General features: G+C 46.9%; 1 protein-coding gene across 2 annotated transcripts; it reads right to left on the bottom strand.

Annotated features, from left to right (window-relative positions):
* Positions 1-12,401: 12,401 nt before the first annotated feature.
* On the bottom strand, positions 12,402-56,713 carry PLPBP (pyridoxal phosphate binding protein). Of its 2 annotated transcripts, XM_029603892.1 has the most exons (9): positions 56,561-56,634; positions 56,088-56,166; positions 46,325-46,432; positions 45,517-45,552; positions 45,283-45,358; positions 45,047-45,181; positions 21,705-21,847; positions 21,245-21,343; positions 12,402-14,947 (listed from the first exon to the last, which is right to left on the bottom strand). In XM_029603892.1, the coding sequence occupies exons 3-9, from the start codon at positions 46,373-46,375 to the stop codon at positions 14,810-14,812; spliced, it is 678 nt and encodes a 225-aa protein (XP_029459752.1). In that variant the 5' UTR covers positions 46,376-46,432; positions 56,088-56,166; positions 56,561-56,634; the 3' UTR covers positions 12,402-14,809. The 2 variants fall into 2 exon arrangements, with proteins under 2 accessions (XP_029459752.1, XP_029459751.1); XM_029603891.1 differs by lacking the exon at positions 56,088-56,166 and having other exon boundaries at positions 56,561-56,713.
* Positions 56,714-65,099: the final 8,386 nt, after the last annotated feature.

The following is a 65,099-nucleotide window of genomic DNA, read 5'->3' as shown; positions in this document are numbered from 1 at the left end:
GCATGCTGAGTGAATGCCTAGGGGGGGGGGGGGAGACTGCCTGGAGGGGGGACGGGGAAGGGGGAGAAAGTACCTGGAGGGAGGGAGAGTGGGGGGGGGGGTGTTTGGTGGAGATGGGGGAAAGAATGCTTCTAGGGAGGGGAAGAGGGTGAGGGAGAGAATGTCTGGAGGGAGGAGAGAAGGAGGAGGAAATGTCTGGAGGGAAGAGAGAATGCCAGGAGGGAGAGAGGAGAATAGGGAGAGAATATCTGGATGCCATCAACAATTTTTGTCCAGGACATGATTTGCTCTAGAGCCAGCCCTGATGATGAGTGCTCGTTTTTAGGTCTGAGTGGGAGTTGAAGATATTCCTTGTAGCTATTTAAGGTTCTCTGAATACTTTCAGCCTCTTTAAATGCTGCTTTGCCCCGATCCAAACCACAAATGAATGCACATATGTTCAGACTGCTTATATATAATCTTCAGTATATGCACAAATTATAAATAGGAACCTAGACATTGCACCAGCTGGATTCTAGGGTCAAGTACTTAGCTGATCAGGGCTGGTTCGTTCCCTCATGCTCTCCAGCACAATCTGTTTAATGGGGACCTGCAACCATTTCCAATCACAAACCTATTTGGACATATTTTGAACTTTCTGTGGATGATCAGTAATGTAAGTGAATGAGTAAGGGGCTATTACTGAGCCCAGGGGACAGTCAGAGTCCCGCTGAGCTCCTCCCCAGTTTCCCTGCCATTCTGTTTAAAAATCCCATCTTAGTAGTTCATCAGTCTGTTATACTGCTGTGCGCAGGCCCTGTCCATCCACTCCTGGGACACCTCCTAACTTGACCAAACCAAACTGCACCTCTTTTGGAGTTTCAGTCCTCTGTGTACAGTTAATTCTTAATATGCTGGGCCTGAAAACTAACGAGAGCTATTTTTGTCCAGAATAGTTGGCTTCTGGTTCTCATCTAGATCCATTTTGATGAGCCATTGAACCACAGTGGACAGACATAATCAGGAGGTCTTTTACCTTTTGAAGTTGTGGGGATAAATGGTTAGTTTATCTGACCCACAGAGTTTGTTCCCAGCTGAGTTATCTTGTGCACAAAAGATCTGGGCGTGAAAGCAAAAAAAGAAAACTTTTTCCTAACTCTAAATCAATCACAACCTAGGATTCACACGAGACTTTTACGGTAGTAAAGGACCTGTTAAAGGAGAATATTCCTTCTCTATTTGATGCTGAGGCTCTCCCTAGTTGTGAATCATTGACACAATTCTTCTTTATGAGAAAATTATAATCATCCATGAAGGGTTTGGGTTTGAGTCCAGTCCCTTGGCTTCTAATCTTTCATTTACTTCTATTCTGGATGCAGTTATTAATATGTTTTAACCACAAACTTAGAACTTGTTTGACAAGGTTAAGGCAACTTCTCACTTACTGGATCCCTGTTTCACTCACCCACTTGATTACAATAGAAGGAAACTTACTTTTGTTTTGCTGTCCTTCACTTAATGCATCATTTTTAGAAGGAAATATTCCAGGTGACCTTAAGAAATCCATAATCCAGCTAATAAAAAAAAAAATCATCCCTGGACCCTGCACTATTGACCAAGCTCAGATTTGCCAATTTTTGGCAAAGATTATTGAACGTGCTGTAACTATACAACTTACAAATGTTGTTGAAGATCTGGTGGCCTTAGATTGTTACCAGCTGGGGTGCAGAGCAGGCTACAGCAAGAAAACTGACTTGGTAGCTTCAATCCTTCTGGTTTTGTTAGGCTTATTGAGTGCTTTTGATACAATAGATCAGAACATTCTATTGGAAAAAGTGGCCAGGGTGGGGACTGGAGGGACAATACTTAATTGACTTTCAGCATTTTAATACAATAAGAGTTCAGTGTGTTCAAGTAGGAACTAATGTGTCTACATCTAGGAGAGTTACTCAAGGGTTGCCTCAAGGGTCATCCATTTTGCTACTCTTTAACTTGCATGTGCAATTACTTGGATAGGTGTTTAAACATTGGATGTTGGGCATCATCTGAACGCATATGAACTGCAGGTTATTTCTCTATGAACAGCGATCGCACAGAGGCAGTTTTGCAGTTAAATTCTTGCCTGCCAACCATTTCTCATTGGTTACTAGCTAGCAAACTGAAACTTAATGGAGATAAACCACAGGTTCTTTGGGTAGGCAAGTCCTGGATTCCTGTTGCCCTTGCCCCACTTGTTGTCGAAGGGGTGGTATATTCCTCTAAACAAGCTAAGACCTGGGGGATGCATTTGAACTCAGGTTTATCTATGGCTTTATCTATTACCAAAACCGTGAGGTGTGCATGCACAAAGCTGTGCCTTGTGAGACAGTTATCGATATTGATAGATCAGGAGGTAGTCCTCACTCTGGTGATTTCCCACTTAGATTATGGGAAAAGAATGTTCTGTATTTGGAAGTTCCCATGTGGAGGATGGCAAGACGTCAATTAGTACAAATGTGGCCACAAAGTTGTCACTGGCAGGCCGATACAGTACAGTGCGCTCCAGCGGAGCGCACTGTTAACCCACGATTGGACGTGCGTTTTCGACACGCTAGCTTTACTCCTTATTCAGTAAGGGGTAATAGCGCATCAAAAATGCGCGTCCAACCCCCTGAACCTAATAGCGCCCGCAACATGCAAATGCATGTTGATGGCCCTATTAAGTATTCCCACATGATTCAGTAAGTAAAATGTGCAGCCAAGCCGCACATTTTACTTTAAGAAATTAGCGCCTACCCAAAGGTAGGCGCTAATTTCTGCCGGCACCGGGAAAGTGCACAGAAAAGCAGTAAAAACTAGAGATGTGCATTCGTTTTTGCCGAATTGGAAAATTGCAACAAAATTGTCCAATTCGGCATGTTTCAGGGAGCCCGAAAAAAATCAGGATTTTCCTGTTTTTTCGCAAAAATTCGTTTTTCCGATTAGCGCACACTAACGGGAGTCAGTGTGTGCTAACTCCCCGTTAGTGCGCGCTAACTCCCCATTAGCGCACACTAACAAAAAGTAACAAAATCTAACGGTTTTTGTTAGTGTGCGCTAACTCCTGTTCGTGCGCACTAACGGGGAGTTAGCGCACACTAACTAAAAATCGATTTTTCGCGAAAAAAAAGACCCGAACCAAAAAAAACCGACATTTTCCATGGCAGCCAAAAAACAAAGAACGACACGAACACAAAAAACTATGCACATCTCTAGTAAAAACTGCTTTTCTGTGCACCCTCCGACTTAATATCATGGCGATATTAAGTCGGAGGTCCTGAAAGTTAAAAAAAAGTAAAAAAAAAAAAAAAGAAAAAAAATGTAAAATTGGCCCGCGGCTGTTGGGCCGAAAACCGGACGCTCAATTTTGCCGACTTCCGGTTTCCGAACCCGTGGCTGACAGCGGGCTCGAGAACTGATGCAGGCATAATTGAGCGTCAGCTGTCAAACCCACTGACAGCCGCCGCTCCGGGTCAAAAGGAGGCGCTAGTGACCCTAGCGCCTCCTTTTGCCCATTTCTACCGCACCACCTAATTTGAATACTGAATCGCGCGCACCGGCAAGTGGCCGGTGCATGCGCCGGGAGAGTGGGTGTTTGTCCTTTCTCCCGCGGACTTTACTGAATCGGCCTGATTATGAGATGGCAAATAATTTTCTATGAAATGTTGCTCCAGTATGGGGTATTTATTTCCATAAAGCAAAACAGTTATGCAGGAGTCTAGTAAAATTGGATTCTTTGTAGGCTCTGAAACATTTTATTCGATCAATGTAAGAATCATGCAGAAGTTGGAGATGAGGCTTTGACAGTATAGAGGTCTCTTCTTCAGATGTAAACTACAGCTAGAGCACCACAGACAAAACCTACACAGGAGCTTTGGCAAAACAAGAGGAACTACAGCATCAAACCACTTCACGTTCATGCAGCAGTTGCTGTCAGAATTAAAAATAAAAACAGATATGGGCCTATCTTAGCCTAGTCAGTCTGCCCAGTTGCCTCCTACATCATCTATAGGCACCTTTGTTTTCAGCTTTTATTTTATTTTCCCTGGCAGTTTCAATGTTATAACAAAAAATAAAAATCAGTAGAAAATGATAATGAGAATGGAACAGCTCCCCTATGAGGAAAGACTAAAGAGGTTAGGACTTTTCAGCTTGGAGAAGAGATGGCTGAGGGGGGATATGATAGAGGTGTTTAAAATCATGAGAGGTCTAGAACGGGTTAATGCGAATCAGTTATTTACTCTTTCAGATAATAGAAAGACTAGGGGGCACTCCATGAAGTTAGCATGGGGCACATTTAAAACTAATTGGAGAAAGTTCTTTTTCACTCAACGCACAATTAAACTCTGGAATTTGTTGCCAGAGGATGTGGTTAGTGCAGTTAGTATAGCTGTGTTTAAAAAAGGATTGGATAAGTTCTTGAGAAGTCGATTACCTGCTATTAATTAAGTTGACTTAGAAAATAGCCACTGCTTTTACTAACATAGGATAGACTTAGTTTTTGGGTACTTGCCAGGTTCTTACGGCCTGGATTGGCCCTTGGTCTGACCCAATATGGCATGTTCTTAACAAATAGGAGGAAATGCAGAGAAAAGTTTTGCACTCATTTTTCTTCTCATAGCATTGAAATTCCCATAAAAAATAAATTAAAAATAAAAAACAAAGGCTCCTAGTCATCTAGCACCAGAGACCCCAGTTTCCTGTAGCAGAGGTTTCAAGATTCTGTGGCAATTTTGCAAACTGAATATAATTCTTTTCAATCTTTTTATACCATCATTTTCTGACATTTGTGTGTCCAGTTAAGCGATGTGATTCTTTATTAAAGGGAACGGGATCTTAGAGAAGAGTGGGGGAGGGGGAGGGGGAGGGGAAGGGATCTGAAGATGGAGAGGAGAGAGGAAAATGAAGAAGGGATCTAAGGCAGGAGGTTTGAGGGATCGGGGATGGAGAAGGCTAGAGGAGAGGATGGGGGAAATCACAGGGAGCAGAGGGAAAGGGAATGAGAGGAGAGGCAGGAAGGAGGGATCTAGGATCAGGAAAGAAAGGAGTGTAGCCTAGTGATTAGAGCAGCAAACTATGAACCAGGGAAACCAGCGTTCAAATCCCACGGACACTCCTCGCGTCCTTGGGCAGGTCACTTCACCCTCCATTCACTCAGGTACAAACTTACTGCCTGATTCACTAAGGCTTTTCTCCCATTCTGTATCTCTGGAAAAAAAAAAGCTTGATGAGTCAGGCCTTTAGATTGTGAGCTCTCTGGGGATAGGAAAATACCTACAATACCTGAATGTAATCCACTTTGAAGTGGCTGAAAAAATGGAATAAAAATCAAATAAAGGAATGACCACTCATATCATTTTCTCAGACATTGATCCTCTCACTCACATGCTCGACTCTCTTCAATCCCCTCACTCTCACCCCACCCTCCTCTAGTCCTCACTCAATGTCTCTCCAACTATGCCCCTCTCATTTACACAGCACAGCCCCTCCAATTCCCACACCACACACCTTGCATCCCCTCTGATCCCCTCACTCACTGTTCTTTCACTCCCACCTCTCACTCACTCTCATTCTCCCTGCAAGCCCTCAGATCCTCTCACTCTTACCTCCCTTCCTCTACTTCCCTCCTGGTCACCCATCAGTCTCCCTCTCCACACAATCCCCTCACTCTTCTGCTCTCCTTAATCCTTCATCTAGTCAAGCTCCACCACGCCTCCCTCATTCTCCACTTCCTGCAGGGACAGGAACACTTTTTTTGGGTCGAGGAGGCAAGCCAATAAAAGCTGTGCCTTCTTCTCAGCCTCCCAACTGATTCCCTTGCCCTGTGCTGGTTTCTAATTTCCTTCTGTCCCCTCGCCCCCTTCCATCTCTCCCTCTTTACCTACCTTGAGATAGAGCCAGCACTGGAGGCAGAAGCAATAGATCTCTGTCTGCCTCTCACTGCTGTTGCAGCCTGGGAGAAGTTCAGCTGAAACCCTGGCAGCCTGCTCCTGCAGTGGCCCACACCATTCATATGCCTATGAGGAGGAAAGCGATGGCAGGTCAGGCTGCATCTCCTTCCTTTGCTGCCCGACCCATTGCTGCTTTGAGTCATGAGGATGTGTTTCCTTTCGGTTCAAATCAGCGGTTGAGCTCTGGGCAGCAAAGGACGAAGACGTAACCCAATGCTGTGCTGCTGCTCTCCTTCTCTATTGAGATTTTGGGGAAGAGTTAAACAGCCATGTGATCTGCAAAATGAACAGAGTACAACAGTTGCTGCACTACCTTTCTGTCCCAGTTTGCTCAGCCCCATTCCCCACACCAATTAAATGGTATGGATTGGATTGGATTGGATTTTGCAGCCCTTCCCATGGCTGAAGAATCGCAAGAGACTAGGGGGCTCTGTCTATCATCAATCCGTCTGCTTCATGGAGCAACTGGTCTTAGAACCGATGAGAGAGGCAGCTACTTTAGTGTAATGCATGTCCTAGTGCAAGGAGTTAGGTAGGGCCGCTAAGCAATAGCAATCATAATGCAATCAAATTTGACATAAGCACAAGAAACAGGACATTAAGTAAAACTATTGCAGTAGCATATAACTTTAAAAAGGGAGACGATGACAGAATGAGGAATTAGAAAAAAAACTAAAAGAAGTTGCAGAGAACAATAAAAATTGTTAATTATAAAAAAAAAAGTTTGCATGAGGCGTGCACATTTTTAAAAAATCCCATTAAGGAAGCCCAGATAAAATATATCCCATGCATTAGAAAAGATAGCAGGAAGACCAAACGACTGCCAGCATAGTTTAATGGTGAAGTTTTCAGCCACTCCACCTGCTTCACCTCTGGGAAGGATATGGACTTGTTAGCCTACAACTGGTGCACTCATCGCAGCCCAGCCTGAAGCATAAAACTGCTGCACACCGCCGCATGTAAGCTGAATGCAGACAGCTTAAAAATATTTTCAGATGGACCTTGAGCTTCCTATCCTGCAGATCCTTCAAAGACACAGCACTGGCCACTGGAATAGACATCTTCTTACTAACAGATGATACTGAGGCATCCACTTTCGGGACTCACAAGAGTTTGAGTGTGTCCTCAGGCAAAGGACATAACTTATCCATCGCTCTACCAACCTTCAAGTCAGTCTCTGGAGTGTCCAACTCCCTGACCACCAATTTTTCAGTGGACTTATGGAAAGGAATGGTAAGCCATTCATGACCGGATCCACAACCTCCTGATCTGACTCCTCCTGTGGAACCTTTATCCCTACCACCGGAAGGACATAGGAGATCACGGGTCCCAACTCTTCCTTGTGCAACAGACTAACCACCTTTGGATTGTCTCTCTCTACAGCTGGACTTTTCCCCTGCTCCTCCTCCAGATCCTGCTCCCCCAGGGAAAGATCCACATCAGGAGGACCTGCTCTGGATGGAACCCTGTCTTCAGAACCATCAGAGAGGTTATCCACCGCGGTGCCCTGCAAGGGTATTCCAAGGGCCCACCGAACCCTGTTAGCCCCCGAGACCCTGGATCTCTTCCTGAGGTGCATACCTGTTGAAGCCTGCAGCTTGGGACCCTGCCGCCCCGCAGCTTTCCAGGCCAAATAAGCCTTGTGTAATAACAAAACAAAATCAGCTGAAAAGGTGGAAGAATGTCCGAAGCCTCCTCCAGGAGGTCCTCTTCCTCCCCTAACTGACTCCCCCCCCACCCAAGCCTCTACAGAACTCAGATCAGCTGGAGACAGCGGTGGAGGGAAATCCCCCTCCGCAGCCTCTGTAGCAGCCGTGAAGGAAGCCAAGATGGCTGCTGTTCCCATGCTGACCGAAAAGATCTGATGCCTCCTGCCGCTCTATAGCTACTACGATCCTGAACTGTCCTCTCCCCCAGAGAGGCAGCAGGAGCATAGGCCGGTCTGGGAGAGTCGCACGTGGAGCATTTGCTGCCATGTGGCATGCCTGCAACTGTGGGAATCGGCCATTGCCTGAGGGAAGGTAAACACGCCTGTGGACGCCGAGCCGCGATCCATCAGCCCCATTCTGCTGTCAAACAAATTAGAGAAAAGCACTTCCCTGCACTGAAGAGTGGCAGCAGACTCCGCTATCCCTTCTGAAGGGAACTGGCTCCCACCAGCTTTCTGCCTCCAGTGACAAAGGACCAAGTACACTAAGGGTCTCCCAACCCCTTATCGTCCACCTCAAAACCAGGAGGGATGGTCCTACCAGGACCTACGAACCTCCTGGGAGGAAATCAACTTTTTTTTTTTATACTAGATATAAACTGTAGGTTTTGTACATCTACCATCTGCTGGAGACAGAGAAATACTGAGGGACTGCAGGTTATATGGCTGTGTCAGTCAAACTTTCTCTGTCTCCACCTGCTGGAAGGGAGGCAAAACCCAGCTGTCTGGACTGATCTGGGTACATACAGGGAACACAAATTTATTCACAGTTGTTAAAACAGCAGTGGATTGTGAGGAACTACAGAAGGACCTTGTGAGAATAAGAGACTGGGCATCTAAATGGCAGAGGAAATTTAATGTGGAAAAGTGCAAAGTGATGCACATAGGGAAAAATAATCTCAACTAAGGGTAGACAATGCTGGGTTCTGTATTGAAAATCACCATCCAGGAATAGGACCTTGGAATTCTTGTGGACAATACATTGAAATCCTCAGATCAGTGTATGGTGGTGGTCAAAAAAAGCTAATAGAATATTTTGGGCATGATCCAAAACAGAATGTAGAATAAAATGGAAAATATATCGTCTGTGTATCAATCCATAGAGTGACCACACGTTCAGTACTGTATGCAGTTCTGGTCAACACCATCTTTAAAAAAAAAAAAAAAAAAAAAAAAGATGTAGTGGAACTAGAAAAGGTGCAGAGAAGAGAGACAAATAATGACAGAGGGCATGGAACAACACCCTTATGATGAGAGGCTTTGCAGGTTAGGGCTCTTCAGCTTGGAAAAGAGACAGCTGAGAGGGGGCATGATAGAAGTTTATCAGATTTGAGTAGGGTGGTTATTTATCCTTTCAAATAATATTAAAGCAAGAGGCCACTTCATGAAACTAACAACCAGCAGATTTAAAACAAAACGATAGAAGGTACTTTTTTTGCTCAGCGCAAACAAACTTTTTTCCCACAAACTGTGTAATCGGTTGCCAGAGGACATGGTCAGGGTGCCTAGCACAGCAGGGTTTAGAAGAGGTTTGCACAGGTTCCAGAACACATTAGTAGTCACATAGAGTAAAGAAAGCCATTGCTATCACAGGAAACAAGTAACAGGAAACAGAGCTGCTTTATGGAACCTGCTGGCTACTTGCGACCCGGACTGGCCACTGTCAGGGACAAGATGCCAGGCTTGCTGGACGTTGGCCTGACCCAGCAGGGCATTTCTTATGTTCTTCTGGCATTCCCTTCTCCAGTCCTAATAAGGGTACATGCCCCCCTCTTCCTAAACTCTGTGGACCAGGCGTTTGCCTTCTCCTTGTGTGCACAGAGGAGAGCGGAAGGGTGGGTTCTCGGATCTGTTCAGCACAGCTGGCAGCGTCCCCTCACCTCACTTCATACATAGATAACAGTGCTCTGTCTTACAGTGGCCCTGCTCACAAGAGAGGGTCAGATGGGTAAGAAGCAGAAAATGTGTCTGTTTTAGAGAAGAAAGGTGCATTCTGCAGCTCTTTGACCTCAGCCTGTGCTGTGGCTGAGGGTCCCTGGTAACAGCAGAAAGATCAGAGCACACTGCAGGTCTTCAGGGCTGGGGGGGGGGAGAGGGGGGGGGCATAATTTGCTGATTTATTTTCTGGGAGAGGGAGAAAGGATTGAGATGAAGAGACAGAGAGAGCACAAGTGCTGAGAACAAATGCTTATGGTCAGAATTGATGGTGCACTTTAAAATGGGCCTCTGGTGATGGAAATTACTCAGAGAAAAAACCCCCACAAAGGTTCATAGATAGGCTCTGTACTGAATGCCTGTGCAGTTAACAGCTGAAAGTCAAAAGTATCACAGATAATAATTCCTTTCTTTTAAATATTCAGGGGGAAAAAAAAAAATCCCCATTTGCTGCACAACAAACATAAGATTATGAAACCAAGCAGAGTTTTTTTTTTGTTTTTTTTTTAACTACTTTCCCCAGACAGTGGCCATCGAGAATCAGTCTGGGCTCCCGTAGCTTTTATCCCAAATTCTTCCCCCCACCAGCCCGTATCACAAAGGCACAGATCTTCTCTTCCCGCAGTCACATACAAGCAGTATATTGCAGCAAATGATTGAGACACCTTACAAGTCAGGCCACAAATCGGTCTGGACCTAATAACCTTCCGGTTTGTCTTACTCCCCCCACATGCCTCTGCCGAACACGGACGTGGGCTGATTTTCATTTTCACGATGCCAGTCAGCGCGATGGATGGTCCTCCGTATGCTGGCGAGGACAGATCCTGGAGGAGTACAGACAAGGGCATCACTGTAAGGCTGGCGTGTGCCCATCCTGCCCAGGGCCCAGCAACCTTGCGGGGGGGGGGGGGGGGGGGGGCAGCCAATCATTATTTCATCCACTCTGAACGGGTGGCTGACCGATTATACTGGGGTTTGGGGTAAAAGAAGCGGACTGGCTGATAATTACACCGCTATGATGAGGGTGAAGTATGTTGTTTACAAGAACCTCTTCATATCTCCGCCCCAAATTAAGTGATGTTCCCAAGGTGGGGTGGGGAGGAGAACTTATAAATAAATCCGATGCTTTCCCCCCACAAGCTTTTCCACAGTTGTCATTTGGCCACTCTAGACATCTTGGTGGATGGTGCAAAAATGGCATCCACATTACTATCCAAGAGGGTGAGGGTGTGCCCCCCTCCCTAAGAGCAGAGAGAAACTTACCTGCTCAAGCAGAAGACAAGGCCTTGTGGTGCTGCTTCACCTGGACCTCAAATATTTTGTGGGAACTTCAACTGCAGGTCTCTTTGCATCTCATAGAGCCCTGGAGGCGGGTGCTCCTCCTGCCTTAGGAACTCGGTACAAGAACAGCCTGGCTTCCTAAGGGGAGCTGTCAGCTGCCCGGACAGCTTTCCAAGGGCAGCCGCTGACTTGTTCCTCTATGGGCGCACAGGAGGACTGATTGAATTAAGAAGCCTCAGCCATGCTCTCACTGCTTTGTACTTTCTCCACTGCAGAGTGTGCACAGGACAAGGGAGATTTTCGCCTACTCTCTGCTCCTATCCTAGAGAACAGTGCCACCCCAAGGCTTGCTCAATTTATTGCTTTTCAATATTAAAACACTATTCCATGTGATCTGGCCCTTCTGAGAATACAGCGAACCCAGGGTTACTGGTTAACTGAAAGAGGGATCCATCTGAATTAGCTGCTTTGGCTAATTCTTAAGACCGGCCCAATTAAAAGCTAGCACAAGCTGCAAAGAATCCAGCCGATCCACAGTCACACGCTTCCTTTGCATGGCAAATCAAGAGCCGGACTGTAAGGGGGACTCTTTAAATGGATACTCGTATCTCCATCCCACACTGGCTAGAGGGCAGGGGGAGAGTCAGGCCCACTCTTCAGAGCTACTCCCAGACAGTTCTAGAGGGCTAGAAACATTTCTGGTTTTCAGGATATTCACACAAAACATGTCAGCTATATCTGCCTTTACCTGCTCTAAAAATGTGGTTATGGCCAACCTGAGTGAGCACTCCTGCCTCAAACAGGGATATGCCTGGTTCAACTCTAGCAGCCCCCAGTTAGGCATGCCTGGAATTAGCTAAAATAAAATAGATATTTGTTTTAAAACGATTTGCAAGGAATTTCTGAATCTAACTAACTAAAACAGTAAAGCTGGCAATTCCCAGCAGCTGTTCTGGACCGCACACAAAACACATCCAAGGGACACAAATGCATGTTTTGCTTATAAACTTGTTTACTCAATTTCAGATCACATAACACATAAAAAACATAAAATCAGTTCTCCAACAGAATTCTCCTGCTACAGGAATTTCAACAATGTTACAGAACAGACACGCACAAACTAAAACCGTGCGATATCTACTCACCATCACACCAAGTACAACATCTTGATCATTCGTGTGTGTGGCACAAATGGTATTCAAGTTCATGAACCTTTTTTTTGTTTGTTTGTTTAAATCTGCAGGCACCACACCGATATGCAATCCACAGCTAGTGTTCAAAATACACTTTTCCATAGAATTTGTACAGTGCAACACAGGTTTGGCAGGTTATCTCATGGATAATTACAGAGTTACAGTATGCTTGAAGTGTGTATTCAGAAGACAAATCTGGGATACCACTCACCAACAGCAGCGGCACAGCGGACAGACCCCTCCTGCAACGGGCTGGGTACAGTCACAGTTATCGACCTTCATCAAGAGACAAGCCTGCGCCGCTCAGAGAGTCTCCCTCTCCACCATTGTGGTTCAACACGTACCCAGTTGAAACTGGATTTTAAGAAAACACACCATTTAGACTTTTTTTTTTTTTCTCTTTCTGGTTTCTAATTGCTTTGCTTCCGTCAACTACTCCATTCAACACAGAGCTTCTCTGCAATTTTATGTTGTACCCTGAGTCCCGTGTACCTCAGCAGCTGGACACCAAAATCCTGGCCACAGGCCACGCGCCGACACAGCAAAAGCCACGGGAGGAAAGGCACTTGTGCAAACGCTGCTGAGATTTTGGTACTGGCTTACAAAAATAATCTGTTGGCTTTTTTTTTTTTTTTATTAGAGACTTTTCATCCTATATAAACAAAGATCAGAAATAACTCCATTGTAATCCAATGAAATTGTCTTACTTTCCACAGTAACATTAGAAACTTAGGCCGGGGAGAGTTGACAGGGTCCCTATAAAGACAAGTTGAGAGCACAATTTGATGTTTCTTTTTATTACTACTATCATTATCTGTTTTATTTGTCTCATCAGCTTCCTGCTATGCTCTCATTGTGCAACAAGGAGAAGTAATGCAAGAACTACTCAGAAAGTAGTTAGCATTTTATCATCTTATTGTGATTAATGTATTTGTTTGTTTGCAGTTCTAAGGTGAATTTTTTTCTTTTTTAACCTATAAACAAGCAAGACAGAAAGAGACAACAGCCATCTTAGGTGCCAAAAGTCCCTGACTGGAGCTCAGCCCCATCCCTGGTAGGAAGAAGGTTGGTAGGCCTAGGATTGGCACTCACTCTCTGCAAGAAAAAGGCCAACCTTTTTTCAACAATATGGCCTTTAAAAATAAATAACTAAACTGCAAAGTGAGGGGGGCTATCAAAATCTTGCCCCCCCAACCATAAAATAAAGACAGTGTGCTATAAACAATTTTAGGTAAGCTACAGGCATTCATCCAGCTCCCCAGCCCTACAATGCTTTCCAGCATTTAATGATCATTATTCTGCCTCCTTCCATTCAAATATTTTCTCTTGGCGAGAGGTGATAGGTTTTTCTTTCCTTGTCCGTGGCACTAGGTGTGGTTTAAGACACTAGGTGTTTGTCAGATGCTGCAGGAGATGGACATGGGGCCGGGTATGGCAAACACTACCCCCTCTTCACCGCCCCCCCTGCTGTGGAAAGGCTGTTGACCAGTGATGGCTGCCAAGAGAGACAAAGGCCCAAGCAACGAGATCACAACAGCAGGCAAGAGGAGATGAGCAAAGCACCATCACTCTCCACCAGCTTGAAACCAGAAACCATCCCTTACACACCCCTCCACGAGCTTGCACGTCTCAGACATCATGTTTACACCGAATTGTCGTAACATGCAGATACAGGGATATCCGATAGTGCCCTCTACTCCTGCTCTGTGGAGCAAGCCAGGGAAGTGACCCTGCCTCCCATGGATGCAGGTGCCGCATTATACAGCTCCACCTGCTCCATGGCTGATGAGGTGGATAGAGAGTCATCCGTGCTGCTCTTTACAGCAGATGATGTATCGGGCAGATCTTATGGGACAGAGACATCCTTCTGGCTTCTTCCCTTCCTGGGAATTTTGGAGCCGGGAATTCACTTTTCGTCTCTGCCCAGAATTTAAAAATCACACAAGGATTTTAATACATCTAGAATGAGCCTTACTTAGAGAGGGCCACTGGTTACAGGATATAGTTAAGAAATATAAATACATTTCCCAAAAATAAATATTACATCTGATGCATTTTACTCTGTTTATAAAAGGACAAGAACTTTGCTAGGGAAATTGTGCCACCTCCTGCCCTCAAAACTGATAGGAATTCCTAGTGCTTTCCGGGGACGGGTCGTGGCGCAATCACCATGGCCAGAAGCCGTAGATTTAAAAGGGATAAACCACTGAGATTTTAACCTCTTCTAAACCTTAGTCTGTGGCTTTTAAACTATGGCTAGAGAACAGAACAGCTCCAAAGGTGACAGTGCTCTTAAAAAATATACAAATCTGGAAGCGTCTACAGAAACCAACAGCGAAAAAAAAGCCACGCACAATGCCATCACCTACGGGATGTTTTGTTATAGTTGGGGAGAGCTAAGGTTTTCTTTTTTTCTAAACTAAAATGGGAGGGAGTAGGTAGAAAGATTTAGAGACAAACATCCAGCCTCTCCTACAAATGCACTGTCAGAACTTTAATTAATCAAGACACAAAATAATTCCTAGTTAAGGAGGGGGGGTGTAACACAATTTCTTTTGAATTACAAGTGGTGGAAGGAATTGAATGCTCAGTGCGCAATGAAGATCCCTGTAGCTAAGCCTCAGTGAAACAAAGAAGCAATCCCTTGCAGAATTCTTGCTAAAAGAAATCCATGGTGAGCTGTGAGCACTGAGTCTGCATAGTTTAATCTCTCGGTACCCAGTCTCCTCCCTGCACCCGCGTGCTTAATGCCCCTGCACTGCTAGATCGGAGAGCTTGCCCCGGGTCTCTTCCAGGCCCTTGGGGTTGGTAGGCTTGTCAGAATAATCGCGCTCGCCAAAGATGGTGCTTCCGATCCTCACATTAGTGGAGCCGACCTCTATCTGCAAAGAAAGGGACAAAAAAGGATTGTGTTACAGGCGCCAGAGGCCGAGCTGGGCTCACCAGGGACCTAGTGCACGGCAGCAGTACGAGAGCAACGGGCTTCCAAGGCAGCCAAACTTCAGTGAGCAGGGGGAGGCTGGATGTTTTGGACAATGGCTTCCCCTAGCTTTGGTACCTGCATGGACTATTAGTAAGTTTGGTTAGAAGACATGGGAGGGGACCTGCTTGCTGGATTTAGTGTTGGTCTTATAAGAGTAATAGAGGAAGATGACAAGCAGATGTGGCAGAGGCTGGTACTTAAACAGATTAGGTCTGACATGGAGAGGAGTGGTAGGAAGAGAGCTGAAGGGTTAGGTAAAGGACATGGGGGGAGGGGAACCAGTGTTCAGTCGAGTATATGAATTTCTATGTTAATCTTCCCAAAGTGGTCGAATAGCAACTGAGCACACTGGATGGGACAATCTGATCTTTTTCTGCCGTCATTTACTGTGTTAGTGCCAAGCCTATACAAGATGACATGGATTTCCCCGTATGTACCCAGATCGGTCCAGACACCTGGGTTTTACCTCCCTTCCAGCAGATGGAGGCAGAGAACGTTTCAAAGGCACCGCCTCTTAACCCGGTGTGCCACCTGCATCTCTTCAGTATTTCTCTTTGTCCAGCAGATGGAGGTGGTGCAAAGCCTGCGCTCTGTGGCTGGGTACAGACTAGGATAGTTTTAAAAGAAAAGAAAAGTTTTATATTGGCATCTTCCCTCCCAGAGGGTTGGGCAGGTTTCTGGAGGGACCATCCCCCCTAGTTGTAGGGGGGGTTGGGTGTGTCAAACAAGCAGGGGTTGGGGACCCCAAATTGCTCGAGTGGAAGCACCGGGGTGACAGCTGACAGTCCGGCTCCCTTCCCCCTCAGCGAGGATCTGGAAAAGCCTGTGTCACCCTTCTGTAGGGAAGTACCCATTTGTTTGCTTGTTTGTAAAGTTTAGACTATAAAAAAAAAAAAAAAAAGAAAACAGAAGGGGTTTGTATTTGCTTCTGTGTCGGTGCTCATGGTTACCTTTCTAGTCTCTGGCAGTGGCCGGAGGTAACGCACTTGAGCTGGTTGCCTGGCTTCAGATCTTGCAGATTTTGCTTATTCAGGTGCTGCCGGGCGGTCCATTTTCACGTCAAGCCATGCCGCGAGGGAGGCAATGTGACTCATCTGGGGAGCGCTCTGCACACTTCCCCAAGGCCGGCCGATGTTCCTGCTGCCTCCCCGGAGGGGAAGGCTCGTCGCAGGCAGCTGCGCCAGCATTGCTGAAGCAGCGCGGCCCTGACAGGCTGCCGGCTGCTCCGGGAGATGAGGCTGGTCTGTTCCTGCTGAGCGTGGGAACGGTGGCCATTTTAAAATCCTTTTGCGCGGCTGAGGAGAGAGCAACAGGGGAAGGGAATCTCCCGTCAGCACTGTCGCCGGGAGAGGCCTGGAAGGGCAGTTTCATGAGGATCCTTGTCCCCTGGAGGGGTATTTAGGGGCTCCCACTCATTTCTCTCCAGAATTTGTCCCTTTGTTGCACAAGGCTTTTCTGGCTAGCAAAGGTAAAAGAAGCTGCTCTCCCGGTCGCAGGGCTTTGGAGGGGCTGCCCCAAGAAGGTACCTAGGCGCTCAGACACGCCAGTGGTCCCAAGGGGCTGAAAGATTAGAGGTCCAGTGGTTTAGGGGACCACAGAGGATTTTTCTTCGGATGAGTCTGACCAGGGAGCACCCTCAGGAGAGGGTCTTCCTGGGGTCCCTTGTCCTATCGCTCCTCAGGATCCAGAGGAGAACGCTGAGGAGATCTTTTCTGTGGAAAGGGATGAGCCTAAGGTTGTTCGCCCTTTTCACAGAGAAGAGCTGGGCCCTATGATTCTGCGCATGTTGGAGGAGTTGGGAATAGCAGTCCCACAGGAAGAGCTAGATCAGGACCCAGAGGATCTAGTCATGGCAGGCTTACAGGGCCCGGCCAGAACTTTTCCTTTCCATAGAATGGTTAAACAACTGATCGACAGGGAGTGGGATACACCTGAGACAGGGCTTAAAGTTAGGAGGGCTATGGACAAGCTTTATCCCTTGCCTGAAGAAACCTTGGAGCTCTTTTGGATGCTTCTGTGTTGGCTCTGAAGGATCTCCAGAATAGGAAGCTTGACGTGCACCTCAAGAAGATTTTTGAGGTTTCTGCTCTGGGCATCCAAGGCAGCTGTGTGTAGCAGTTTTATGCTTTGGGCAAGCTTGCGTTGGGTGCAGCAGTTACAGAGTTCCAGAGGTCTTTTGTCCCAGGAATCTGAGCGAGCGGAGCACTTAGAAGCAGCAGTGGCTTATGGAGCAGACATTTTATATGATCTTATTCGGACCTCTTCTAGAACAATGGTATCTGCAGTCTCAACCAGGAGACTTGTGTGGCTGCACAACTGGTCAGCGAATGTTTTGAAGGCTCAGCTTGGTGCACTCTCCTTCAAGGGCAAGCTCCTTTTTGGGGAAGACTTGGAACAACTGAAAAAACAGCTTGGATATCAAAGTGCACAGGCTCTCGAAGGACAAGCCTAAAGGGTCCAAAGGATATTTCCAGTTCACTCTCGTTTTCAAGGCCAATGGCATTTCTGTCAGAGGAGAGCTCCGGGCACAGGACACAGATAGACCTTGGGGAGATCGCAGTTTGGGCCTCAGACCGAACCGGGATGGCTCCGGCCAAGGGCCTACTGGTGCCAAATCCTCGCAATGAGGTGAGGCTGGCTCACTCCTCAGTCCCGACCATTGGGGGGGGGGGGTGTTTGTTTTTGTTTTTTGTTTTTAACGAGGAGTGGATCAAAATCACGTCAGTCCAGTGGGTTCTAAGTGTGACAGAATGAGGTCACGTATTTGAATTTGCTCAGTCGCTAAGTGACCTATTTATAGTATTCCCCTTTGCTTCACCAGCAAAGAAGTTAATTGTTGAGCAGACCATCCAGAGATAGAGAATGTTGGCGCCATCGTGACTGTTCCCCAAGAGGAACGGGGGACAGGAAGGTATTCTATTTACTTTGTAGTTCCGAAGAAGGAAGGAACCTTTTGTCCAATTCTGGATTTAAAGAAGGTCAACGTGGCTCTCAAAGTCCCCCGCTTCCAGATGGAGACTCTCAGGTCTGTCATAGCTGTGGTGCAGAACGGGGAATTCATGGCTTCTTTGGACCTAATAGAAGGGTATCTACACATTGGGATCCACAGAGATCAGAGGTATCTCAGATTCATGATCCCTGGGAAGCATTTTCAGTTTTGCACTCTTCCATTCGGTCTAGCTATGGTGCCGTGGTAGTGGTGGCCCTCAAAAAGGAGGGTATCCTAAGTGCACCCATATCTAGATGACTGGCTCATCTGGGCAGAGTCCGAGGTCCTTTGCATGCAAGCAGTGGAGATGGCTCTCCGCCACTCAAGATCCATCTTTCCCCTTCACAGTTTCTGGAGTTTAGGCATTTCCAACACAGGAGTGGGTAACCAAGCTGCAAGTGCAAGTTCGTAACCTGTTGGACACCAGGGTACCCAGGTCTAGGATTACTTGAAGGTCCTGGGTTCCATGGCCTCGACCCTGGAACTGTTCCCATGGATGTTTGCGCATACGAGACCTCTACAGAAAGTGTTATCCTGCTGGAATCCGCTATCAGAGCAGAGCAGTTTCATCTTCTGCTACCGCTTACGGATGTCGCTAGGTCCAGTCTTTGGTGGTGGCTTGGCTGACACCATTTGGAGTGCGGGGTGGACCTCGAGGTGCCTCAATGGATGGTGGCGATGACTGACACCAGTCTCTCCAGTTGTGGGACGGAGTTTCAGGCTTGGTCCGTACAGGGTGAATGATCAGCGGAAGAAGCATCTTGGTCCATCAATCACTTAGAGACCAGGGTGATGCAGTTGGCTCTGGAGAGATTTCTTCCTCTTCTACACACCTGGGCAGTCAGGGTCCTGTCGGACGGTGCAACGACAGTGGCCTGCATCAACCATCAAGGAGAAGCCAGAGGTCGGCCGATAGCTCTGGAAGTGGAGACTCTGAGGGCCTGGGTGGAGCAGCATCTGGCGCTGATAGCGGCATCTCACATTGCAGGGTCTGGCAATGTGCAAGCAAATTTTCTCAGTCAGCGGCCATTGGATCCTGGGGAGTGGGAGCTATTGGTCAATTCCATGGACCTTCTCTCTCACAGATGAGGCATGCCTCACATGGATCCAATGGCAACGCAGTGGAATGCCAAGGCTCCGAATTCATTCAGTCGCAGAAGAGAGCATGGAATGGAAGTAGTTAATGCCCTGGTGCTTCCGTGGCCTCATGCCGTTCTGCTCTATATGTCTTTCCTCCATGGCCTCTGGTGGGCAAGGTTCTCAGGAGGACATAAGGCCACTCGGGAAAGATAATCCTAGTGGTGTCGGAGTAGCCGTGGAGGCCTTGGTTTGCAGATTTGGTCCATCTAGCGGTGGATGAGCCTCTGAGATTGAGTCATTTGTCAAATCTTCTATGACAGGGCCCTATATTTTTCGATCAAGTGGAACGCTTTTGTCTAGTGGCTTGGCCCTTGAAAGGAGGCAATTGAGAAAGAAAGGCTATCCGGAAGAGGTTATTTCTACTCTGTTGAAGGATCGTAAACCTCTACTTCCCTGGTATATGGCCGGGTAAGGAGAATTTTTTTGAATCTTAGTGTATGGAACAGGGAGTTTATCCTCACCGAGCATCAGTTGCAGATATTTTGACTTTTTTTTTTATAGAGAGGTCTGGTGAAAGGTTTGTCCTTTAGTTCGCTAAGGGTGCAGGTGTCAGTCTTGGGCTGCTTGCGGGGCAAGACTCATGGTTCATCTCTGGCGGCGCATCTGGATTGGTAAGTTTTCCTCTGAGTGAAGCTTTTGTGCCCCCCGTTTGTCAGGTGTGTGCTTCCTCGAGTCTTAACTTGGTCCTCAGAGGCATGTGTGAAGCATCGTTTGAGCCTTTTAAGAGGGCCACCATTAAAGATTTTTTTACGGTTGCGATTTGTTCAGCCAGAAGAGTGTCTGAACTTCAAGCGCTGTCATGCGGGGAACCCTTTTCTGAGGATTTCAGATTCCGGGATCTCTCTGAGGACGGCTCAGTCATTTCTGCCGAAGGTAGTTTCAGCGTTCCACTTAAGTCAGTCAGTGGAACTCCCGGCCTTTACACATCTAGCATTTGATGTGCCTCATGTGAAGGAATTGAGACATCTAGATGTCAGAAAAGAGAATGTCAGGGTGATGTCCCACCTTTTTGTAATATGGTGTGGTGCGAAAAAGGGTCAAAAAGCATCAAAGGCCATGATAGCAAGCTGGTTGAAAAAGGCAATTGGGTCTGCATATATCTGTTAAGATCGCCCAGTCCCGGAGGGTTTAAGGGCGCATTCTATGCGCTTGGAGGCAGCATCCTGAGCTGAATGCCAGTGGTTTTGCTGCAAGAGATTTGCAGGGTGGCTACTTGGAAGTCTTTGCATACTTTTGTAAGGCACTACAGATTGGACGTCCTGGCTCCAGATGTCAACAACTTTAGTAAAAGTGTTCTGTGAGCGGGACTCGCAGTCCCACCCTGTTTAGGGAAGCTTTGGTACATCCCAGGAGTCTGCACTGACCTGGGTATGAACAGGGAAAGGAAATTTGGTTCTTACCTGCTAATTTTCGTATCTGTAGTATCATAGATCAGTCCAGATGCCCTCCTGCTGGGGGGTTCAGGAATCTCTGGAGAGTCCGCTCGATCCGATTTTCTTATTTGCGAATTTGTTCTGAAGATTAGCACAGGTTTCTCAATCTTTTTTTTTTTTTTTTTTTTTTTTTTTTTTTAAACGAAGTTCTCTACTTTTAGTTTCAAATTTTCATTGGCCTCTGTTCATTCTGGGGGATACAGTAGAGTTGATTGGTTACAAGTTTTTTGATTATATATTTTCTGCTTGGGTACTGATAAATACTGAAGTGATGCAAGTGGCACACCAGGTTAAGAGGCAATGCTTTCAAAACTTTGTCTCCATCTGCTGGAAGGGAGGCAAAACCCAGGAGTCTGGACTGATCTGTGGTACTACAGGAACGAAAATTAGCAGGTAAGAACCAATTTTCCTATAATGCTGCTACCGCCATGACCCAACCACCACAGAAATGAAATGCTCTGCTTCAAACCTTCATGCCCAGACCTGTAGGGCACTAGCAGCAGCAGGGCAAGCTTCCAGTGAACTTGGGTTCAAAGAGCTGCACTGTGGAACTCATGCACCAGAACAAGCTAAAAGGCCACCTCAGGCAAGGCAAATGAGATTGAGGAAGGAGTGCCACTGAAAACACACTTACTGCATGTTCAAAGTCCATGGACATCCCCATGCTTAGCTCCACCTTCTCAGGGAGGATCTTTAGCTTCTCACACACTTCCTGCCGCAAGGAGATTAACATCTGCAGACAGACAAGGAGGTTAAAAGGATGTCTGCATCAAAAGGATGGATTTTTTTTTTTGGGGGGGGGGGGGGGGGGGGAGGCAGCACAGGAGATTTGGATTTGACATGATGCAGGGAGGAAGCACTCAAACTTTTGGGAAGGAAAGAAAGAGGACTCCACAAATCTTTCAGAAGAATGCAAATGGCGATACATTTTGCTACTAACTTTTGTGACAGCTCTGGACATTGTGATTTTGCAACACAGAAGTGGGAGATTGAAGGCCTTCGCCCCTTCAAAGCAGGTGATCTTAGGCTGCTTCATGTTTATCCCTTCCTGGTGTTGCAGACAGTTTCACTGGCTGCAAGCAGACGACACACACCTGGAAGTCTGGGTTAGGTCCCTGGCCGAGGTCATGTCCAAAGCTTCCAATCGTCATCAGACCCACAAACTCTAGGCTGGGACACTTCTGGGTAACGTGTGCCACAGTGGCCACTGTTTCTGCTGGTGGAAGGCCGTGCTTACCTGAAAAAAAAAAACAAAACCCACACACACCATCATCAGGGATTCTGTTCAATTGTTCCAAACAAACATGGCAGTGGCATAGTTTTCAGACCGCCAGCCTACAGGCATGTGAACTGAGGTGCAGATGTATTACAGCACTGAGGAGATCCTTTTATTTAAACGCTGAACCCCACAAATGAAGACCTTTATTGAGCTTATACCATGCCAGACATGCATTAAAAAGGCTGCAGAATCAGAACGCTCCAAGCTTCTTTCATTTAATCGCTTACTAACACCCCCCAATCCTCTGGAATCTCCCTTCAATCTCAAGCGAGGCAGAACACATGAACAGAAAATGTGCCATGCTGGGTCAGACCAAGGTCCCTCAAGCCCAGCATCCTATCTAGGTCCCAAGTACCCAGTAGATCCCAAAACTTAGATCTGACTATGAACACCAAATTCACCACCAGTTTTCTTTCAGGCGATGGCCACGAGTACCAACCTGCAGAGACAATCTGGTAGCCAATGGCAACCATAAAAACAGATTTGACTACCAATATTCATCAGCTTTAGAAGAACTTCTGCCACCCTGCACACTTCCCCTAACTAAAGATATTACTTTATGTAAATTTTCTCCGCCTTTCTTTTGGTAAGTCCCAGGGTGGTGGGGGCAGAGGACAGCTGACCACATCTCTTGCTGAGTGCACTCCAGTCACAGATCGTGAGCACAAGCGCTCTGGGAGGGGACTGGAAGTCAATGGGAGGAGGGGTGGAAGGGGAGAAAGCTGGGATTCTGCCACGTCGCTGGATTTTCTTTAGCTTGTGTCAACTCCTATGTGCCCCTGCCTTCCCAAAATCCCCAAAAGCTGAGGGAAAAGCCCAGGTGACTGAAAAAGCCCCATCTCCCCTGTCTCAATACAGGGTGGCACCCAGGGCTTCTGCTGCACTTTCAGTCTTGCAAAACAAAAGGTTTCTTTCTGTACACCAAAGTTAGGAAGCAATACCGTGTTTTCTTTTAAGTCAAAATAAAAATTAAGAACCTACCAACGGGGGGAAAAAAAAAATACAGTCACTGGAACCAGTCACTTCTGGTTTCTGGCAGAGATCTGTAGCTGGAAGTTGGCTGAAGGCTGCTTCCTACAGCTCTGCAGACAGTGGCTGCCTACCAGCATTATCTCCAAGGACACAAGCTTAGCCCTGGAGAGAAAAGAGTCTGCTAGACGCCACACAGAGCAGATCAAAAGTATGTACATGGACCTGGGAGGGAAGGTAAACCAAATAGATAAAGAGGTGGTATCCTCCTCAGTCTTCCCAGTCAAGGATACTCACATTCTGGAGATAAAGGAATGGTTTAGATGAGAGCATTCTGGCTTCCTGCAACATGGGCGTTAAAGTAGGATTGTCAGGGATGAGCAAACAAAGCTGTAAGATAAGTATAAGTACTCAAGTAAATGAATCTTTAAACCCTTCTAGAGAAATGGGAGAAAAGGGCAACATCTGGAAAGCCATGTACACTAATGCTCACAGTATGGGAAGAAGTCCCAGATCAAGAGAATCGTGGAAGACGCTGAGTTGGATGAAGTGGCAGTCCTGGAGACATGGTACATGGAAAACCATGCCTGGGAGAAGGAGTGGTGCTCTCTTGTGTGTGTGTGTATATATATATATATATATATATATATATATATATATATATATATATATATATATATATATATATATATACACACACATACACAGGTACATGTGACTTGGATTGGCCATTGTTGGAAACAGGATGTTGGGCTCTGGTCCCTTGGTCTGACCCAGTATGGCATATATTTCTCTCTCTCTCTAATCTATCTATAAAGTCCATGAGCCCATATACATCTATACATATATATATATGGGCTCATGGACTTTTATAGATAGATTAGATAGAGAGAGAAATATATGCCATACTGGGTCAGACCAAGGGACCAGAGCCCAACATCCTGTTTCCAACAATGGCCAATCCAAGTCACATGTACCTGGCAAGTACCAAGCATTAAATAGATCTCAAGATACTATTCCGTATTGATTAATAGCAGTTTTTGGATATTTCTTCTAGGGACTTATCCAAACTTTTTTTTAAACCCAGTTATACTAACTGCCATAACCACATCCTCTGGCAATGAATTCCAGAGCTTAACTATGCACTGAGAGAAAAAGAATATTCTATTTGTTTTAAATGAGCTAATTACTAACTTCATGGAGTGCCCCCTAATCCTTCTATTACCTGAGGAAAGTAATTGATTTACATTAACCTGTTCAAGTCCTTTCATGATTTTGTAGACCTCTATCATGGGTACCGGTGTAGGTGGAGGCAGAGAACTTATCTACATTTCTTTATGCTATTGCCACTATATACTCTGAGATAGCTGGGTAACTCTCCAGTAGACTCTTGCCCTAGCCCATCAGATTGATGATGTGCCCCTTTGTTAGTACCACCCCTTTTTTTTCTCTTTTGGGAGGGGGGGGGTGGACTTTGACTAATCTGCTAGGACTAGTCCTGCAGACTAGTCCACGCCTGTGGGATATGCCCGAGCAGTACCTAGTTTGGGCAGGATCTGACCTCTATGGCTCCCAATACCTGTTTACTAAAACTCAACTCCTCCTGCTCTACCTGTAGTTCTAACCTATAATGCTTTGTGAATGAGCCCCAGAAGGACCATGATGCTGCTCTGCAAATATCCTGAGGAGTTGCTGCCCTGCTCTCTGCCCACAAGGTTGGTTGTGCTCTCGTTGAATGCACACAAAGCCCCCGGGGCCTGCTTTGCTTGCCCAATATACGCTGCTACTATCACTTCCTTAATCCAGCGTGCAATTGAGGGTTTAGATGCTGCCTGGCCCTATCTTTGGCCTTCCAGCAGGACGAACATCCTGTTTGTCTTCCTAAACTTATTGGTGACCCTTAAGTAATGGAGCAGCACTCTTTGGACATCTAGCAGGTGAGGTTTACCCTATGCCTTCCCCCCGTCACAGTTGATAATATAATCTCTTGGTTTGAGTGAAATTCTGACAATACCTTAGGTAACAAGGTGGGGACAAGATAGATGACTATTCTCTCCCTGTGGATGGACAGGTAGGGCTTGATTCTCCAAAACACTCCTAGTTGAACATATCGCCACTAGAAAAACTGCCTTCAGTGTCAGGTTTTTTTTTAATGTTGCCTCTCTGAGTTGTTCAAAAGGTGCCTTGGCTAATGCCCTTAGAACCACATTAAGGTCCCATGTGGGCATAACTTGGTGCTTTGGCAGCCAAACGTAATAAATTTACTGCTCTTAAGAAGTGTACTATGTCGGGTGAGTCCCTTGTGAATTTCCTTGCACCCGGCCCCTAGAATAAGCCAATGCTGCCACCTGTACCTTAAGTGAATTCAGGGTTAATCCTTTCGCAAAGCCATCTTGCAGAAACTGTAAGATTTCCCTTATTTTGTGGGGAGATATTCCTCCTTCCGCACCAACCTTCAAAACCTTCCAGATCCTTCCATAAGCCCTGAAGGTTGAATGCTTGTGGCCACGACTGCCCTTGAATACTCTTTTTTTCTCTAGTTTGTCCCTTTCAAGAACCAAGCTGTAAGATATTGGAAGCAACTGGGTCCTACCTGAGCAGGTTCTTGGCTTCTCCCTGTCTCAGAGGAAGGTCTATGCTTAACCTCACTAGGTCCACATACCAAGCCCTTCTGGGCCAATCTGATGTCACCAAGTTGACCTAGCCCTTATGTTCTGCCACTTTCCTCAATATCCTTGCTATTAAAGGCCATGGTGGGAACAAGTACAACAGCTGGTCCACTGGCCTCGGCTGAACAAGGGTATTCCCCTTGATCCCTGTTCCTGGTGTCTGCTGAAAAATTTATTTGCCTTGGCATGCCTCCTGGTTGCCATCAAGACCCATTCTGATTTTCCCAACCTTTCTACCTCTCTTGTGAAGGCCTCCTCCGTTAGTTCCCATTCCCCCTGGTCTAGCATGTGCTTGCTTATAATCTGTGTATTCTCTTTCCCTGCTGTGTAACTGGTTGTCAGCCCCATTAAGTTAGACTCCGCCCATCTCATTTGTTGTTTTACCTCTTCCACTAACTGCCAACTACCTTGGTCCATTTATATAGAAAAGACACTGCTGTGATGCTGTCTGAAAGGACTCAACTTCTTTTTCAATTTGAGGCTTAATTCTGTGAGCACTAGCCTTACTGCTCTCAACTAATAGGCTCATTGAGGCCTTCCTTTCCTTGGCTGACCACTTGCCCTTCACAGTTTGCTGCTCCCCACCTTAATCTGCTGGCATCTGTTATATGATCCTCCTTGGTGGGGCTAGACTGACCTCTGTTAATAGGTTTTCTTTCCCTAGCCACCATCGCAGCCTGAGCCTCTGTCCATATTTTTGCTTGCTGAGGTTAGTGTGAAAGCAGCTCGCTCTGAAGCGGATGATTGTGAGCTTTCACCCATGGGACCACCTCTATGGCAGACACCATCGAGCCAAACAGCTGTGAACTTCCTGGCCACTGCAAACTTTCTCACCTGGTACCTTATTTTGTCCGCCCTTGCCTGTGTCAAATATACCTTTGTCTGCTCTGTATTGCACAGGGCTCCTAGACAGACCAGCCTTTGGACTGGATGCAGACTGCTCTTGGGCTCGTTTACTACCCATCCTAATGTCTCAACGAGCGCCCTTACCTTCCCTGTGAAGTCCCTGCTTTCCTCCTCTGACTTGGCTCTGATTATCCAGACGTCCAAATATGGGTGCACTGGGATACCCTCCTACCTTAGCGCTGCTGCCACTACAACCACCACCTTTGTGAAGGTTCTCGGAGCTGTAGCTAGTCCAAATGGCAGTGCTCTGAACTGATAATGGTGTCCCAGCACCGCAAATCACAAATATCTCCAATGGGGATATGGAGATAAGCCTTCGATAGGTCCAGAGCTATCAGGAATTCCCCCTTCCTGACTGCCCCTATCACAAATCTCAGTGTCTCCATCTTGAATATTCAGATTTTGAGGACCTCGTTCACACTTCAAATCTAACATTGGGCAGAATGTCCCTTTGTTTTTTTTGGGGGGGGGGGGGGTGGGGACTACAAAATATAGGGAGTAGCAACCTGTCCCCCTTTCTGGGCCTGGATCTGGCACAATTGCCTTTAGTGCTAGTAATTGTCAGTTTAAGTTGTGATAGTTCGTGCTGTATTGCTTACATATAGGTAGAGAATATTGAAGCTGTGTTTTCAAATGATCTGGAGAGTGGGATAAAAAAAAACCAAAACACCTAAGTCGATGACATTAACCCCTAAAAAGACTGAAATAATTTGGCTGCGTAGAAACTCAGTCAAACCACCTATCCTTGACCTGGGTAATTTTCAAATGAATCTGTCAAATCAAGTATGGGATTTAGGTGTACAGCTAGATGAGAACTTCACAATGAAAAGGGACATCAGTAAATTTAAGACCAGTTATACCAAGTTATGTATATTACATCGGCTGAAACCATTAGTAACTTTTGCAGACCTCCATACAGTATTGCAAAATTTAATCTTCTCAAACCTAAACTACTGCAACTCCTTACTACTAGGTCTTCCAGCAAGTCACTTAAAACAAAGGAAAATTGGTTCTTACCTGCTAATTTTCGTTCCTGTGGTACCATGGATCAGTCCACGCCTGGGCTCATACATCCCTGCCAGCAAGTGGAGGCAGAGAAAAAAAACCACAAATAAACCACACACAAAAACTTGCCTGACCCTACTATATAAAGTCTACTGCCACCAGCAGTTCCTCAGTATAGATCTGTACCCAAGTAAAAAATTGCAAATCTCAATCCAATGAGTCAATAGAAAAAAAGTAAAACCTGAAACTTGTCAATGTGAAAAACTATAAACAGGCTGCTATGAATCTGTATGCATAAGGCAAAACTACAGCTGAGCGAGAGACTCTCCACCTCCAGGAATAACGGGCGGGTTCTGGACTGATCCGCGGTACTACAGGAACAAAAATTAGCAGGTAAGAACCAAATTTTCCTTTCCCTGTACGTACCCGGATCAGTCCAGACACTTGGGATGTACCAAAGCTCCCTAAGTAGGGTGGGACCTGGAGAGTCCCACTTGCAGAACACTTTTGCCAAAAGAAGGAGACCCAGAAGCCCTCAAATCAAGATGATACTTTTGTGCAACACTATTGGGTTGATACAGTATCGTTCGGTCGAAGATTTCCCGTCTGTAACGTGCTGGGAGCGCACAATTCGGGCGCGTAAGGCGATCCAGCGATACAGTCTCCAGTTTCACGCGTCCTTAGCGCTTCTTAAAAAAGACGCATAACTCTTTCCACACGCGGCATGTATATGATATGTAAATGAACGAATTAGCTGTATAATGAAGGACTTAGCTATTCCCCTCCGATACCGTAACGCGCGCTCAGATTATCTCCTTAGTAACCCGCTGTTTTGCCACGGCCTTAACGTGTTAGTTTACCGCCTCCCCCTAGTAGGTGTTAGGACTGTGAGTCTAGTAACAAATCCATCGACACCGCTTAAGATACTCAAAAACAATAAAACACAATAAAAAAAAAAGTGATACAGAGATGATCAAGAAAATGTAATGCTGTGGGACACATAAAACCTGTCAGAAAAAAAAATAAAATTTTTTAAATACCTGTCGGAGGGCCGCGTGGGTCCAGATGGGCGGCGGCAGGAGCCGGGTGTTAAATCTAGGTCGCGGGCGGGTGGGCGCCTGTTCCAGGCGGCGGGGGCGGGTGGACGCGTGTTAAATCTAGGCCGGGTCGCACAGACACGCATTCATCCAGGCGGAGGAGCCTGGATGAATGCGCGCCTGTGCGACCCCTGCGATTCGGCGCTCAAGGCGTGATGTCACGACGCACGACGCCCGACGTCACAGCATGTGACTGCCTTGAGCGCCGAATCGCAGGGGTCGCACAGGCGCGCATTCATTCACTGCTGGTGGGGGCTGCCGGAGGCAGTGAATGAATTCATTCATCCAGGCGGAGGAGCCGGCTCCTCCATCTGGATGAATGCGCGTCTGTGCGACCCGGCCTAGATTTAACACGCAACCACCCGGCTCCCGCCGATGCCCGCCGGCCGTCTGAAACTAACGCGCGTCCACCCGCCCCCGCCGCTGCCGCCGCCACCTGGTACAGGCGCCCACCCGCCCGCGGCCTAGATTTGAACACGCGACCACCCGCCCCCCGGATCCTGCCCGCCGACCGCCTGGACCCACGCGGCCCTCCGACAGGTATTTAAAAATTTTGTTTTTTACACTTCCTGGTACCTGTCATTTCAAATGACATTTGAAATGACAGGTACCAGCGCACCCAGGTTACTGTATAGGCGCTGTATTAAGCGCCTATACAGTAAAATGGGTTGCGCGGGCATAACCCTTCCCTAACGCTTTACAGCCGCGGCATGCATTTGCATGCAATTAGAAGAGAGTATCAGGCGCTAGGTCAAGAGAACTGTGCGTGCGGGGAGGAAGGGTGCGCCTGACACTGCCGCACTGTTTCTACCGCAGCCTTACAGTATCGACCCGTAAGTAAGGATTTCCAAGTTGCAGCTCTGCAAATCTCTTGAGGAGGTACCAATTGCGCCTCTGCCCAGGAGATCACCTGAGACCATGTAGAATGAGCACGTAAACACTTCAGAACCTGCCGCCCAGCAGTAATGCAAGTGGAACCAATAGCTTCCTTCAACCAGTGCACTATAGTAGTCTTGGAAGCTTTAGAACCTCTGCTCGCGCCGCTCCACAAGACAAAAAGATGATCAGATCTTCTGAAATCATTAGTCACTTCAAGATAGCGCAAAAGAGCTCGGCGAACATCTAATCTCTTGAGTTCTCTTGCAATGGGAGCGGACGTCTCCCCCTCCAGAAAAGCAGGAAACTCAGTCTGGTTCACATGAAACGCAGAAATGACCTTCGGTAAAAAGGAAGGCACCATCCTCAATGAGACACCCCCCCCCCCCCCCCCCCCCCCCCCGAGTCTGAAATCTGGAGGAATGGATCCCGACAGGACATAGCTTGTAATTTCGAAATCCACTTAGCGGAACAAATCGCTATCAGAAAAACCACTTTGAGAGTCAAGTCCTTCAGCGTCGCCCTCCGCAAAGGCTAGAACGGCGCTGAACAAAGACCCCGTAGAACTAAATTCAGGTTCCAGGGTGGACACACTTTCCGAACTGGAGGCCTCAAATTCTTCGTTCCTCTGAGAAACCTTATCACATCCGGATGAGCTGAAATAGCAGCATCACCAACTTTACCCCGCAGACAGCCCAAGGCTGCCACTTGAACTCTAAGGGAACTTGGAGATAGACCCTTAGCGAAACCTTCCTGCAGAAAGGACAAAATCTCGGGGATGGAGGACCAAAGGGCGTGAACCCCATGAGCAAGACACCAGGCCTTGAACTCCCGCCAGACTCTAACATAAGCCAGGTTAGTAGACTGCCTCCTGGTCTGCAAAGTGGTGAATACCGATTCTGGATAACCTTTACTCCTTAACCTCCGCCTTTCAAAAGCCAAGCCGCTAGACAATAGTGATCGACCTGGTCAGATGTCCCAAACGAATTGGCCCTTCCACTGCCATGTTGATGAGATCCGCAACCACGGATGCAGAGGCCACTCCAGCGCAACCAGAATCACTTCCCCGTGATGTCTCTCAATGCGATGCAACACCCTGCCCACCAGAGGCCAAGGAGGGAACACATAAAGCAGAATCCCATGGCCAAGGCAGAACCAGAGTGTAGATGCCTTTGACCCCGGGCTGTCTCCTTCGACTGAAGGAGCATACCGCTTTGGCATTCTGATGAGTCGCCATCAAATCTACGTGAGCGAAGAAAACGCTGGGACTCCGAGTGAATCGGAATGTGCAGATAGGCTTCCGTAATATCCAGAGAAGCCAGGAACTCCCCCTTGCGCACTGCTGCTATCACCGAACAGAAGGTTTCTATCCAGAAGTGGGGGACTTTGAGGGCGGTACTCACTCTTCAAAATAGAGGATGGGCCAAAATTTGCCCTCCTTCTTTGGAACCACAAAACAAATGGAGTAGCGTCCCTTTCGGAGCTCTGCAGAGGGCACTGGAATGACCGTCCCCAATTCCTGGAGGTGGCTTATCCTGTATCACCTTTCACTTGTGCCCCGGACCGCAAAGTGAAAGTAGAAATAGATCTAACGGACTGAGCAAATTCTAACAGGTAGCCATCTCTTATTATACTGAGAACCCACTGATCCTGCGTGATGTTAGCCCACTCGTTGTAAAACTGCGTCAAGCAACCTCCTATAACAGGAATGGAGTGGACTGGCCTCACTTCATTGCGAGGACTAGCCATTGGCTGCAGATCCTCCTGCAGCACCCCGAAATGGCCTATGGGCCTCCCCAAAAGGACTGCCCCCAAGTTTGCCTCCTAGGGGAAAACGACATCTGAGGAGCAGAGGGAAGTCGCATCGGTCGAGATCTCCTGTCGGTACGGAGACGCGAATGGGTCTGAAAAAACCTCTTCACCTTAGGTCTGTCCTCCGGTAACCGAAGCAGCTTATTCTCCCCAAGCGACTGAATCAGATGCTCAAGGTCATCCCCAAACAGACGACCCTTGAACGGCAAAGAGCCTAACTGCATCTTAGAGGAGACGTCCACTGACCAGTTATGCAACCACAACAACTGTCAGGCAGCGACAGCCGAAGCCATAGCTCTGAAGGACATGTGCACCAAATCACAGAGGGCATATGCCCCAAACACCACCACCGCCTCTATTCGCTCAACACTATCCGCTTACTCCCCCGACTTCGGGAGTAGGTCCTGCAGCTGCTGCACCCAATGGAGACAAGCCCGCTGCATAAAGCTTGAGCAAATCGCCACACGCAAACCCAGCGCAGAGACCTCAAAGATCCGTTTGAGGAGAACCTCCAATTTGCGGTCTTGCATATCTTTCAATGCTGCAGAACCCACCATGGGAATGGTGGTCTGCTTAGTCTCTGCGGACACTGCCGCATCGATCTTAGGAAGGACAACACACTCCAAGACCTCCTCTGGAAGGGGATAGAGCTTCCCCAAGGTCCTCCCCACCTTCAGCAAAGCATCAGGCGTTCCCCAGTCTGCATCCACCAACTTCTTAACAGTCTTATAGTACAGAAAGGAAGCTGGGGGACCTCTTACCCTGTCCAGGACGGGATCCTCTTCCTCCAAATCTGGGTCACTTTGGGGCATTTTAACACCTAATACCTGAAAGGCTAAGGGCAGCAACACTTCCAATTCCTCCCTTCGGAACAGGCAGACCTCCTTACTATCCTCGGACCAGAGACTAGGGACCCCTGAATCATCTCCCAGCAAAGTATCCCCAGACACCGGCGCTCCCTGACCTGCCGGTACCCCCGGGTCCGGGTCTTCGGGAACATCACCGGAGTCTGACAGACCGCCCTGGTGCTGGAGGTGACTGAAACCTCTGAGCAAAGGGCAATGATGGCCTGACCCCCAAAGCGGGTCCCGAGCCCGGCAACAAACTTCCCAGAGTTCACTAAGCCTTAAAGGCCCACTCCGCATCCAGGCTGTTTGCTAGCCAAAAAGGCCTCATGCAGTAATAAAACAAATTCTGGAGAAAAACACATTACAGCCCCAGCATCCTCAGAGCTAGTGGCAGCACCAGGCCCACTCATGATTTCCACCCCCACAAGGTCCCCCCGCCCGACCCCAAAGTCGGAACGGGCCGGAGACGATGGAAGCAGACCCTCCCCCACTCTCCCCGATGGTGCGGGAACTGCCGCCGAAAAATCCAAGATGGACACCGTTCCCGCGCCCTCGGAGGAAGAAACAGTACCCCGGACAGCGCTGCGGCCGAAAACAACCCCCGAATCGCCAGAATGCCACTTCGCCGGTGACGAAGCTCCAGAAGAGCCCTTCCCGCCCTCTGAACACGAAGCGCAAACATGGCCCTGTTTAGACGCGATCGTGCAGAGCCACAGGCTCGACAAGCAGTACCTTGGGTCATGCTGAGGAAGGGAAATAAAAATACCATTGAGAGGAAAAAAGAAAAAAAAAGAGAAACCCCCCCCACAGGAAATAGCCTCCCTCACCCCGGAGCTGATCTTACCGGGGGGGGGGGGGGGGGGAAGGAAGTCGCCGTCAGAGCTGTGCTGCCATCTGCCAGGAAAAAAAAAACCAAAAAACCAGCCTTTTTTTTTTTTTTAGCTTTATGGAAAAATACACAGAGCTAAAAACCTGCCTAAAAGAAACAGGTAGTCTCAACCATAAGGGAAGGAAAAAAATCCCTGGAGAGCCTGCAGCCACCTGGGCGGCCTCACGAGGGAGGAATCTGGACAACCAGATGTTCACCCCACGGGCGCACAGACGGGCTCACAAAAGGGAACAACCCCCGGCCCGTCTGCCTCTACCGGACGAGGTAGGACCCACCAGTAATCCAGAGGTAAAAACAAAAACCCCTGGGAGAAAGGCTCAAAAGAAAAGCATTAAAGACAAAAAAACCTGCAGAACTGCAGGTGGCACTAGGCTGTATGTAGCAGGGTCAGGCAAGTTTTTTTCTCTGTCTCTACCTGCTGGCAGGGATGTATGAGCCCAGGTGTCTGGACTGATCTGGGTACGTACAGGGAACTACAACTACTACAAAACGCTGCAGCAATCCTATTACTAGGATCTAGGAAATATGATCACATAACACCCTTGCTGATGTCACTGCATGCAAGAAGTAAGTTATTTCTAGATTCGTCAGTAATTTACACAGTGGGAGCACGTAAATACTGAATAGTGCTGCTGAGAGGGCTGGGCCTATGTCACATTGGAATGTATCAGATATATGGTTGCCAAGTTTGACTTGGAATGTTCTGTTAGATAAAAATGAAGGGTGAACCATCTGAGAACCATGTTGTCGACTGTCGTTGATCCCTAGGTTTCTCATTTGAAGGCATAACATGTTAGGGTCCACAGTGTCAAAGGTGGCTGGGAGTCTGAGGTTGTGTCCCCGCAAAGCCCTTCATTAAGGTGTCTAGATCCTCTCCAAAAAACAGGAGACGTGCTTTAAAGGGCAGGATGCTCAGCCTTGCCTTTCAGGGTGCATCTGCCGCCCAATGCCTGAGCCGCAAGAATCTCCTTGCCACTACCAACCGACTCCATTTGTCTGTCCCAGGTTCTAATTAAGCCCTAAAATGCGTCTACCAGAAAAGTTGTCCCCGATTCCCCTGGGCTTTCATCCATGCCTAGTACTTCATCCTGGAGCTTTTGCAGCCATTTGAGTAGTGCTCTAGCTACATAGCCCCCACACACTGCTACCTGTAAGGAAAGGCTAGCTGCTTCAAATGCTTTTTTTCAGGAAGGTTTCTACCTTCCTACCTTGAGCATCTCTCAAAGCTGCACCCTCTTCCACCAGGACAGTTGTCTTTTTTTTTTTTTTTGACACTGCAGTTACTGAGGCATCTACCTTCGGAACCTTAAACCAACTTTCCATCTCCCTCTGTTATAAAGGGTAGAGCATGGTCATTGGGAATTTGGATTTCAAAGCTGAGCGGTGCCACCCATTCTCCCCTCAATCATTTTTTTTTTTATGACCAGTTAGAGGGGAAAACCTTTTGCCAGTTTCCTGATACAAGGGGAGCCAATCCTCCGCAGTAATTCCTTTTCCCGTCTCCTGTAGGTTTAATGCTCGCATTACTTTGACTATCAAGAGGCTTAACTCTTCCTTCCTAAATAGCCTGTTACATCTCTCCCCTCCCCCTCCATAGGAGAATCAGCCAGGAGTTCAAAATCTCTGTCCTTGGTTTCTTCAAACCTGAAGAATGCAAAGACCCTTTAGGGGAAATGATCCCAGAGGTTCCCCTCTAAAGCATCCCCTTTGGCCTTCATCTTTTTATAGACCTGGTGCATCAACATTATAAATTCCAGATTCCTGCCTTGCACCTCGTTACTGGGATCTCCCCTGAACTTGGGTCTGGCTGCCTTTTGGCCGTATCCCCCCCAGGTCTGGCCCTCTACCCTCTCTCGCAGCTCCCTTTCAGCCAGGGTCGGAGGCACATCAGTCGGAGGCCCGCCCCTCCCCTCTGCTTATCTCCCAGAGATTGCAAGCTGTCGTTGTAGGGGCAGAAAGTGCCCGTAATGGAGCTCCGTCTCCTTGCACCATATTGGGTGCATTTCTAGGCTCTCGCGACCCCGAGCCGGAGGGGGGAGAAAAGACAAGCTTCAAGAGCTGTGCCCCAACAAAGAAAAACGCTGTCCGCTCCCTATGAAAGGGAAACTCCCCATCCCAGAACTACCCTAAGCAGACCACAGTTTCTCTTTTTTTTTTCTTTTTTGAGGGACTTACCTGGGTCCTGAACCTGACAGGGGGGGGGGGCCTTCTCAGAGTCTCTACCCTACGGTTCTATCCCTTTTTTTTTTTTTTTGTGCCCAGCTATCCCAGCCTACCACCACCTAGCTGGAGGCAGAGTACTGCTGGAGAACCACCCAGCTATTCCAGAATATATAGCCGCAATAGCGTTAAGAAACGTAAGAGTTCTCTGCCTCCACCTACTGGTATACAGGGGAATCCCGCAGGGGTGGACTAGTCTGCAGGACGAAAAGGGAAGCATATTTGTGGGTTGCATGTGTTGAGAGTGTGAGGAGGGAGAGTGCAGGAGCTTGGCACTTGGTGGCTTGTCTGCTCTCCAGGCCTCCTGACCTGTCCGTGATTTCCCAGGTATTCAGTCAGGGCTAGAGTTGGTGTTTAGTTTGCTGGCTCCTTGTGTACCCTTGGTGCCTGCTCTTCTATTGGCCAGGTCCTTGATTTTAGGGTGTTTGCTTCACAGCCACTACAGCAGTCTTGCATTTTCCACACTCTCTGGAGCTCTATGTATGTTTCAACTGCTGGGGCTTCTTTGCCCACAGTTGTTGCTGGGTCTGGGTGTGCAATGATGCGTGCAGATACACTGAAGGAATCATCCAACACCCCTATTATATATACATACACAAAATAATAATAAAAGCAACAGAACCGAAGGGTTTACAAGATAAGGCAGCAGCACTAAAGGTTAATCTAGAAAGAAGGAATGGAACATAAACACCTCTATTGCAGGCAAAAGAAATGGACAGAGATTTAATGGAGGATATTCACAAAATTGTTAGCAATAGCAACTCCCCTTTATAAGTGATTTCAGTTTGTCGGATGCTGATTGGGACAAGCCTAGATGCAGTGTCTTCTAGAAACAGGGAGATTCTCAAATGGTAATGGAAACACTTTAAAAGGGAACAATACTGGACCTGGTGCTTTTCAATGGGGAGAGCATTTCTGATGTCGTAGTAGATGATCATCTGGGATCCAGTGATCACTGGATGATGCTGTGGCTCAGTATTAGAACATGAGCAGTGATGGTTCATTCAAAGGCCAGGATCCTAGACTGCAGGGATCCTTTCTTAAAATGGAGAAGTACCTTAAGGAGTTGTTAGCTGGATGGGAACATTAGGGGGAAATAAGAGCAGTGGGCAAAACTAAAAGGAGATAAGTACATCTAATTTTTTTTTGGTCAAGGAAGTAAATAAAAGGTAAGATGAAAGAGGCTGCTAAATAAGCAGCTAAAAAGGTAAGGGAAAAAAAAGTGTTAGAACTGGCAAGAAAGGCAAGTCTTTTTGTAGTTGATACCAAAATGTGCAAGGTATGGATGATAATTCTGGTAACTAAGATTTAATGCAAAAATATTCAAAGTCATGCATTCGGGCTGCAAAACCCAAGGGAATGGTACAGGAGTGGTGAAATTCTTCTAGGCACAAAACAAGAGTGGTATCTGGGGTGATCTTATTTGATGGGCTTGGCAAAAGCCTGAAAGATGTTTGGCTGCATAGAAGAGGAATGGTCAGCAAAAAAAGGGAGGTGATATTGCCCCTGTATAGGTCATTGGTGAGACCTCACTTGGAATACTGTGTACAGTTCTGGAGACCGCCCCTTCTAAAGGATATAAACAGGATGGAGTCAGTCCAGACAGTAGCTACTGAAATGATCAGTGGTCTTCATTGTAAAGTGTTTGAGGACAGATTTAAAGATAGGAAAATTGGTTCTTATCTGCTAATTTTCATTCCTGGAATATCCCAGATCAGTCCAGACTCCTGGGCTTTGCATTCCTGCCAGCAGATGGAGACAGGAAAAGGTTCACCGACACTGCTACATCACCTAATGTGCCACCTGCATTCTCTCACTACTGACCAGTTCCCAAGCCAAGGTGACAGTAACACTTAGAACTTTAAAATCAATTTCCCACAACGAGAAGGAGGAAGGTGAAGTTGGAACAAAATGGAAACTCGTTCCCAAAAAATAAAGTAAATTAACAGCATTGAAAACCTCCAACTCCTCTGCATTATCTACAAACCATCATACAAGCTGCAGAGTCTTCCCCCTCCCCCCCCCCCCCCCCCATAGGTACATCTCTAGACTGATCTGTGATGTTCTTGAAACAAAAATTAGCACGTTAAGAACCAATTTTCTTTTCCTGTTCAAATCCCAGATCGGTCCAGACTCCTGAGATATACCTAAGCTCCCCTATACAGGGTGGGACCTGGAATGTCCTGCTCATAGAACACTCTCACCAACGCACATGGAAGCCAGAGCCCCGACATCCAAGTGATAAGGGCTAGCGAAAGTGTGCAACCACTTCCAAGTAATCGCCCTGCAAATCTCCTGCAGAAACACCCGGTGTAACTCGGCCCAAGAGGTCACCTGAGAACGCATCAAGTAAGCCTTTAAACCATTAGGTACGGGACAATCCTTAGATATATAAGCTGATCCAATTACCTCCTTAAGCTAACATGCAATTGCAGTCTTAGATGGACCATTCAACAATACAAAAAGGTGATCTGATCTATGGAAATCATTACCTCAACAATGCATGCTTCGCATCCAAGGGCTTAAGCTCTCTTGCGGGAGGTGTGGAGGAATCCAAACCCGGAAAATCCAGGAGTTCCATAATTTGACTAAGATGGAATGCTGAAACTATCTTGGGCAGAAAGAAAGGCACCATACGCAAGGATACCCCTCACTGAAATCTGCAGAAAGATCTTGACACGACAAAGCCTGAAGCTCTAAGATTCTCCTTGCTGAACAGATAGCCACCAGAAACATTACCTTCAGAGTCAAGTGCTTTTTATAGTTGCCCTCCTCAGTGGTTCAAAACAGAGTGATATGTATGCCTCTAAGCACCAGATTAAGATTCCAAGAGGGACAGATCTTTCTCACCAGACGACGCAAATTCTTCACTACCTGAAGAAAACATACAACATCCGGATGAGCGGACATAGTATATCCCTTGGGCAGAGAAAGCCCGAGGCTGTGCACTAAGATAATTAAAGGCCAAACCCTTGACCAAACTCTCCTGCAGAAAAACCAAAATAGGCTGCACTCAGTTAACAGTACACCAGGATTTGTCAACCCTCAAATCCTCTCATACACCAAGGATGTGAAAGGCCACCTGGCTTGCAATAAGGTGGCAATAACTGCTTTGGAATATCCCCTCTGTTTTAGATGTTTCTTCTCCAAAGCCAGGCCTGATCCGAAGATATTGGGTCCAGGCAGAGAAGGCTGTACAGATGTCCAAATCTCAGTGGCTTTCTATGGCCATGTTGACTAGATCTGTGAACCATGGTCAATGAAGCCACTTCAGAGCTACTAAAACTACATTGCCTGGATGTTTCCCTAGTCAACACATCACTTTGTCCACCGGTAGCCATGGAGAAAAGAAAGAAAAATGCTCCGAGGCCATGGTAGATCTAGATCGATGCCTTTTGCCCAGAGTTCTCTGTGGCAGCTGTAAAAACGAGACGCCTTGGCATTCAGTCTGGTTGCCTCCAAAAGCTCCCACTCCCTGGGGGTCTAGTTTTTGTCGACTGAGAAAATGTACCTGAATATTGTGCACCCCGGCGATGTGAGATGCTGCCAACATCTCCAAGTGCTGTTCCACTCAGAGAATCAACTCCTGGGTCTCTAAAGCCACCACCCTACTCTTGGTTCCTCCCTGTCAACTGACATAGGCCACAGTTGTTGCATTGTCTGATAGGACTCACACCAGACAGCATGTAATCATGGCAGAAAGGCAAGCAAAGTGAAACACACACTCTCTGATTGATAGAAAGAGGCTTCATGTTCTTCAACCATTGGCCCTGAGCAGACTGATCCTGAAACACTGCTCCTAAGCCAGAAAGGCTGGCATTGGTTGTGAGTGAGTATCACCCAATCCAAAACTTCCAATTCCACACCACACAAGACAGTCTCTGCCTTCCCCCATGAGTGGAAGGGGACATTGGAATCGATTGTGAGAGAAGTTTCAACAGGAAAGAGCAGCCCTCTGAAGAGGCCACAAATGCACAAACACCCAAGGCACCAGCTCCAAGGTCCATGCCACAGAGCCTAGGACTTGCAAATAGCACCTTGAGCACCAAAAGCCCAAAAAGTGTCAAACTTGACCCTGAAACTTCAGCATCCTTTCTTCCGTGAGAAACATTCTTCCCTCCAGTGTGTTGAATCAAGCCTCCAGATAGCCAGTGTGAGAGGAAGTGAGATGGCGCATAAATGAGGAGGTCGTCCAGATACGGATACACAACAAACCTTCCCGTCGCAAGGCTGCCTCCATCACCATCACCTTGGTGAACGTACATGGAGCCTTTGCCAATCCAAAGGGAAGGGCCTTAACTGAAAATGTTCCCCTAGAAGCATGAATCTTAGAAACTGCTGGTGCTCTGGCCTGATGGCTATGAGTAGATATGCCTCTGTCAAGAGACGCCAAACACTCCCTTTGCATATCACCACTATACTGACCTCAGGGTCTACATATACAAATGAGGAACCTTAAGAGCCGCATTTACCATCTTTAAATCCAAAATTGGCCGAAATATCCCCTCCTTTTTTGGCATCATGAAAAATGGAATACCTTCCTGTTTTGCTACTCTGGAAGAATTGGCATTAGATCCCCAGATGATGCAAGTGGTCCACTGTCCCTTGAACAGCGCTTGGCATGAGAAGTGCAAGGGGACACAATGCAAGCGTCTTGAATCAGACGAGATAATTCTAACATGTAGCCATCTTTATCACATTTAGGACCCACTGGTCCATGGTAATTTTGGAGCACTTCTCGTAAAAGAGTACTAAGTGCCCTCCAATGGTCATAACTGAAGAGTGGACCATCCTCACTTCATTGCAAGGACTTCTCACCTCCTGCCCTGGGGTTCTCTCAGAATGGCTTCCAACCACCCCGAAAGGACCGACTCCAGGACTGAGCTCTGACTGAGGTTTGTTTCCAAAATCCCAAAGAACCCTTAGTTTGGTGAAATCTCTTATTGTCTTGAAACCATGCCTAAGCAGGAAAAAAAAAACCTGTCTGCCCTTCGGCTTGTCTTCTGGAAATCTGTGCACTTTGGACTCTCCCAGATGCTTCATTAACTGCTCTAAATCCTCCCTGAACAAGAACCTGCCCTTAAACAAAAGAGCTCCCAGCTGAGATTTGGATCAAACACCTGCCAACCAGTTTCGTAGCCATAATCTTCTCGCTGACATCAGACATTATGATCCTGAAAGATATCCTGATCAGATCATACAAGGCATCCACCCCGTATGCTACAGCCACTTCTAAATGTTCAGCCTGCTGTGTTGCTGGCCCCGACGTAGCCTGTGACTCCTGTAATTGCTGGACCCAATGCAGACATGCTCTGTGCATAAAACTGCTGCAAATTGAAGCCCTTATGCTCAGGGCAGAGAACTCAAAGAACTTCTTGAGGTGAACTTCCAACTTGCGATCTTGCACATCTCTTAAAGCGGCAGACCCCACTAGATGAATTGTAGTCTTCTTCGTTAAGAACATAAGAAAATGCCATACTGGGTCAGACCAAGGGTCCATCAAGCCCAGCATCATGTTTCCAACAGTGGCCAATCCAGGCCATAAGAACCTGGCAAATACCCAAAAACTAAGTCTATTCCATGTTACCATTGCTAATGGCAGTGGCTATTCTCTAAGTGAACTTAATAGCAGGTAATGGACTTCTCCTCCAAGAACCCATCCAATCCCTTTTTAAACACAGCTATACTAACTGCACTAACCACATCCTCTGGCAACAAATTCCAGAGTTTAATTGTGCGTTGAGTAAAAAAGAACTCTCTCAGATTAGTTTTAAATGTGCCCCATGCTAACTTCATGGAGTGCCCCCTAGTCTTTCTACTATCCGAAAGAGTAAATAACCGATTCACATCTACCCGTTCTAGACCTCTCATGATTTTAAACATCTCTATCATATCCCCCCTCAGCCGTCTCTTCTCCAAGCTGAAAAGTCCTAACCTCTTTAGTCTTTCCTCAAAGGGGAGCTGTTCCATTCCCCTTATCATTTTGGTAGCCCTTCTCTATACCTTCTCCATCACAATTATATCATTTTTGAGATGCGGTGATCAGAATTGTACACAGTATTCAAGATGCTGTCTCACCATGGAGCGATACAGAGGCATTATGACATTTTCTGTTTTATTCATCATTCCCTTTCTAATAATTCCCAACATTCTGTTTGCTTTTTTGACTGCCGCAGCACACTGAACCGACGATTTCAATGTGTTATCCACTATGACACCTAGATCTCTTTCTTGGGTTGTAGCACCTAATATGGAACCCAACATTGTGTAATTATAGCATGGGTTATTTTCCCTATATGCATCACCTTGCCCTTATCCACATTAAATTTCATCTGCCATTTGGATGCCCAATTTTCCAATCTCACAAGGTCTTCCTGCAATTTATCACAATCTGCTTGTGATTTAACTACTCTGAACAATTTTGTGTCATCTGCAAATTTGATTATCTCACTCGTCGTATTTCTTTCCAGATCATTTATAAATATATTGAAAAGTAAGGGTCCCAATACAGATCCCTGAGGCACTCCACTGTCCACTCCCTTCCACTGAGAAAATTGCCCATTTAATCCTACTCTCTGTTTCCTGTCTTTTAGCCAGTTTGCAATCCACGAAAGGACATCGCCACCTATCCCATGACTTTTTACTTTTCCTAGAAGCCTCTCATGAGGAAATTTGTCAAACCCTTCTGAAAATCCAAGTATACCACATCTACCAGTTCACCTTTATCCACATGTTTATTAACTCGTTCAAAAAAAGTGAAGATTTGTGAGGCAAGACTTGCCCTGGGTAAAGCCATAGAAATGACGGCAGAAGATGACCAAACAGTCCATCCAGTCTGCCCAGCAAGCTTTCACACTTTTTTTTTCATACTTTTCTGTTACTCTTGTTCCTTTAAATAATTTTTTTGGTTCTATTTCCCTTCCACCCCCGCCATCATAGATAGCAGTGCTGGAGCTGCATCTAAGTGAAGTATCCAGCTAATTGGTTTGGGGTAGTAACCGCCGTAACAAGCAAGCTACTCCCTTGCTTTTATGTGGATGCAAATCCTTTTTTCCACATTTCCTCTTGCTGTTGAAATATAGAGCAATGTTGGAGTCGCATTAACCGTATGCATGTTTATTGAATAAGGATATACATCTCCAGATAGTAGCCATCAATCCCGCAAGCCACCCCCATGCCTCTTCTCTTCATTCACTTCCTCTAGACTCTATGGATCCACAGTATTTATCCCACACCCCTTTGAAATCCTTCACAGTTTTGGTCTTCACCACTTCCTCCTCTACCACCCTCTCCGTGAAGAAATACTTCCTGACATTGGTTCTGAGTCTTCCTCCCTAGAGTTTTAAAATCGTGACCCCTGGTTCTGCTGATTTTTTTTTTTAACAGAAAAGGTTTATCGTTGTCTTTGGATCATTAAAACCTTTCAAGTATCCAAAAGTCTGTATCACATCACCCCTGCTCCTCCTTTCCTCCAGGGTGTACATATTTAGATTCTTCAATCTCTCCTCATAAGTCATTTGATGATGAAGACCCTCCACCTTTTTGGTCGCCCTTCTCTGGACCGCCTCCATCCTGTCTCTGTCCCTTCGGAGATACGGTCTCCAGAACTGAACAAAGTACTCCAGGTAAGGCCTCACCAAGGACCTGCACAAGGGGATAATCACTTCCCTTTTCTTACTCGATATTCCTCTCAATGCAGCCCAGCATTCTTCTGGCTTTAGCTATCGCCTTGTCACATTGTTTCGCCGACTTCGGATCATTAGACACTATCACCCCAAGGTCTCTCTCCTGCCCAGTTACTGCCAACATCGAATTGTCAACCTTAGGGAGAGTTTAAAGCTCCGTTGTCTCCTCCAGCAAAGGATAAAACTTTTCCATAGCTCTGCCAGCCTTTAAGCCAGACTCGGAAGTGTCCCACTTCCGAACTACCTTCTTCACCAATTTATGAAAGGGGAAAGCTTTCGCTGGATCCTGCAAACATCCAACATGGGATCCATTCCTTTCAGGTCAGACTCTTATGAAAATTTGATTCCCAGCTCTTGAAGCACATGCGGAATCAAAGGCCAGAGCTCCCCTCTGCGAAAAAGGGTGTACCACCTTGGGATCATCCTTTTCGGCCACTGGAACATCCTCTGGGTCACATCAGGCATCGGTCTACTCCCAGGGAATCCCCTGCCACAGCATCAGAATCCTTTGAGTCCTCAGTATCCCCATCGATACCACCTGCCTGAGAGGGCCAAAACATGCCAAACCTCACTGAGCACTTTCTATTTGGCTGCAGGGGCGTCCCCATTGGTTGGGGTTCAACAGCGGGCTGAGACAGAGACCTAGAGTAATTTCCTGCTGCTTTCCTTGCTAAACAAGTCTTATGTATTAGTTAAAAAAAAAAAAAAAAAAAGACAGAAAAATGTTGCAATTCTTCAGAAACAAGACTTATGGGAAAATCCTCTAAATCAGAGCCGACCCTTTGCCGACTCTGCAAGCGAATCTAAGACGGCTGCTGTTCCTGCGCTGACGGGGAAAACCTCCATGGCAGGCCTGGACACCCCCAAAACACGAGCACGTTTAGAACCAGCGGCAGGCACTCCCGAAGTCTCTTCTCCACCCGAAACACAGATGGAGCACAAGCCCGCCCGATTCAGCCGCAGCTGCGATTCTCTGCAAGCGTGACATGAATTGTCACGCAATATTGCCACATGGCCTGGAACCGTGTGCTGCCACTCCCACACTGACCTCAGGAGAAAAAAGTCTGTCACCAGTCCTGCCCCCCATCCCGATTGCTACAGGGATTGGCTAGTGCACCCCTGCGAGGCAGTTGTGTTTAAAAACAAACAAAAAAAAAGAAAACCACACTAACGTCCCAGCCCAGGACAAAAAGCCAAAAAGGGATACTTCCCTTTCCACCAAGCCTGTAGTGCAGTGGATCCCCCACGAGGCAGCACTGGGACGAGGGATCTGGATCACCAGATGTCTACTCCAAGGACCTCAGGATCGAGCTACCAAAGAGTCACCAAGCCCTGCTTGTCCAGCTCAGACCAGAGAGGGGGGATGGCCTCACCAGGAACTCACAACGTCCGAGAAGATCCAGAAATCTTGTCTTCCTTTATTTTCTTTTTTCTATTCCAGACTGCAGGTTTTACACCATCTACCAGAGACAGAGAAATACTGAGGGACTGCAGATGGCACAGTAGGTTATGTAGCAGTGTCTGTGAATCTTTTTCTGTCTCCATCTGCGGGCAGGGATGCAAAACCCAGGAGTCTGAACTGGAGATGGTAGAGACAAGGAAAGCAGATGGATTCAAGAACACATGGGACAGGGAATCTGAGGGATCAGTAGGGACTGTACAGCTGAGCAGCTGGTGTGAATGGGTCGACTAGATAGACCATACAAGTCTTTCTGTCATCACATTTTTTCTGTCAGTCACCTACAAGGACCAGGTTAACAAGCAAATGCAGTAACCAAATCTGGTCCCAAATCCTCACCCATCACCTCCTCTGACTTCTTGTACTGGGTTCTGTGCAGGTTCCAATAGCTTTTCTTGGATCAACATTAGAGACATTCAAAATCACTACACCACATGAGCTCTGGGGATGGAGTTGATCGCTTTATCAGATGCTCATTGCAGAATTCAGATCACCATACAGCCTCTTGTAAATTTACCCCCCCCCCCCCCCCCCCCCCCCCCCCCCCCCAAATTGCACTCATCTGTGATCACACACCCCATCCCGACTTTGAAGAAACTGGAATTGTTTATGCTCCAGCTAAAAGAAAAAAAAAATCAAACTGTTCATGCGAAGTGCGCAGAGGAGGAAGACTAGCACATCTGCAGACCACCGCCAACAGAAAGTCATATCTGGGTACTCACTACATTCTCCGCTTGTGTTGACCTGCACCATGACCCTTAGCCTCTCCGGTGACCCCTTCTTCTGCCAGGAGCTGTTCACCTTGTCTGCCAACTTGATGGAGTCCAGTGTCTCCAGCATAAAGAGGTTAGGAACAGCTGCAGGGAAAAAGGAGAGACAGTGAGGACAGACAGAGATTCAAAAACCATGGTATCATTACATGCACTCAATAAATATATAAATAAATAAATTTATATACCAACTAATTTGTTGATGTTGTTTTTCTGTAGGTGACCTATAAAATGCCATTTAATCTCTGGACACGCAGCCTGAATCTGGAAAAAAATTAAATGTAATCACTAGAATTCCAGGGCTCTGTACAGTTCCCACAGTTACCCCTGGGGAAGAAAGCAGATGGCATCTGGTGCTTCTTGGGCAATCTCCCTAGATACATATGCAGGAATTGTGCAAGAAAATTCAGTAACACACTTACTTTGGAGTCCGATGCTTTTTCTAACAGCTCTTGAACCTGGGGAGAATTAAAATATTTCAGTTATTAGGAAGTGCCATTCTTTCTGCTTTCTAGGACTAAAATTACAGACAGACAAGAGCTGGCACCCGAAATGGCCATGGAGTGCTGGGACACTTTACCCAACAGCTTTCTCTTGTGGGCTCCCAGTTCAGGTGGGACTATGGCATGACAAAAGGTTTTCTTTAATGTTACTTGGGATTCCCTTCCCCTCTTTGCAGTGACAGTACACCGGGCACTTTACCTGTGGGAAGTCAGGCAAGATGGCTGGGCCTCTGCCATGTCCTCTAGCAGCTGGGCACGAGAATCAAACCCAACTCTTCCTCATCACCATGCACGGCTGCCATGGAGCAGCTCCCCAGCGAGCACTCTCTGCGGACAGAGGCGGCTGGCAACGTATACTGGGCATACTCTACAGACACGATGCACAGGATAGAAATATCCCTCTGAATAGGTTCCAAGCACAGAGCATCTTTTCTATCTCCCCCTGCATGCCAAAAGCCCACAGCCAGGTAAGCTCACTAGGGCCCTCAGAAAGATCACTGCTTTAATGAAGCTCTACACAAAAAAAAAAAAAAAAGAGCCAGCTAGTGCAAACATTTTACCTTAACAGACGACAGCCAGAACACGGCTCCGAGACTCATCTCGCTGCTAGGTCACTGGCTCAGGGGATAAAGAGCAGAGTTCTGACATAATGAGCGGTTTTGTGACTGTCCTCCCTTTAACGCGGTGTTACAACAGATAAGAAGAAAAAGCAACAAGTGGCTCTTACGTAGTTTTCTCCGAAGTAGCGCTGTCCCTGGGCGTAGGCCTCAATCACCATGCTCACAGGTTTGGTTTTGCTGACTGCCACAAGTCGTGGTTGGACTGCTGGGAGACTCTGGTGGTGAAGGAAGCAGCACTTGGTGAAATAAAGAAATGCTCTCCGGGAAAAGATTTCAGAAGCACTGCCATCAGTTTTCACTACAATGTTTGCGCTTTGCAGCCACACCACCATTCAAGAATACTCTTACCAGCCCCCTCTTACCCATTCATGGCTCAACGCAAGCACAAAGTATCAGTCCATGTAACGACTGTGTGGGGACTCAGCAGCTCATTTACAGCTGTGTAAAGAAGCCTAGACAACTGAACATTCAGGTCTGAATGAAAAAGCCCTCTCTCGGCAGTAAAGAACTAATCTTACTCTTCAACCTGAAACACTTCTGGAGTGACAGCACCATAAGCACAAGCTGTACCTTGGGCAGCCACAAATCTTACTGCCCATTTATTTTTCTTATACTACAGCAATTTCACCGAGCCCCTGGGAACAGCCACAGTTGGCTCACTGCCACAAAGAGTCCCAAATGTGTATGTATGTATACAGATATATTCACACCCGTATACATGTATGTATGTGGGTGTATGTGCACATGTATGTGTATGTGTCACTGCAGGCAACAATGTTGTACTGCTTTCAGCGAACCTGAGGCAATGCGTGACCCTCGCTAATATGCCTGCTCTCCATACGAAGCTGCAATGCAGATTATTTCTAGGGTTAATTTACTTCCCCTTATGCCAGCCAAATGCTTTGCTCGGAACTGATCTGCACATACATGATAAATTTTCAAAAACATTTACCTGGGTAAACAGATGGCATGAAAATGCTCCACCCTGCATATAGGTAAAAGTACAGGCAGAGATCCACAAAATATCTGCTGACAGGGGATAGATAACTGCATGTATTTTTACATTTTCAAAAACTATCAGGCCAAAGCAGTATTGGCACTCCCTTAACATGCACCGATCCACCTCTCCCAGGTGCCTGATATAATATTTAAATCACAGGCCACTGTAAAAAGGAGGCGCTACGGGAAATTACGCACCCCTAGCGCCTCCTCAGCAGTGGGCACCTGGGAGAAGTGGCTGTCAGTCGATTAAGAAAAACGCTCATTAACCGAATGTCCCTTTTCTTAACCTGATCGCTGGCACCTTTTTTTTTTTTTTACTCTTTCCCTGGACATTCTAATTTTTTAGTTCCTCCAACTTAACATCACCACGATATTAAGTTGGAGGAAGTTTAAAAAAGCAGTATTTTCGGCTTTTCTGTACAGTTTTTTGGCTCCTCCAAAATTAATGCCTGCTCAGGGCAGGAGTTAATTTTGGCGAGTAAAAACGTGCCAATCGGGCGGACTATCTCCAAAATCAATCCAAAATCAATCCAAAATCATGGAGAAACTAGTTAACTCCCGTCTTTCTGACCACCTAGAACAAGCCAACATACTCCTTCCCACACAATATGGCTTCCGAAAACACCTCAGTACAGAATCCCTTCTCCTCTCCCTCACAGACACTATCATCAAAGGTATGGACGCCGGTAACTCCTACCTTATCGCCATGCTAGATATTTCCGCCGCTTTCGATACCGTAAATCATAACATCCTCATCAACACTCTCATCAGCATAGGAATCACAGGTACCGCTCTTTCATGGATAAAGTCCTTCCTCCAAAACCGAACTTACACAGTCCTCACCGACAACTTTACATCCCCCCCTGTTAATCTCGACTGTGGCGTCCCCCAAGGATCCTCCCTTTCTTCCACCCTATTTAACATCTACATGCTCCCCCTCACAAACCTCCTCTCCAACCTTGGTATTACACACTTCATCTATGCCGATGATGTGCAAATCCTCATTCCCTTCACAAATTCTGTACTCACTGCTCTCCAAAAATGGAACACCATCCTCACCTCCATAAACCAACTTCTCACTGACATGCACCTAGCCCTTAATCCGCAAAAAACGGAACTCCTCCTCATCTCCTCAAAACATGCTTCCATACCCTTTCCCGCCACCCTCCACCCCCCCAATTTTCTCTCTGACACAAGAAACCTGGGGGTTATTCTCGATAACCAACTAACCTTCAAACCATACATCAAATCTATCCTTAGCAGCTGTTACTTCAAACTACAAACCCTCAAAAAACTTAAACCCCTTCTCTACTTCTCTGATTTCCGCACAGTACTTCAATCTATAATCTTCTCAAAAATTGATTACTGTAATGCACTCCTACTTGGTCTCCCTGCTACCCACATCAAACCTCTACAACTCCTTCAAAACGCTACTGCACGTATCCTAACCAATGCCAATAAGAAAGACCATATTACTCCCACCCTCATTAATCTCCATTGGCTTCCCATTCACTCACGAATTATTTACAAGACCCTTACCCTCATCCACAAAAGTATTGCCAACGAACATTACAATTGGCTAAACCCACCTTTCCTCCCTCGGATCTCCACAAGACCCACCCGCTCCTCTCTCCGTGGAACCCTTATCCCCCCTTCAATAAAATCTACAAGACTCATCTCCACCACCAATAGGGCCCTCTCTCTCGCAGGCCCTTCCCTCTGGAACTCCCTGCCTCCTGACCTACGTACTGAAACCTCCACACCCACCTTCAAAAAGAAACTCAAAACCTGGCTCTTCCTCCAAGCATTCCCCCAATCATCCTCATCTCTTACTAACACCCTAACCCGACCACCACCTCTCACCAACACTCCCCCTCAAGACCTACACCCGACACCCACCCCCTCCAAGAAGCTTCAAATCTAAACAAAAAAAAAAACAAAAAAAAAAAAACAAAACAAAAACCAAAAACTTTGTATATAACCTATGTACATATTAATTGTTCCTCGAACCCCTGTACATATCTTTTCCCCATGTTCTCCATTTTCACCCCTCCCCCTCCCCTTGTCTCGTATATCCCTACCCTTCCCTCACCTACTTATTTTTCTAGTTAATTGCCATGTTACTGCATTTATGTTACAAACTGTTCCTTGTAAAGGCCTCGCCTATATATTATGTGTTATAAGTTATCTGTAAACCGGCACGATGTGCAAACGGTTGTCGGTATATAAAACCAACCAAATAAATAAAATAAATAAATACTATTTCTTTCTACATGGGGGGAGGGGGGGGAATAGATAATACCTTCATCAACATGCATTGGCACGTGAAGAGCGCTATTACCTACTCACGCGATTGGACGCACTAACCCCCATTTTGCATGGGGGGTTATGGACATGCATCCAATCGCAGGTTGAGTCGTGCGCTGCGGCCAGCGCATGATATTGCATCGGCCTGACTGTGCAGTATTTTTCAGGAGAAAAGTATCTGCAGAAAAAACAGGCACAGAGCTCAGCAGGTACTTTTTCTCCACGCAATTTTCGAAGGGAAGTACACTCATACTTTCCCTTTGCGAACTGTTGCAAAGTCCACAATTAAGAGTAACCGTGGACTTTGCATGTCCCTGCATAGTTTGAAAACAGCCCCTATAATGTTTATTATGGGTCAAGATGCTTCCCTTCTACCCTTAACTTCCTGTTTGCAGATGACATCCAACTTTGCATTAAACTTGGCCAAGCCTCTCCCATCGCCAATCTCAGCAACTGTCTGATTGTGGTGGCCGGATGGCTTAGCAACCACAAAATCAAATTTAAGCTCTCCAAATACGAACTCCTCCGGCTTGGCCGCTGAGGTCACACACTACAGACTATGCATTATCAGGAATTCCCCTTCAACCCAGTAAGAATCCCAGGGGTTCAATTTCATCCTAATCTCATGATAGAATCACACATCTCAAAGATGAGAGTCTCCTTTAGGTAACTCCGCCAGATTCAACAATTAAGCAACTACGTAGATCAGTACAACCTTGCATTGGTTATCCATGTAGGATTGCCAAAAGAAAAAAGTATTCTTTACCTGCTAATTTTCGTTCCTGTAGTACCATGGATCAGTCCAGACAGTGGGTTATGTCCCCCTTCCAGCAGATGGAGTCAAAGCAAAAACTGTAAGGATGGCCCATAATAGGTTGGAGCACCCTCTGCATCCCTTCAGTATAAAGAATATCAAAGCAGGTAAGAAAACATTGGATGGATCAAGAGAACATCGAACTTTGAACTGTAAACGTGTAGAAACTTGCAAAAATGAACCATTAGTCAGTCACAAAAACATCACAAGTGAATTAAGCAGTCGAGCTGAGAATAATCCCTATCCCATAAATCCTTAGGGATGGCATCTGGCCAGATCTGTGGTACTACAGGAATGAAAATTAGCAGGTAAGGAATAATTTTCTTTTCCCTGTACGTACCCGGATCAGTCCAGACAGTGGGATATACCAAAGCTTCCTATGTAGGGTGGGCCCCAGAGCCCAGCTCGAATGACTTGAGCACCAAAAGAGCCAAACACCGGTAGTTGGACATTCAGACAATATTGCCGTGCAAATGTGTGCAACAATTTCCAGGTGGCTGCTCTGCAGATCTCCTGCGGAGAGACAGCCTGGCTTTCTGCCCAGGAAGCTGCTTGACCACGAAGCAAATGGGCCTTGATGCCCTCTGGAGGCGAATGACCAGCACCGATGGACGCTGAAGAGATAGCTTCCTTTAGCCACTGAAGCTTTGTTTCCTCGGTTGGGCCCGCTCCAAAGTACAAAGAGGTGATCCGACAAACGGAAATCATTAGTAACTTCCAAATATCGAATGAGGATGCGCTTGACATCAAGCCGAAGTTCTCTGGACTCTTCATCCGGAAAAGATGGAAGTTCCACCAACTGATTCAAATAAAAAGCGGAGACCACCTTAGGCAGAAATGATGGTACCGTGATCAAGGAGACACCCGAGTCTGTGAAACAGAGGTAGGGCTCCCTACACGACAGAGCTTGGATTTCTGAGATACTTCGAGCCGAACAGACAGACACCAGGAAAACCATCTTGAGAAGTAGCTCTTGCCAGCGGCTCGAAAGGTGGGCCGCTCAGGCTCCTGAGGACCAAATTTAGGCTCCAAGATAGAAACAAACTGTGAACGGATGGTTTTATGTGCTTTTGTCCACACAAAAACCGTACTATGTCAGGATGAGAAGAAAGAGTAGCTCTGTCCAGGTGACGCACGAGGGAACTAAGGGCCGCCACCTAAACTCTCAGGGAATTGTAGGCCAAACCTCTCTCTAGACCTCGTTGTAAGAAGGAAAGAACATTGGCTACCGAAGCACGATGTGGAGGAATATGCATAGAGTCACACCAGGCCTCAAATACTTTCCAGACATGGACTTATGTAATGGACATAGACGTTTTTCTGGCCTTGAGGAGAGTGGAAATAACAGCCTCCGGATAACCTCATCTTCTCAGCCTGTGCCTCTCAAAAGCCAGGCCGCAAGACAGAAGCAATCTGCCTGGTCAAAAAATACCGGCCCCCTGACGTAGGAGGTTCGGCAGATGTCCCAGGTGAAGATGACCTTCCACTGCCATGTTGACCAAGTCCGCAAACCATGGCCTTCAGGGCCACAAGGATTACTGGCCCTTGGTGAGTTTCTATTCTCCAAAGCACCTTTCCCACCAGAGGCCACAGGGGGGAATACATAGAGTAGCAGGTTCCGTGGCCATGGGAGGACCAGAGCATCCACTCCTTCCGTGCTGTGCTCTCTTCTGCGACTGAAGAAGCGCGGAGCTTTTGCATTTTGCCGAGTGGCCATTAGGTCTACATGGGGCGCCCCCCCCCCCCCCCCCCCCAAATCGGCAGAAGAGAAGCTTCATCGCCTCTTGACGGTTCCCACTCCCCTGGGTCCAAGCGTTGACGGCTTAGAAAGTCTACTTGAACATTGTCCACTCCTGCTGTGTATGATACCACTAGCCTGGAGAGGTGGAGCTCCGCCCACGCCATCAACTTGTCCGTCTCCTGGGATATACGACGGCTCCTTGTTCCCCCTTGGCAGTAGACATATGCGACTGTCATCATGTTGTCGGGGAGTATGTGCACTGCTCGCCCCTGGACTAGGGGGAGGAAACGCTTCTACGCGAGCCGAACCGCTCTTGTCTCCAGACGATTGATCGGCCATGACGCCTGCACGGGCGTCTATCGATCTTGAGTTGACTGCATCTCGCACACCGCCCCCCAGCCAGAGAGGCTGGCGTCTGTGGTAACGATCACCCACTGTGGTACCCCTAAGTCCACTCCCCGTAACAAGTGATCCAGACTGAGCTACCGAAGCAGACTGCCCTGGCCAAGTTTGTCAACAGGAGGGGTGCTTGAAACTCCCGAGACACTGGCTTCCATTGAGAGAGTAACGCACTCTGTAGAGGACGCATATGTGCGAAGGCCCAAGGAACTAAATCTATATCTGAAGCCATAGAGCCCAGCACTTGGAGGTAGTCCCACATGGTGGGGAGAGGAAGACAGCTGAAGCGCTGCACCTGAGTGAGCAGAGATTGCACCCAGTCCCGAAGGAATACTTTGCCCAGCATGGTATTGAAGTAGGCTCCTAGAAAGTCAAGTATCTGCGAGGGAGTAAGACTGCTCTTGGCAAGATTGACGACTCATCCAAGAGCGCGGAGAAGATGGAGAACTCTATCGACCGCTCATTGGCACAGATCCCTGGACTTCGCTCAGATGAGCCAGGCGTCCAGGTAAGGGTGCACTGGGATCCCCTCCTTCCATAGTGCCACCACTAAGACAACCATCACCTTGGTGAATATGCGCGGCGCAGTCACCAGCCCGAAGGGCAGTGCCTGAAATTGAAAATGCTGGCCGAGGATCTTGAAGTGAAGGAAGCGCCGATGGTCTTGCAATATTGGGATGTGGAGATAGGCCTCAGTCAAATCCAAGGAAGCTAAGAACTCCCCTTCGTGTACTGCCGCTATCACGAAGCGCAATGTTTCCATCCTGAAATGTGGAATTTTGAGGGCCCTATTGACCATCTTGAGATCTAAAATTGGGCGGAAGGACCCTTCCTTTTTGGGGACGACAAAGTAGATGGAATAATGGCCTAACCCTTATTCTGCCAAGGACACCAGGAGAATGGCCCCTAAATTCAGATGATGATCGAGCTTCTGGCAAACAATGCCTTGTTTCTTCACTGGTCCGCACGGGGAGAAGACAAACCTGTTTCTTAGGGGCCGAGCAAATTATAAAGCGTAGCTGTGCTGTAGAATATCCAAGATCCATTGGTCTGAGGTAATTTTGACCCACTCCTCATAGTAGAGGGACAGCCATCCCCCAATCCTGGGGGTCACCTTGGGGGGGGGGGGGGGGGGGACGGACTGAAGCTGGGTCCTGTTGCTGTCTTGTTAAGTAAGCATCACGAAGTAACAGGATAAACTCTGTAGAAAAAGGCCCAGGAGGAGGAGCAGGGGGAGGAACGGTAGAAAATTGCCCCGAGGGTATATCTGTATCAGGGAGGATAGCAGGAGTGAGAACCGGCAGCGAGGGGGGGGGAAGAGCCGAAGTTTGCAGCCAAATCGGGTTGCATCAGAGCAGGCAATTCAGCATCCAAAATGGCCACCATTCCTGCGTTGGACGGGAATGGGGGCAGACCTCCCCAAGGGCATGCGCGCTTCAGCGCGTGAAGCAGAACGCCCGGCTGGCCTCGAGAGACCCTCCCCACCGGGGAGGCACCTCGCACATAGGTAGTCCCGGGAGAGCAGAGATCCGGGGCTCTCCGCAAGCGCAACATCGCGTCAGACGCAGCATCAGGGAGAAAACAGAGCCGGCACAGAAAACATTACCCGGAGGCTGTAGGCAGCAAAACTTTGCTTGGCAGGTAAAACAATGACCACGCTGCTATAAAGTAGATACAAACAGAGGAATGGCGACTCTCTGTGAAAACTGCCCTGAGGAAAACGGCCGCTCAGGGCAGCCGGTCATTGTAAGGGGGGGGGGGGGGGGGGGGGGAGGTTGGACCACCTACGTGCACCCCTATCAGACAGCAGTTAAGTAAGAGGACTCCTGTGAAAAAGAAATGACACAGAACTTACCCCAAAAGCAAACAGTCATAGATAAAAATATGAATTCTGCCACTACCAAAAGTTCTGTCTGCAAGTTTCATGAAAAACTGAATACTAAGTACAAAAAAACAAAGATCTTTCATTGATCCTCTTTTTTTTTTTTTTAATTGATCCATCCAAAGAAAGAAGATAGAATTTTCTACTATCAAAGATTACTGGGGAACCACAGATGCCAACTTCATCTGCTGGAGTCAGAGAAATACTAAAGGGACACAGAGGGCTCGCCAACCTATTAGGGGCTATCCTTACAGTTTTTGCTCTATCTGCTGGAAGAGGGACATAACCCACCGTCTGGACTGATCCGGGTACGTACAGGGAATTGTTGATTTTTTCTGGACTGTATAGATTTTTGGGATCCTAAACAGAAAGAGAGGACTAAAATGTTCAGAAATGATCTGATTTTAGCCTTCCAGCTACAGGCTAGCAGCCAATCCTCCTCTGCAAAGTATACAATGCTGTATGCACTTTGGTGGCTACTCTACATTCAATATGTGTTGGACACATTTATTTTGCATCACTTGGATAGACTTCAGTCCACGATTTAATCAGAGGCCTAAAAAGGTTTTATAGAAGTTTGGCTTCTGAACTGGAAAAAGCAAATCTTCTAGGGAGTAAAGAAGTTTGAGAGGTGGTAGTAAAGATATGAGGCTCCAAATAGGCAGACTCAGGAATAACATCAGAAAATATTTCCTCACAGAAAGGGCAGTGGATACATGTGTCGGCTTCCCAGGGGAGGAGATATAGGCAAAACCAGTAACAGTTCAGTAAAGCATGGGACAGGTACAGAGGATCATTAATTACAAAAAGAGGTAAGGGGGAAAGTCAGAGTTCAACTGGGGTCTATGGCACTGGAGCAGGAAGTAAATGGGGCAGACTAAATGGGCCCTTATCTGCTGTTATATTCTACATTTCTGTATTCTTCTAACAGTGAAGAATGGCAATAAAAGTCACGTGTGTGAACCTCATCAGCGAATATACTAAACAGCATCTCCAAGTGTTTGGAAATTTGACAGCTGAAAGTTGGCAATCCTATATCCATGCACTAATCACCAGTCAATTTATAACTCTGGACTGAATGGTATCTCTCTAACCTTCTTGATATGACAACAACTCCTGCAAAACATAGCAGCCACAATCTTGGAAAGGCACATCTTTACAGTCTTCACTGGCTACTGATTAAAACCAGGATTACACTCAAAACTCTCTGCTTTGTCTTCAAATGAGTGTACAAAAAAGGCCCCGGAGTATCCCTTGCCTTCTATGCAAACAGCTAGAGAACACACATCCTCACAAAAGGCTCTCTATCCCTCCCCACCCCTGACTTCAGCTGCTATGCTCCCAAGATCTGAAGGGAGGTTCCAGTACTCATCATCAAGCTACTTCGCTTTCCAGAAAAAAAAAAAAAAAAAGCAAAAGCATGAATAAATGACATAGGCAGCAGAAGGAGATGGGCGACTATGGTCCTAGCAACTTTTTGCAATCAAGGTGCTTGTGCGGACCTCCCCCCAAAAAATGATATCACTGACCACATATAAAGTTGTATCTCAAAACAAAAGATGTGCTGCTCTCCCTGATATAAAAGTTTTCCTTGCTCCAAGAAAGTAAAGATCAAAGGAAAGCCTGCTGTCAGTGCTCGTTAAGCAACAAGACCCAAAGCCCGTCTGCTACCCTAATGCTTTACTGGCTCGCAGAGTCGGCATGCAAGCGGCTCTTCCTGCCTACCTGGGTTTAATGTCCCCGCCAGGATCCTAGATCAGACCCCACCACAAACCGTGCACGCATAAATCATACAGGACAGGGCCTAGCGGTGGAAAACACGAGAAAAAGCAGGGACGGGAGTTAAGAACAGGAGATAGCAACAGGGGCAATAGCAATGGTACAAAGAGAGACAGGAGCAGAACAGATGCAAAAACTGGGTTAGCATGAAAAGCCGGCATAGAAATAGCGACAGGGTTGGAAAGAAGGGCAGTAGAGATAAAGACAGCGGGAATAAAGGATCGCAGTAATCAAGGAAACATTAATTGGCATGGGGCAAAAGAAAAAAAATATAGCTAAAGTCACAGAAGCATAAGCTAGGTACAAAAGAGCAAGATCAGAGATAGCGGTAGAGCTAGAGGCAGTAGCGATAAAGACACATGGATAGGTGGGAGTCAGATCAGCAGAAGAGGGAAGGGCCTTTGACGATATCTCCTCACCTGCGATCTCTGGGCCGCAGCCCGCTGCACTCGCTCCAGCACCGCCTTCAGAGCTCTGCCTACCTCCGCGGACATTCCTGCTTTCCTCCACATCCTCCCCTCCCTGCCTCACATCTAGCGCTTCCGGGCCCCGCCCAGCCCAGCCAATGGAAGCCCAGGAATTCAGCACTCGGACCAATCAGCGCGGCATCCCTAGCCGCTGGGCGGTGCATGAAAGCGACCTTCCCGGGCCGCCATCTTGGAGAGGTCGCAGGAAGGGCTCGAGGGGTTGCCGTTGGGCGGATCGTTAAAGGGCTCGCGAGCTGCAGTTTGGAGTTAGGTCTGTCTGTGCGATAAACCGCGCGACCTCCTGTAATACAAGCCTGTGCTTAAGAGGAAAAATATTTAATATTAAGAATTCAGAGAGTTAAATCATTTAGAACTTCCGATCTCTTCATCAATTAGAGTTTTGCTAACGTCTGGCAAAGAGACCTGGTCTCAGTTTTGTAAAATTTCCAAGCCCCTTAAAGACATTCAGTATCTGGCACTATTTATGCCGGTGGCACTCTTGTGCAATACTCAAGATACTGAGGCTGGCGTGGGAGATATTTGGTTCCTGTTCCATGCGGATTTAAACCTGTGCATAACTGTGCGCATAAATGCCTCCGAATTTCACGGAATCCAAGTCCAAGCACATATTCACGCAATGTAATTTCATATTTGTGAATTTTCTGTCTTCTCTGCTGTTTTGTTTTATTTTACTATACCATGTTTAAGTTCCTTTATGCAATTATTTTGTTTACTTTTCAAGTGGCAGGATCATAGTATGAATATTTTCTCTAAACTGTCTATCCGTCCTCCCTCTCCCCCTCCCCCTATGCTGAATCTACAGGTGACAGACTGAGAGCCCTACCTACCAGCAAATAGGAAAGCCCTCTGAGTAGTAAAATAAAATCCTAGGAAAAATAACACTCAGCACTCATGCAGCAAACCTGTCATAACAATTCAGCACTAACAACTGGAATTCAAACAGCTACAACCCAGCAATGCAAATATTGCAGTAAGCCCTAGAACACCATTGCATCTCATATTGGGAAATAGTTTGAAAAATGGAACAAACTGGACTGCTACAGATCTCTACACATAAAATACAGTCTAGCAGAACACCTCACTTTGTCACATATGCAAAAAAAACCCAACCCAAAACAAAACGACTTTCACTCAATATAGAATAAGTGATCAGAGACTAGAAATTGGAGATGCAGCCAAAAACTGAATCGGAACCCCCAACTCTATATGCAATGCAACATTGGATAAATAAAACCAGAAATGCATTGCCTCCTGCGCTGAGCAAAATGCAGGGACGCAGCTTTGGGAAATACACATTTCCCAAAGCTGACAGTGAAAATCAAATGCTTTCTACAAAAAGTGAGTAGGGAAAAACACTGTATAATTCTGGGGGAAGGAGTAAAAACAGCAACTATGGCAGCAAAATATGTGGTATCCAGTGTGATAATAAAATTTATTAGGGCCATCTGTTTAGTGGAAATTTACCAAAAGGGTTCCAGGAGGCACTGCTCGAAACTGTCTCACACTTAGATACAAAGAGATACATGTGTCTTTTCTGTTATTTTTAGGCAACACAATAAAGAGTTATAAAATCAAGGTTAGTTAGTTTCCCAGGACTCTTTGGAATGTCAGATATAAGCAAATGTTTCTTTTCACCTTGTGACCTTAAATCAAAGGAGTGTTGTTTTAATTACTAGGGCAAAACTGTATTTAAGACTAGCCAATTCAATATCTAACCAACAGGCCGATACAGTACAGTGTGTTCCGACGGAGCGCACTGTTAGCCTGCTCTTGGACACGCATTTTCCCTTACCCCTTATTCAGTAAGGGGAGGAAAATGCGCGTCCAACCCGCGGCACCTAATAGCGCCCTCAACAGCCAAGCCGCACATTTTACTTTCAGAAATTAGCGCCGACCCAAAGGTCAGCGCTAATTTCTTCTGGCACCGGGAAAGTGCACAGAAAAGCAGTAAAAACTGCTTTTCTGTGCACCCTCTGACTTAATATCATGGCGATATTAAGTCGGAGGTCCCGAAGAGTAAAAAAAGTAAAAAAATAAAAAAATTTGAATTCGGCCCGCGGCTGTCGGGCCGAAAACCGGACGCTCAATTTTGCCGGCGTCCAGTTTCCGAGCCCGTGGCTGTCAGCGGGCTCGAGAACAGATGGCAAAATTGAGCGTCGGCTGTCAAACCCATTGACAGCCGCCGCTCCTGTCAAAAGGGAGGCGCTAGGGACGCGCTAGTGTCCCTAGCACCTCCTTTTGCCCGGATCTACCGCCGGACCTAATTTAAATACTGCATCGCGCGCGACTTTACTGTATCGGCCTGCAAGTCAATTTCTCCAACTTAGGAGCTGACTTCCTTATGCACATAAGTAATAAAGGCTTTTGTTCATGAGAAACGCACTGTCTCTGTTTTTCCTGTTGTCCTTTGGTAAACATTTTTTCATAACACCAGCCACCAGGCCAGAAATAATTTCTCTTCTCTTCAGTTGGTCCCTGGCACGCTGATCCCCTCCCCAGCCAGTGATCAGGGACACTGCAGACCAGAACCAAAACTTGAGGTATGTCTCTGATGCTCTACTTTCCCTAAGGTACCTCTAATTGACTTATCATGTTGTAATTTTTCCTTTCTTTTCTTACCCCATTTTGATCTGTATATGTAATACACTTAACTGGAAGTTGTATGTTGCTGGCTGTGTGATGCACATACACTCGTCACCTGTTATCAACAGTCAACTTCCAGCACTGCAGGTTCAGAGGTAGAAAGCTGCTGGGGGGCTAATTCCATATTAAAAAGAAAAGGGATTCAGATTTGGGTTGAGAGCCATCACCCCTCCTGCCAAAACCCACTTCAAACTGGCCTGCTAGCCCCCAAGAATATAACCGACCTTCAACCACCCATCTTTTACCTCAGTGCAGGGCCGGGTGTTTCAGGGCCAGGAGCTGTTACCCTATTGCTCAGATTGTTCAAAATGGCTGCTTATCAACCTGAGGCCGGCTTGATCTTACCAGAAGGCGTGCCTTCTCTGTTGCTGCTCCTATCCTCTGGAACACCCTGCCTGTTTCTCTCCAGTTAATACCCAATACTAAGGAGTACAAGAGAAACTTAAAAACTTATCTTTTCACTCTAGCCTTTGACAATGCATTTGGTTTATGGTCATCTGTTACATTTGTATGAGGCGTGACGATATAATTGTTTTTCTTTTCTGATGCTGTGATATTGATATTGTCTTATGAACTGAATTTTATTTCTGTTTTATGCTTCATGGTGTCTGTTTTATTTTATGCATGTAACCTTGTAAATCACCTTGATCAAGTCTCCTTGTAGAATGCTATATAAAACCTAATAAATACATTTGTCATTTTGAACCGCTTGAAGCAATGGGGCAGGAGTGACTGGGGATCACTCCTACCCCTGAAAGACTTGGACCTGCAATGGGATAAAAGATGGGGTGGGAGAGGTTGGAGGGACTCCTGGGGGCCAGCAGGCCAGTTTAAAGTGGGTTTTGTTGACAGAGGAAGGGACTGGGACCTTTTTAAGAAATTGGGGGGGTTTTGGCTGTGGAAGGGAGGTAGACAGGGTTAGGGGAGGGCTGGGGAGGGGAGGGGAGCAGACTGTGCTGGGGTTGGGCCGAGGAAGAGAGGGACCAGACTATGTTGGGGGTGAGCTGGGGAAGCAAGGAGCAGATTGTGCTGGATTTGAACTAAAGTGTGTGTGTGTGTGTGTGTGTGTGTAGAGGGAGGACAACTGTGCTGGACTCAAGCTGGGGAAGGAAAGGGATGACTGTGCTGGGGACCAGCTGGCAAAGTGGGGCAGGGATCAGCAGACTGTACTGCGGTCCAGCTGGGGAGTGGTGAGGTTGGGCTTGTGAAGAAAGGGGTCAGGCTGGCAAGGAGAGTTACAAGTGTGCAGGGATTGGACTTAGGCGGGGGGGGGGGGGGGGGGTAGAGTTACAGTATGTGGTGGGAGAACTGGGGAGGGCAGGGCTCAGTATGCTGGGGTCAGGGGCAGGGGGGGGGTCAGAGTGTGTAGTGTCAGCCAGTGAAAGGTTGGGCTGCAGAGGGAGACAAGAGTGTGCTGGAGCTGGGTCAGTGAGGGGGCGGCAATGGGGGTCAGAGTATGCTGAGATCTGGATGAGCGGGGGGGGGGGGGGGGGGGGGGGGAGCAGACTATGCTGGGACTAGGCCCTAGGGAGGGGATCAGAGTGCCAGGGACCAACTGAAGAGAAGAGAAAAAGGTACTAAGGTGAGGCACAGGAGGGTAGATGGGAGTGCTTGATTTGGACTGGGGAATTTCAATGGATGTCAGCTAGATCTGTATATTACATTGGTTGGCAATATGTAAAATTGTACACCAATAAAGTTATCTGAATCTAAAACCTAAAAGCAGTCCAATGCTTCATTGCAGTGTAGCTCTCCTTCTTGATGCACTTAGCAGCTGAGATGCACACTCAATACCAGGGCTCAGTCCTGACTCAGACCCACAACTCCAATGTGGATTCTTTGACAGGGGTAGTGGGAAATTAACCTCCAGTATCCACACTGGTGCATGCCAAAAATCCTCCACAACACTTTCAGCCCCATACAGCTGGGAACCATTTTGATATAGCCTCCCTGGTGCAAGCAGTTAGCTGGGGAGTACATGCAACACCACTCATAGTCCTGACTCAGAGTTGCAGCTCTATCCTGAATTTTCTAAAGGATGGGGAGAATTAACCTTCAGGATACAAAGCATTTGGCCAGAGAATACCCAAGGAGATACTTGACAATGGTATGTGTTCTGAAAATAAAAGTATTTATTGAAAAATAGTGCAGTGGCAATTTAATCTTAGGGATGAAAATTCAAATATAGGTATTGAGATGGCAAGAGGGTTAGTAATCCCCTGGGTTCCCTTCAATCCTGCACACCTTTCAGACTCCTGAATAATTGGAACAGAGCACCAAATGGACTGCTCCCTCCTTCCCCACTGAATGGTTTTCTCCAGACAGGTATTTGCCACACACTTCATGCTGTTCCTGGATAGATCTTTGTTCATGCTGAACGTGGAATAGTGTCTTTCCTCCGCAGAAAGGCAAGCCCAAGGTGAGAGGTTTACTCTCCACCCCAAACCTGGATTCTCCCCACAACAGTTAGTTATAATTAGGGCTTCTGATTTTAGGTGTTTAGAAAGTGTGAGGTCCATATTCAAAAGCCAACTAGATGGATAACGTAATAGTTATCCATCTAATCTTCTGCATAGAAATCAACAGGCTGCTCAGCCCACCCCAGAATTACATAATCTTGGCCACTACGAGAGGGGAAATCCAATGGCTAATGTTTCAGTACAAGACAGTACTCTGCCCTCTCAGCACGTCCACGGCTGGTAAGCGCACAGGCCGAGTGAAGAGACCATGGGCCCCTTTACATCAGTGATGACTATCTGCTTCCAAGCTTCAAACTTGCGCAATTCAAGCCGTTTGTTTGTGTATGTTTGTTACCACATGTCAATATATGTATACCTCAGTAAAAGATCTGAATGAGTCTCATGTGGTTCTGCTTATCACAGACGTCTACCCTAGTTTAACAGTCAGGTTCAGTCCTACAATGGTATGTACAAAACAATCCGAGCCATTAACCCGAGCAGAGGGAGGGTCCCTTGCCTCACAGACAAATCTTCAAAATTTGTGACAAGCAGAAAAGCGTTAAATAATTTTGTGATAATTACCATTGGCCCCCAGCAGACACTAACAGTTTTTACCATTTGTCCAAGTGTCATCAGACCCTTCTTTATGCCAACAGAAACCAGCCTTGGAAATGCATATTAATACAATGATATTAAATGACTATACTGTACAATTGCACAGCTTTATCCTTAAAGAAAGCAAGCTGACAAGTAACTAGCATTTCAGCTAAAATTAACTTTCATGAGTCATTTTGATATTTGGGCCTCAATTCTGTGATTCAGTCATGCCTAACACTGCCATACTCTGACTCACATGAAGTACAGATCACAGTAACTTTCCCTGAAATTTATCTCCATATCACACTGATGACAAATCAGCAGGGTATGTTAGGGGGGGGGGGGGGGGGGTCCTATCTTTCTACACTCACTGAAACTCCCACAGTAAACATATGTGGTACTACTGAATAGTGAAGAAGCCTTAGTGATTAGAATAGGTAAGACATTTTCTGGGTTCTCAAATAAATTACTACCTAGCTGATAATTTCCTTTTCTTTAGAACAGACAGATTAATCCAGAACCAGTGGGTTATGCACTTCTACCAGAAATGGAGACGGAGCAAAGCTGACATCACCATATATATATACTCCTGCAGTAACATCAGCGCACCAGTATTCTCTACAAAAGTATACTGTGGACAGACTAACAAAAACTTGATTATTAACAGATAACCATTCCAGTACTCAGCCAACAAGACTCACTGAGCTCAGCCAAAGAATGTATTAACACTAGTCTAGGGACTCGATTAATACTTACCAGTAATCCCTAGAACATGTAACCACGCAGGAGTATCATAGCACAATTATTCAGCAGCCAAGGGCAGGAAGCTGGATTCTTCTGCCTGTTCTAACGAAAAGGAAATTATCAGGGAGGTAGTAATTTCTCATTTCTTAGTGTCCAGACAGATGAATCCAGAACCAGTGGGATGTACCCAAGCTACTCCCAAATAGGGCAGGAGGCTGCCTGCGGTCCAGTCAAAACTGCACATGCAAAGGTTGCGTCATCCCAGGCCTGCACAAAAGGTGTGTAAGATAGTCCATATCGCAGCTCGGCAAATGTCGATAGGAGGCAACAATTTAACTTCCGCCCATGATAGTGCCTGAGCCCTAGTCTGACTAGGCAACGGTTTTCTCAGCATCCAAATACGTGGCTGTGACTACCTCCTTAATCCAGTGAGCTATTGTAGCCCGCAAAGCCAGCTTGCCCTGTTTACTTCCACCGTGGAGGACAAACAGGCGATCCATCTTCCTGAGAGGTCTAGAAACCTCCAGACACTTCTCAATATATCTCAACATCCAAGGGTCAAAACAGGCTATATTCCTCTGCATCCCTCTCCCTATCCAGAGATGGCAGGGAAATGGATTGATTCAAGTGAAAATCCAAGACCACTTTTGGCAAAAAGTAAGGAACAGTACAGCTCCCAGCAAGACAAGGGCTGCAGTTCGGATATGCTACGTGCAGAACAAATTGCCACAATCAACACTGTTTTCAAGGTCAGTAACCGCAAGGAAAGGTTTTGCAGTCGAAACATAGGGCCCGCTAAAAAATCAAAACCAGATTAAGACTCCACAAGGGCACGGGCAACCACAAGGGAAGATAAAGATGTTTCACTCCTTTCAAGAAACAGGTCACATCTGGATAAGCTGACAAGGGACCACCATTCACCTGACCCCTGAAACAGGCAAGAGCCACTACCTGTACCTTTAAGGGGCAACCCTTTATTCAATTGATCCTGCAAAAGTTCCAAAATGAGTGGATCTTAACCAAATGAGGAAAAACCCCTCAATCTTCATACCAAGCCTCAAACACTCGCCAGATCCGCACATAAATTAAGGAAGTGGAGGATTTTCTCGCTCATAGCAAAGTGGCAATCACTGCAGTATAATATCCACGCTTCAACAAGTGAGCCCTCTCAAGGAACATACTGTAAGACAAAATTGAGTCGTATCTTCATGAAGAACAGACCACTGCTGCAACAGATCCCTGTGCGCCGGAAACTGGAGGGGGGTCTACCAGGAGCCTTCACAGTTCCGCATACTGGTCTCCTGGGCCAATCTGGTGCCGCCAGAAGCACCATCCCTCTGTGACTCTTGACCCTCCAAACTATTCTGCCCAATATGGGCCATGGGGGAAAAGCATACAGCAGCTTGTCCTCCGGCCATTCCTGCACAACAGCATCGATACCCAATGACTCTGGATCTCTCCTGTGCTGAAGAGTTGAGGAAACTTCGCATTGCAGGTCCAGAAATGGAAGGCCCCTGCAATCCACAATAAGCTGAAACGCCCTGTCTGACATTACCCATTCTCCTGGGTCCAGACTCTGCCTGCTGAGAAAGTCTGCTCTTACATTGTCTTTTCTTGCAATGAGCGAGGCTGAGAATTCCTGAAGCTGCACTTCCGCCCATTCCATAAATTGGTCCATTTCCTGCGGCATTTGCTGGCTCTTGGTTCCTCCCTGCCGATTGATGTAGGCCACTTTCATTGCATTGTCTGACATTAATTGGACTGCTTGATCCTGCAACCTGTCGCCGAACTGCAAGCATGCCAACCGGACCACCCAGGCTTCCAGCCAATTGATGTTCCAGAGAAACTCTTCTGCACTCCAGCATCCTTGTGCTGTCAGTTCCTGACATTGAGCTGCCCAACCCTGGAGGCTCACATCTGTCATGAGTACCAGCCAGAACAATGATTTTAGGGAAACTCCCTTTCTTAGATGATCCCTTGTAATCATCCATTAGCAGGTGGAGCTGAATTAAATAGTCCTGAGACTG

Source organism: Rhinatrema bivittatum, chromosome 5 (assembly GCF_901001135.1).
Source record: "Rhinatrema bivittatum chromosome 5, aRhiBiv1.1, whole genome shotgun sequence".
Classification (NCBI taxonomy): Eukaryota; Metazoa; Chordata; class Amphibia; order Gymnophiona; family Rhinatrematidae; genus Rhinatrema; species Rhinatrema bivittatum.
This window is presented reverse-complemented; position numbering and strand designations above follow the sequence as displayed.

Coding starts and splice junctions, on each gene's coding strand:
- PLPBP (XM_029603891.1), bottom strand. CDS start 56,653: ATGTGGAGGAAAGCAGGAATGTCCGCGGAGGTAGGCAGAGCTCTGAAG. Junction 46,433..56,560: donor CTGCGGCCCAGAGATCGCAG/GTGAGGAGATAT, acceptor CTTCACCACCAG/AGTCTCCCAGCAGTCCAACC. Junction 21,344..21,704: donor GACCTAACCCAGACTTCCAG/GTGTGTGTCGTC, acceptor GTCTGTCTGCAG/ATGTTAATCTCCTTGCGGCA.